General features: G+C 36.2%; 1 protein-coding gene and 1 pseudogene across 1 annotated transcript; both read left to right on the top strand.

Annotated features, from left to right (window-relative positions):
- Window positions 1–10,028: 10,028 nt before the first annotated feature.
- Window positions 10,029–38,012, top strand: LOC148783334 ((E,E)-geranyllinalool synthase-like; annotated as a pseudogene).
- A 980-nt stretch (window positions 38,013–38,992) lies between these two features.
- LOC110008551 ((E,E)-geranyllinalool synthase) lies at window positions 38,993–57,876 on the top strand. The gene is made up of 10 exons (XM_088859860.1): window positions 38,993–39,032; window positions 47,596–47,739; window positions 47,884–48,105; window positions 49,444–49,603; window positions 50,721–50,842; window positions 53,925–54,051; window positions 54,726–54,824; window positions 55,648–55,718; window positions 56,945–57,186; window positions 57,326–57,876. Exons 1-10 carry the CDS (start codon window positions 38,993–38,995, stop codon window positions 57,803–57,805), a joined length of 1,707 nt encoding a protein of 568 aa, XP_088715986.1. The 3' UTR covers window positions 57,806–57,876.
- The last annotated feature ends 504 nt before the right edge of the window (window positions 57,877–58,380 follow it).

Raw genomic sequence — 58,380 nt, 5'->3', positions numbered from 1 at the left:
GCTATTTTTATCTATAATGTTGCATAAATAAATCATTTTTCCCAGTAGGAATTAAAATATTTTTGTCAATAGAAGTATTTTGTATTAACTAACAAATATAACTTCATGAACTACCCCTACATATTATCGTTACACGGTGATTATTTTTCATGTTCAACTGTCAGGTTAATTTTTAACCATTTACATTTTAAAGTTGAACCATGGCAAGATCTGCATAAGACCCTGCATGGAAACATGGGGTCAGACTTGATCCCAACAAAAAAGACAAAATTATTTATAATTACTACCAAAGAGTGATAAGTAGTGGGGTACATAGGTTCAAGCAACACTTGGCAAGGGTTAAGGGAGATGTTTCTAAGTGCAATAATATCCCTAATAATGTAAGAAAGTAGATGGCGGCATTTCTCAAGGCTACCAAAGGAAAATAAATTGCAAGGCAGAGGATGGATGAGGAGATAGCTAGTTTATATACGCCATCAACCGGGAATGATCTAGAAGAGCAATATAATAATGACTTGGATATGGCCACAAGAATGAGTTTACATGAAACATATTAGAGGGAACGCGGGTTTAGAATACCTTATTGTTATGACATGGGCATGCATGGTGGGCCTAGCTGAGACATGCATGTCGGACCCAGCTCAAGCATGTATGGCGGGCCCAGCTCAAATATGTATGGAGGGACGTAACCTCAGGTAGATGGAGAGTGGTGCATTGATGATTGTTTCAGAGATTTTGTGATTTACCTTCAAGTGAGAGATTATTACCTGTGTGAAAACAAATCACACATGTAGGAGTTTTATTTAACTTTTCGCTCTTTTATTTTGGGCCACTCGATTGCATCTAATCCGATGGTTGTGGTGTTGTTAGAAATTTACTCTTTTAAAGGGATTAAAACCTTTTTGTTTAGAGAGAGAAATGAGTGAGAAAAAGATAGAGAGATTGGGCTGCAATTGGGTTTTCTCTTGAAAACTTGGTGTGCTCTATTTTAGATAAAGGAAGCGAGCAAAAGGCTTGAACTCCATTGTGGGTTTGCTGTGTGCCCTGTTTTAATGAGAGAAAGTGTTAAACAAAACTTATTTTTTGGTATCCTTGATGCCTTATTTTTGGCTCTGCTTAGAGTGTGAAAGGGCTGTTAGTGAAAGAAAGACCTATGTGATCTTTTGCCAAGGAAATACATTTTTTTTTTTTTAATAATAATCACCCCTTATAATTTTGGCAACAAGATCACTCACAGATGGTCTTATTACAAACAATAAAAATTCCAAACAAAAATAACACATCAATAAAATAAATCTCAACTACTTGATGTCATTCATACAACCTAATACTGTGCTTGAGAATATAAAATAAGAAAAACTAACAAATAAAAGAAAAGATACCAGAGATTACCTCAACCGGGCTTTTTACACCCCACAATGAGTCACCACATCCAATGGCGCGGGATCAGCGGTCTAGTTTCAATCTTTAACCGAGAAAGCTAATTTCGGCCAAATTAGGTAACCACCCTTAAATCTCTACGAAACCCTAACTCCAAAATAATTAGGCTCAAACCCTAATTTTCCCAACCCATAGATTAGATCATGAGAGAGAGAGAGAGTCTCTATGTTGGGGCATGCCCCCTTGGGTCTTTTTAGAAGAGAGAGAGTCAAGAGAGAAAATCAAAGAGTAGAGAGAGGGGGGGTGTGGCCCCTAGGGAAGAGAGAGAGAGAGTTTATGGGAGAGAGAGAGGTGTGTAGAGATGGGGCGAGCACCCCAATTTATAGTGAAATTTAGGTCTAGGGTTTCTTTAGGGTTTCTCATAGTTTGCCTCTTTTTTGAGATTGAATATGGACTATTGATTAAGGTGACTTGTGGGGAGAGAGATGAGCCATCCATTCCATAGATGGGCCATCAACATTATGGAAGGTGCATGAACCATTATCCCCCTTTCTTTAAACTATTTTCCATCAATATATTTAAATAAATTAAATTCATTAAAGATATAGTGCATACCATAAATTGCATATTCCATCTCATATTTTTCATAAGAATATTTCAATAATATCAAGTTAAGATTTTCCTTCAACAATCAAGATAAGATATGGTCAATATTTCCTAGTCAATATTTGACCATATGCTACAAGATATAGTTACCATATTTAATAAACTTGAAGATAAAGCAACAAGAGAAGGTATCCAAGGGTGGAGCGTGCCACCCATGTATGGTATGTGGGGCCCCACCTAATACCCACATGGTAGGCCCATGTGCACTATGGGACCCCATGTATTTTTTAATAAATATTTTAAAATTAAATAAAATAAAATTTAAAACATTATAACTTTGTAAATTATTAACTTCATTTTTATACGTCCAAAAATAAGAAATAAAATATCAAATGACTTATAAAAATTCAAATAATAAATCTAAACTAATTTAATAATAAAATGAACACAATTAAATTAATATAATGGGAAGTGGATCCATATAGTTCAGGAATTCTATCAACGATCACGTCGTACTTCACCTTCAACTATGGACTACAAACCACATTTGTTTTATCAAACCGATGCAATGTTTCTCATGACCCATAGTCCAAGCAGGGGCTCATTAGCAGGTCACCAAAGTCTGGCCGATAAGCCAAGGAGTCGCAATCCCAGTTTGTGGATTACAAGTCCTCCCCTTGAGACGAGTCAAGGTCACCACAACTTGATGCCACCACAGCTCTATGATGCATAGGGGTATCTCTCGCACAAGCATACGCTTCACCCAAATGTGGATATCTGGCTTTCCCAAACGATTTATCAATATGCATGTCGTGTGATGGAACATGGATGAGGTTTGGCCCCTGTCTCAATAGGCCGACCATCACACACAAGGGTCACACAGTTCTTCGGCTCTCTTATTTAGGCATAAGCTCCGACCTCATCAAGGGCTAACCTAAAACCCTCATCGGTTAATTCTTTATACCCAGTTACCTTGGGTTTTCTAACCGTCTGGCCTAGCTCGATAAGCACAATTCGGTATAAGCAAATATCATTTCTTTAGTATGGTCCTCGAGGGACCACACTCCCATTGAGTTTGTGTTTCATTATAATCAAAGTATTTCAATACAGACTCATAAGGCCTTTAAAGGCCACATAAACCCAACAGCTAAAAATTGATATTTTGAGCTCGATTTCACTTTGTGGTCTTCCCAAATCAATAAAAAAAGTTTCGCATCATTCTCTCGTGGATGTAGGTCATGATTTTTGACCGAACCACATTAAATCTTTATGCTCTGTGGATTGAATATTGTTGTATTTTTTATTACATGTTCTTACTTTGATATTGTGTAGTTTCTATTGCTTGTTTATATTGATATGAATGCATAATAGTTGTGAATGTTATATACCGTTGCTAATTTTTCACCAATCGATCCCCACAAATTAGATAGTTTATTTGCAACTATTTTTTCCTTTTAGTTTATTTTGATGATGATTATTTTCATTAAAAAAAAAAAAAATGGATAGTTCTTACATAATTAGACTGTTTATTTGCAACTACTTTTTCCTTTTGGTTTGTTTTGAGGTTGATACTTGGGTTGGAGAGGATACATAAGAAACGAGTAGTTACTCCTAAATTATTGATTTTACGGGAGGGAGTAAATCGAGTAGATAGTATTGCGGGGGCATTGAATCCTTTGGGATAAGTCTCTATACTTCTCGTGCAAGCATAGAAGATATATACTCCCCTTCATCCAGCCATCCAATTTAGATCAAGTGAGCCACCGACCGTTTGATCTTGATCGGGCATCTCAAAGTATTTTATTTTTAATTTTTTTATAAATTGTACAAATATAAAACTCGGTGCGTGTCATCTTATAAATGGGCACACCTAAAAAAATATTAAAAATTATTTTTTAATAAAACACAATGACCAAAATATTCATTGACTCTTTTAAAGGCATTTTGGTCATTTTATTTTTTATAATATTTTTTTATATTATTTGCATGTGCGAGTTTAAGAGAGGAGTAGACACCCAAAATTTTATGTCAAAATATTTTGTATGAAAAAAATTAAAAATAAAATGATGTAGAGACATGATATTGTGATTGCGGCCATCTCAACGTAATATTCATAATAGACATTTGTATAGGGGTAGTATAGAAGTTTTATGCTGTGGGCCAGCATAGAAAGCTTGCCCAAATCTTTTGACTTTTCTTCTTAGGCTCGCGTGACCTGCAAGTATGGTATGCTGTATAAAAAGCACATCATCTTCTACGGCACCTATTCAATCCTCTCATGGGAGCAATTCTGCCCACTTACTCCCTCGGGCAGAAGACAAATTTGCGAAAAATTGATCCTAAAAATTATATTCAAAAGAAAAAAAACTTGAATTTTTTGTTTTTTAACATTTAGATCCCACCCTTCAAAATATTGTATCTATTCAGTTTTGAGGCATTATTTTTTTTCAAACTCCTTTAATTTAGAAGTTATTTTTATTATAACAATATATGGCTTGAGGATGTTATATCCCCAAACTTCGAGGTCCTAAAAGTGCTCCTAGAATGGATTCTGCCTGAGAGAGTAAAATAGTTAATATGCTACCTCGTCAAAATTTTATGGCTTCTAATGGTGCCGATAATTATGTTGTGTGCCATGGTAGTCTTGCACCCCTCGCCCAATTTCCTCGTACATCCGCGTGAGACAGTAGGGGATGGCAATTGGCCAGGTGGTGCGGCTCTGCCAAGCCGTAAAAAAACCAAGGCCTGAGCCCAAAATGTGGCCAAGGGCCTAGGCGTTCCAGGCGAGGGACTAGGGCAGCCGATCCTTATTTCCTTTATCTTTTTTACCTTTTTTATTTTCTTTTTTTAATTTTATTTAACCCAGCCCAGCCTTGATTGGGCTAGGCCGACTAGGAAACATAGTCGGGATAGGGCCAGGGTTGACCTAGGCTTGGCCCGGCCCATCACCAACCCTAGAGAACCTAATGTTGCGTGCCTCGAACAAAAAATAGAACACCTGGGAAGCTCCGTAGTGCTCGAGTTTCTATGGAGTAAAGTAAGTGAGCATTTGTCGTCCAATCTAAATATGGACGGTGCTGATTAACATACCATGTCATCGTGAGAGGCAATGTCTATGGTTTTCTAATACACCATACTTGCCATCTAAGCTTTCGATATGGTAGGTAATGTTGGCCATAAGTTTACAAGAATTGAATAATTAATTAACAATTTCTAATTTGTCGAATATAGAAAATCTTTTGAAACCTATATTTCCATTGGGGAAAATATTATTTAAGGGATTGAAACCCCTTACAAAATGATTTAAAAGGTCAAATGATCTTAATTCACATATGAGGGGTTATATTTTTATTTTTTTTTAGTAACTTGACTTGTATACCTCAAAAAGAAGTTTAATAAATTTTTAAATTGTGCTTATTCATAATTGAGGAGGAGCAATTAAGGGCATTTCAATAATTTAGCACCCTTAGTGGGGCCGACTGAATGACAGAATATATATGTTTGTTCAGAGTCACAAAAAAAGAACATACTATTGAGGATTAGTTATTAGGAATAAATAGGGGATTAATATTATACATGCAAGGTATTTAGGTGCTAAACAATAAAATGCCTTAAGGTTTTAATCACTACTAATCCTAAATAATCCTAAACAAACAGGGATACCTTTGTCATTTGTGTAACGTCTCTTAGGGTTCAAAGTACTTAAATAGCCCGATTGTTCCTCCACCCAAATACTAAACAAGAGCAATTTGGGGATTATTAAAAAAATTCGTTAAAAATATACTTAAATAAAATAAGGGATTGTATACAATGAGACTATTTATCTTTGATATTAAAATGTCACAATTACTTATAATCATCTGATGAAAATATGAATAGCTAAAAGGTGTTACAAAGTTCGAAAAAAAAAATTTTAAATTTTGAGCTTGATCAATGAAATAAATAAAGCCATCCAATTTCACATTTAATGGTCAAGATTAATTGTAACCACCTTATATTAAAGATAAATGGTCTCATTGTATACTTTTTTATAAAATATATAATAAAACAAAATCTTTTAAATATTAATTGAAATCATTCCACTATTTTATGAAAAAAAATAATGTTGCTAGGAGTTTAAACTTTTAAATGAAATTTTCCCCTCGTTTTTTTTTTTTTTCTTTTTTAACAAGAAAAGCTTTATCATCCACAAGTTGACAAATCGTCCAAGACATTAAATAGGAGATTTTTATGGCTCAAACCCACGACTGTCATGTAACTTTTGGGATCTCAAAAAATGCTCCAAATCAATTGATGTTCTTCTATGGACTCTCAGGACTATCCATAGGACAATATCAGTGCCCCGTATTGAAGAGTGATTGGATGCAACTTTTATCAAAATGTGAATTACGTAAGCAATATTAAAAACAATTTGCAGCCCTACGAAGCTCCTGACAAGGTGATTGGTGAGTGGTTAATGCGAAAGCCACGTTGCCTTTTTCTTTCAGAACATCTCCATTTGTTTTGTTTTTTCTTGAAACTCCTTGGAACTTTTCGACGACATTTCAAGTCATCCATCTATTAGTGATTCCGTGAGCCACGTTTCCTTCTGTCATAAATATTTTTTAAGGAGAAGTTACATGTACGTTATCCTCAGATAAAACACCGCTACGGCACGCTGGCTTCGTGCGTAAACTTTTTTTTAAGAAAATATTTTCACGAGAAATCACGTTTTATATGGAATGCGTATACAAATAAATCTCACGGTCAATAATTTTATCATGAAATGCTCAAATTCATTGTAAAACGAAACCTCACACCTTGAGTTGGGGAAACATTCCCAATGTTTTTATTTTCAAATGCGGATCCACTATTTACTATTCATTATTTATGATATAATATGTACTATAGAATGTTTTATTTAACTATTAAATAATATAATAAATATATAAATAATATTTTAATAATATTTAAAATAAAATGTATCAATAAAATTTCATATAAATAATATATTATTTTATATTATACTCTATTATAAATATGTTCACGATACAAATCGGGAAGATCTCATAATGAAAATAGATCAAATCCGAACCACAAACTGATTTTTTTTAAAAAAGTGATAGAGAGCGGGGACAATCTAATTCTGATCTGATGTCAGATATACTCAGAAGTGAGCAGATATGCTCTCATACTAGTGGTAGAGCCAGTTTTGATTCGAAATACGAAATACTACATAAAATGTAATAAAATTGATTTAATTTGAATAAAATAAACAAAAATGAAAGGAAGTGCAAAAAAAAGTAAAATATACTAAACCGGACTTGTTGGCCTGGGACTCCGAAGGCTTCGAAGCCTCGCCCATATCAAGATCGACTGAGTTTATGTCGTATATCTTCTTTGTTTATCTTTAGGTTTTGACTAGACCTCAGCTTGGTTGGATGCCTTTCTTAGCCTAAGGGGTGTAGTTTTAATGGCCTAAAGCTAAAGTCTTCTTGGATCTAGGGCTTTCGCAAGGTATCAGGATTCTTGGCATACGGTTTTTCAGAGTCTAAGGAGTCTAAAAGTCTAACCCCAGAAATAATCCCGAAATGATCTGTTAAAAGCTGAAAAATGGTTGGAATGGGTAACTACCAATTTGAAAAGGATTTTATAGGACGAATTGTTGTTTTGGGGTCAAAGACGGGGGGCGATACTACCAGTGTCGCTTAGACCAAAATGGTCCAGGTTCAATGAACTTGGCCAAAAATTATCCGGGAGGGGTAAGCATGTGGAAACTACCAATTCGAGGTAGTCAGAGCTAGGTGACACCAGTGGTGTCGCCCAAACCAAATCTGCTCAAAATTGTCAAGTTCCAGTCTAGGGTGATTTTTGGGTTTTTGGGATGTTGCCTACCAAAAAGCAGTCGATTTGGGTCAATCTAGGTTGGGCAAATCCAGGTGCCCAGACCAATCTGCCCAGAATTGGCAGATTCTTGTCTGGGCTGATTTTGGAGCTATTGGGATGTTGCTTGCCATAAATCAACCGATTTGGGTTAGTCTAGACCAAATCTACTCAGAATTGTCAGATTCCAGTCTGGGGTGATTTTGGGGCCATTAGGACGCTGCTTGCAAACACTCAGCCAATTTGGGTTGGACGAAATATGCCCAGAATTGGCAAATTCTTGTTTGGGTTGATTTGGGTCTGTTGGGATGTTTCCTGTCAAAAATCAACTGATTTTGGTCATTCTAGACCAAATCTACTCACAATTGGTGGATTCCAATCTAGGGCGATTTTTTGACTGTTGGGATGTTGCCTGCAAAAACTCAGCCGATTTGTGTTAGACCAAATTTGCCCAAACTTGAGCGATTCTTGTTTGGGCCGATTTTTGGGGTTAATAGAATGCTGCATGCCAAAAATCAGCCGATTTGGGTCAGTCTAGGCTGGGGTGTCACCCAGACCAAATCTGTCCAGAATTGGCAAGTGTGTGGGTTGACTTTGGGCCTATTAGGATGCTGCCCGCCAACTATTAGCCGATTTGAGTCACTATATGTTGGGTGAAACCGGTGGTGTCCCTCAGACTAAATATGCCCAGAATTGGTAGATTCTTGTATGGCAGGATCTAAGGGCACTTGTGATGCTGCCTGCCAAAATTTAGGTAAAAACTAGGTGCTTTATTATTTTTAATGATTTTTTTACTAAATCAGGATATTCTACAGGATTCTGGATCACAAGGCAGGTAATATGGCCTATGGTGATCTATGGTCCGAGGGTTTAATGGGATAGTATGGTCTTAAGGTTGTCTATGGTTTAGAAAACCATTGGATTTGCTAGTTTTCAAAATGGGGTAGCTACAATTGCCCCTCTTTGGCGCTCCCTATCCATTGAGGGATAGGTGAGTGTCAAAGAAGTAGATACTGGTGACATTTTAATTTATTTGATGTCACATGATCCGAGGGCTCACCAACTTTCCTTGCTAGACAATATGCTCCCCGCTCACCCACCTAGGGAATTTTCATCCTACGGTTTTCTGTGTGAGATTTTCTGGTGAGTTACACTAGCTTGAAGCTCGAGTTGGATTTTCTGGCCATACCACTTGACTTTAGAGGTTTTCACTTTTAAATTCTTGAACTTGACATTTTCGTTGATTCCCTTAGGGTTTCTGAAGGTCTTCTATTGTTTTACTTGTTTAGGAAAATATTTTCTTAGTCAATTCTGAAGAGAGAGATGAGGCGGCAACGCCGTAATGCTCATATATGGGTGTCCAAGTCCTTTGTGTTAAAAGATGTTTTAGAAATTTTGAAAATAGGGAGAGTTTTGAAATAGAATCAGGAGCTTTGGACATGTTACAATTTTAACAAAGGAATTAAGGTTTTTGATAACACAAGACATAAAGTGAATCATTTCCAAAAGAGAAAGATATTTTGAAAAACAAGATTTTAGTTAGCAATTTAGCTTCTGCAACCATAGAGCCCTCTTAGTAGTTTCACGTTATTCAGTGATGGACAGATATACCCGACCCTTGAGCTAGACATTTCCTTAATACACCCGACCTTTAACGTCATACGGGGTTAGATGTTTTATTGTCTCGACTCTTTTACATCGTACGAGTTTGATATTTTCTAAATTGTGGTTTTGATCGGCAGTTTAAACTCATGCCACTTGAGAGTAACTAGGGAGTATCTGAAAACTTTTGAAAATTAATTAAATGTCTGAAAGCAGTTTTTTCACAAGAAAAATTTATAACAAAACCAATTTCGACCCCTGGAAAACTTTGGAATTGGAGTAGATATGTTTTTGTCCATAATTTTTGTGCGACACTAGTAGTGTCGCCTGAGTGACATGCCTTGTGTCGCCAAAACTGGTTACAGATCTGGGTGACACAGCCTGTGTCGCCCTGGCCACAGACCCCCAAAATCGTTTTTTCTTGTTTTGGAAAGTCTTGGGGTTGCCTAATCCTTCTGGATGGATGGGATTTCTTTGTTATTCACTTTCTTAAAAAAAATTCTTTGAGTTTAAGTCTTCTTCTTCTTCCTCTCCCTTCTTCTTTTTCATCTTCATCTTCTCCCCTCTCTCTGGTTTTCATGGCTCCTAAGAAAAATGGTGATATCTCTAAGGGTAAAGGAAAGGCCCCATATCAAGGTGAAGCTAGGAGAGAGGAAGAGGCACTTGCTCCCTTCGCCCAAGTCAAGCACTTTCCAGAGGGTCTTCCCTCTCATATCTTGCAGGGTTTGAGGGTTGGTGATGCTACCAGAAGAGATCAGAACTATCCTTTTATCGGCCTTTGGTTCAAGGGTTGGTTCATCTCTACTCGGCACTGACCTGAGCTCATAGCCTTTCTTGCCTCGATTTCAATTTTGGGCATCTTGACCATAGCCCCTTCCCATGTGAATTTTCCCCTCCTTGAGGCCCTTGCTAAGAGGTTCGACTTTCGGACCAATACCTTCTTCTTTCCTACAAGAGAGACGGCCCCGACTTTGGAGGATGTCGTCAGGATCTCTGGCCTGAGCTTGTCTGGCATTGCATATCAACCATCCATGGTGACAGACGATCATTCCTTCTTAGGTACGTCACTGTTGGGGGCCGCCTACTCTTCTCATGGTGATTCGGTTGACATGGAATCGCTAGTCCATAGATGAGAGCGACCTCGAGCCGTTGAGCATATCCATATCTTCCTCTTTCTGAGTGCTCGGAAGGTCGTTCGAAGTTCTCTCATCCCTCTAACTGGTGCTTTCTGGGAGAGAGCGGGTTATACCATCGTGCTAGCCGTGTTAGCGGGCATTTATCAGAGCCCATGGTGACCAATTTATTGAGAGAAGCGTCCTGATCCTACATGTATTGTTTTGAATCTTCCTTTTGTTCTGTTTCATCTTCGAAAACCAATTTTCCGCCCTGTTTCTGCTCTTGAAACCCAACTTTTCCATAATATTTATCTATAAAAGGGGTCGGACTGATCCGGGGGTGTTTGACCGGGGTGACATCACTAGTATTGCCCAGATCATCTAGCCCTGGATGGTTCTGGGGCCTTGGATTTAGGTTCCGTGGCCTTTTTTTCACGTTTTTGCTCAGGTTTTTTGCAAATTTTGGACTATGAACACATCGCAGTTGTCCATCATCCTCAATCCACGACAGCTATATCTACTGCTCTAGGACTGGTGTATGTTAGTGGTACCACCTGGCCTCACGATGGCAATTTCTAGTGCAGGGTCTTTAATGAATTGTCGTCGCTTGATTGGTTCATTAGGGGTCTCGAGAATGTGCCCCGGTTTCTACCACATATGGGATATTCGTGTCTCCTCTTAGTGGGTCAGTATTTCACTGAGGACTATTTTCCCCAGAGGGTGCTTCGTAAGTTTCGGTATATTCAGAACTATGCATCCCTTGGAGAAGTAATCGATTGTCGCCCTGTCTTTCCACTTCAACGACACTCTTCCATCCTTCTGGTTAAGACAGACTTATCATGGAAGGGGAAGAAATCTTCTTCCGACGAAGGGTTGATCAAGCAAGACAAGCCCACAACCACTTCCAACTACAATTCTTGGTGGGAACATGTCTGTCCTCTTCCATTATGCTCAGGGCTCCAAAGCTTCATATATTCCAAACTATACATCCCCTAAAGAGGTAATCGATTGTCGCCCTGTCTTTCCACTTCAACGACACTCTTTCATCCTTCTGGTTAAGGAAGACTTATCGTGGAAGGGGAAGAAATCTTTTTCTGACGAAGGGTTGATCAGGAAAGACAAGCCCACAACCACTTCCAACTACGATTCTTGGTGGGAACGTGTTTGTCCTCTTCCACTATGCCTCAGGGCTTCAAAGCTTCACAATGAATCTTCTGCCCCTGCTTAGAATCCCATGCCTTCTGGAGATGACAATGCCTCTTCTTCAAATAAGCGAGCCAAATTCAATGAGGATGTGTCCGACATCAGCTTGCAAGAAGCGGAAGTTGAATTGGCTCGATGGGATGGCCTTTGTGGTGGCCCTCAAGGAGAAGGAAGCTTATCCCAAGCCAAGACTAAGTAGTCGTAGGACCCTTTTTCTTTTATTTTCTTTTTGCTTTGGTTTGAATAAGTTGATCTCAATATCACTCTGATTTTTCAGCAGTTTTATTTTCTTGATGTCTATTAGGATAATAGAAATTACGGTCTCAAGACCAAATTTTATTGCATGAGTGCATGTAATAAATCCATATTCAATGGATGAATAAGATTTGGCTTTGAAACCTTTTAGAATATATTATTTTTATTGCTCGGAGTTAATTCCGAGTCAATATTTTCATGTCCAAAATGCCCGATTGCAAAATGACTAAAATGCCCCTAAGTAGTTTCTGTTTGTTCTTCTATATCTTTTTTTTAGTATTAAACTTTATAAATAAATGTGAAGTAAAATTTTAAAGGTATCACAAAGATTTCTAGTATTTAAACCACATTTCTCGACACTGTTTGAAGGTAGGTTTTAATTTTATTGTTTAGAGCCTAGGCTATATATATATATATATATATATATATATATATATATATATATGCATATATTACTTTTGTTTTTTATGAAGCATGTTTAAATGAAGCATGATAAAGCAGGGAAACCATGGTTTCTAAAAAAAACTAATTAAAATAAAATGAAATGCAAAAGGCACAGATAAGAAAGACATGCTTCAGGCAAAATAGTCTTTTGTATTTTTAAAAATTCTATTTTGACCACAAAAATGGTGAGCAACATGAGAAAATGTCTTGGAACAGAGCTGTGGGGTTTCGAGATTTTTCTGCGACCTCCGAGTCTGGGAGGCACCAGTGGTGTCGTCTGGGAGACACCAGTGGTGTCACTTGGGAGGCATAGGTAGTGTTGCCCAAGTCAAACTAAGTCTCAACATTACAAAGACCCCATACCCTAACTACAATGAATTTTTAGGGTTTTCAGACCAAAATGCAATAAGAAAAAAAGGTGAAAACTGAAGTGTATTTCGAGGCTTGGATTGAGATTGATTAGCCACTTTAAAACATTTTTCTTTATATTTAAAGAATTTATTTTTGGCCAAAGTTTCATGAGAAGACAACGGGGGATACTGGGACCAAACAATGGTGTCCAGGACTTTTTCTAGACCCTCTGGACATGGGCAACACAGGTGGTGCCTCCCATGAGGCACAGGCGGTGCTGCTCAAGCAAAAGTGTCCCAGATGCAGATCAGGATCCCGAGCCTCGATCACAATGAGATTTGGTACCCTTTTGGACAAAAAAGGTGGAAAATAGTAAAAATAACACGTGTTTTTGAGGTCGGATCAAGCACGAACCGCCCCATGATGGGCGCCAAACTGTCCACGATACAAATCGGGATGATCTCAGAATGAGAATCGACCAGATCCGAACCACAAACTGATTTCTTTTAAGAGTGATAGAGAGTTGGGACAATCATATTATGACCGGAAACCAGATATACTCATAAGTGAGCAGATATGCTCTTAGATCAGTGGCAAAGCCAACATTGATCCGAAATACGAAATACTACATAAAACGCAATAAAATTGATTTAATTAATATAAAATAAACAAAAATGAAAGGAATTCAAGGAAAAAGTAAAATATACTAGACTAGACCAGTTGACCAGGGACTCCTGAGGCTTTGAGGCCTTGCCCGTATCAGGACCAACTGACACAGTCTGTTTGTTTCTCTTCATGTTTTGACCAAGCTTTGGATTGGTTGGTTGGCTTGCTTAACCAAAGGGTTGTAGGTTTAACAGCCTAAAGCTAAGGTCTTCCTAGATCTAGGGTTTTATCAGGGTATTGGGTTTCTTGGCATACCGTTTTTCAGAGTCTAGGGAGTCCAAAAGTCTAATCGTAAGAATGATCCTGAACTATTCTTTTAAAAGATAAAAAATGGCTAGAATGCGTAACTGTCAATTTCAAAAGGATGTTCTAGCCCGAATTGCTATTTCGGGGGTCAAAGGCTTGGGCGACACTACCAGTGTCACCTAGACCAAAATGGTCCAAGTTCAATGAACTTAGCCAAAAATGATCCAGGAGGGGTTAGCATGTGGAAACTTTCAATTCGAGGCAGTTGGAGCTAGGCGGCACCGGTGGTGTAACCCAGACCAAATCTGCTTAGAATTGGCATATTCTAGTTTGGGGTGATTTTTGGGTTGTTGGGATGATGCCTTCAAAAAATCAACCGATTTGGAGTTTAGGCTAGGCGACACCAAATCTAACTTGAATTGGCAGATTCTTGTCTGGGCTGTTGGGATGATGCCTGATTTGGGTCAGTCTAGGCTATTGGTGTCGCCCAGACCAAATCTTCCCAAAATTGGCAGATGCTTGTTTGGGCTGATTTTAGGGTTGTTGGGATGCTGCTTTCCAAATATAGCCGATTTGGGTTAGTTTAGGTTGGGCGACACCAGTGGTGCGGTCCAAATTGAATCTACCAAGAATTGACAAATTCTTATTTGGGCTAATTTTGGGGCTGTTGGGATGCTGCCTGCAAAAAATTAGCCTATTTGGGTTGGTGTTGCCTAAACCAAATCGACCCAGAATTGGTAGATTTTTATCAGGGGGGATCTACAGGCTCTTGGGATGCTGCCTACTAAAATTTTGATCAAAACGAGGTGTTTGGCTATTTTTAATGATTTGTTTTACTAAAATAGGGTGTTATGTAAGATTTTGGAGCAAATGGCAAGCAGTATGGACTATGGTAGTTTATGGTCCTGGGTTTACTGGGATAGTGTAGTCATATGGCATCTATGGTTTAGAAAACCATTGAATTTGCCAGTTTTAAAAATAGAGTGTCTACAAAATAACATATATTAGTATAATATAATATAGTATCCATTGTTAGAAAGAATGAGTTGGGCGGACTAGTCGGTGATGGCCCGAGCCGATTATTCGGGCCAACACTGACTTAGTCAGCCAATTGGTGACGAGTTTCTACTAGTATAATATAATATAATATAATATAATGTCCAGTGTTAGAAAGAATGAGTCACCTAATAGTCGGTCATGGCCTGAGCCGATTATTAGGGCTAACACCGACTTAGTAGGCCGATTGGTGTCAGGTTTTCTACTAAAAATAATATCGGGGTAAAAAATCCAAAATAATTATAATAAAATTGCAAATAATGTTTAAATTTTAGATGTATTATATTTTTATATTGTCACATAAACTAAGCGTAACAAAAAAATATTGTAGGCATAATTGGGTTCTGAACAAAAAATTTAAGCATTTGGAGGAATACTTTTTTAGTGAAGTGGAGAGAGAGAGAGAAAGAAAGGCCCCTGGCCCAACAGAGAGAGAGATGAGGGGGGGGTTGGGGAAGCTTTCCCTAATTGGGGGAGAGAGAGAGGTAGGGGTACATAGCCCAACCGGAGAGAGAAATAGAGGTTGCGGTAGCTTTCCCAAACCGAGAGAGAAAAAGAGTGGTTGGCTCAGGTTGCCCCAACCTAGGGGGAGAGAGAGAGCGAGGGGGAAGAGAAAGGGAGGTTGGGGCACGTTGCCCCAACCCAGGAGAGAGAGGTTGGGGCAAGCCCCTACCCCAATAGAGAGAGAGAGTCGAGTCGAAGCCTACAAATTCGATATTCAACCTATAGAAAGCTCTTTACACGCTTATCCCATAATACTGTAGAAATACACCAACCTTTTTTAATAAATTACCGATTAGTGTACAAATCGATCTACTAGTGTTAATTAGTGTATTAATTGGCCGATGTGTATAGTAAATTGGCCAAGTAGTACACTGTCGGGGAATGTCACAATGGATGGCCTATGAAATCAGGCCTACTCGTGCTCGGCCAGTGCCTTAGTACGAGTTAGTCAACCGATTTGTAAAAAGTCGACCGAATTTTCCAACATTGATAATATGACAATATAATACATAATATTAGTATTATTTATATAATATAATTTAGATAATTACTATAATCATTGTATAATATTATAATATATATTAGTACATTTATTATTTGTTAATAGTACATTTATATTATATTATATTGTATTAAAATAATATTAATATTATATTATACTATATTATATAATATTACATTATATAATATATAATATAATATAATAGTCCAAAAAAATATAGAGACTTATTGTCTCACTCAGAGTATGGCCTTAAATAGAGCAGAAGGACATAATAGGATTCGTGTTGCCGACCTCAATTAATTGAGAAAAAGGCTATGATGATGATGATGACGACATTATATTATATTATATACTATATATTTATGTATTTATATTTATATTTGTATTATTGACTTATATTTGTATTATATTTTATATGTTATATATTTAAACAAATACAATATATAATATATTGTTATATAAGAAAAACATTTATATAAGGTTGCAACCTTAAAATGTAGAATTAAAAGGTCATCTAATTGATTATCTCGACAGCAAGATGTATGAACATGAAAGGAAAAAAAATATTTGAGTCCTAGAAATAGTGCATCTTGCAACACATTATCTAGATTGTCCAGTTTCAGTTTATAGATCTACTTGATTTTAACCATTTTTTGAGTTTAAAATTTTATAATTAGAGATGAAATTAGAATTTCACATAATCCTAAGAGTTTTTTACACCAAAATTGCATGTCATGATAAAATTTGGAGGGGCACCTTAATTGGATTATTTAAAGTTGCAACCTTATACAAACCACATGCTTTATATAATAATAGATATTTATATTATATTATATATCGTATTATGTTATATATTGTATATTTGTAATTATATTAATACTATATATTTGTATTACATATTAAAATTTATTATATTATATGTTATATAATATATGATATAAATATCATATAATATATTAGATAATATTTACATTATATTATAATATAATATAATATGTTTATTAAATATAACTTATATGATATATAATATATTTTATCTAAGTAATAGATATTTACAATGCAATATAGAATACATAATAAAAGCAAATTTGTTTGGACCTAGGGGGGTCAATTAACATTTGCGGGGTCATTTACTCAATATTACAAGCACCACTTCTTTCGCACGGTCTTTTTCTACCCCGTAAGTTTTACTCCGGTGTTTTCTGCCTCGTAAGTTTTACTCCGGTGTGACAATGAAAACACCGGATAGTGATTTTTTTTTCCTCTAACATCCGTCTTTCTAAACCACGCCATTCTCTCTCTCTCGTTATCGTATTCTCTCTCTATCGTTTTCCCCATGTGGTCGCCTTTATTAGGTGAAGGAGATTTGGGTGTTGAGCATCGAGTGCGGTTCTCAGTAATAGATTAGAGAGAGAGTGGTGGATTTGGCTGGAAGCTGAAAAGAGAGAGAGTAATTTTAGAGAAATGGGTTCTTAGTGGAGGTCTGGAAAGAATCATTTAGAGAGAGAGAGAGAGATGGATGCGGCTGGAGGCTGAAAAGCGAGAGTAGTTTTCGAGAGATGGGTTTGTATTGGAGGTCTGGGAACAACCGTTTAGAGAGAGAGAGAGAGAGAGAGAGAGAGAGAGAGGGAGAGAGTTATAAGATTGAAAGTAGCTCAAAAAAAGCCATTTTCAGGATTTTCTCTCTCTAGCGCAGCTAGGTGGTCACGTCCATTGTAGTGAGAAAGGAAGTTTGGTAAAAGAAAAAATGCAGAAGAAATAGGGGTTCTTATCCGCTCTCACAGAAGAAGTGGTGAGGGGCCTCTTCCTAGGTAGAATCCGGATAAAGAGTCCTGCCTACCACACCTCTCTGATGTCTACACCTCTCTTATGTACGGACCTTATTTGAGAGGATCAGTTACTATTTGGAGGATCATTTGCTCAATATTGCGAGCACCATCCAGGTCCGGCCTTGATAGGGTCACCGCTGGGCTCGCCTGGCCTGTTGCAAAGTCGAGAGACAGTAAGCACTTATGCTCGTCTGCCACAGGAGTACACATCCTGTGTATTCTGCATTTTCCCTACGAACGTCTATGCCTATTTCCCTTGTCAAAACAGAACATTTATGTGTATTTACCTCAAAAAAAAAAAAGAGCAGTTGTGCTCCCAACTGTTCTCAAAAGTTTCCCACTGTTTATTAACGTGCACATTTTGTCTTCCCACTGTTTATTTAAGTACGAAGCAGACGCAAATGGACCTCCCTTCGTTTGCAAATAAAACGTGCTTCCTACACTATGCGCCGACGCCTGGGGGCCCTGTAAATAGGCTCCTATACCATGCAAGTGGACACCAGAAGAGTTGTAGGGGAACCCAAACTTCCCATGATTCACGCCCTAGAGAGAGAGAGAGAGAGATATTGCAAAGAGAAGCAGCAGAACTCAAATAGAGAGAGACCGAGGAATTATAAGTTCGTTAGAGACAGAGAGAGAGGTCTTAGAAAATCTTATTTTGGTGGGTGTTGCGATTTTTACCGATGGAGATGGAGAAATATATTGAAAGTTTGGTGAGAGAGAAGAAGGAAGTGATGCGGTGAGATGGAGGTTCACACTCCATCAGCTTATGATATTGCATGGGTCGCCATGGTTCCAAGTGAAAAATATGGTGGGCCCCTCATGTTTCCACAGTGTTTAAAATGGATTATTGAGAATCAAAACTTTGGGGGATTTTGGGGAGGCGAAGATGACTGCAACTCTCCCACCGCTGATTGCCTCCGTGCTACGCTTGCATGCATTGCTGCTCTTAAGACTTGGGGCGTACGCCGCCAGTGCATAGAGAGAGGTACACAAACAACTTTTTTCCCTTATTAATAACATTTATTTTTTCTTTTTTCTTTTCTTTGGTAGTTTAGTGGGGAAGGGACACCTACACATGGCATGAATTGGGCTTGCGGCGCCCCACTGTCCTCCTGACTACTTAACCTTGAATTTTATTTTCAACTGCCTTGTAATTTGTTTAAGGGAAGGTTTCTATACTTCTCCTGCAGCATAGAAGATTTATGCTTCTCTTATCATCTAGCCGTTCAATTTTGATCGAGAGAGCTACTCACCATTTGATCTTAGATCCGACTTCTCAAAATATTTTATTTTTAATTTTTTTTTATACAAATTGTTTGAATATGAAATTTGGTACGTGCCATTTTTTCATTGGGGCGCAACTATAAAAAATATTAAAAATAATTTTTCAATAAAATATAATAACCAAAATACCCCTTGAATTTTTTAGGGGTATTTTGATCATTTTATTTTATTAGAATATTTTTAATATATTTTTTTTGCTAGTCCGAGGTTAATAGAGGATTGCATGGCAAAATTTGGTGTCAAAATAGTTTATAGAAAAAAATTAAAAATAAAATAGTGTAGGGACGTGACATTGTGATTGGGGTAATCTTAGTCCTCTATTCAGAATGGACGGTTGGATAAGGTGAAGTACATATTTTTTATATTGTAGGGGGAAGCATAGAAAGCTTGCCCATTTGTTTTACCTTCCATCCTAGCACATGCTTTTATTGTAGAGAAAATCATGAGCCCATCCCTTTATAACTAAATGGGAGTTTATTTTTTATTTTTTTTGTCAAAACTACAACAACCACAAACTGCTTTGGCGTTTTTGTTTCTATTTTTTTATTTTTTTTCTAACATGCCATTGGGAAAAATAAATAAACAAGAAAGCAAGTAATATGAGAAATCATCAAAGCTAGACACAGGGGAAAACAGAGAGGGATATACATATTTACGTGGTTCACCCAAGATGGGTTACGACCACGGGCAAGATGGTAAAGATGTATTCACTATCAAGAGAAAGACTTACAAGATTGGGGTTATGTTGAGTTACTTCATGAAAGCTCAAACAAAAGAACTTCTTACCACAAAACCACCTACAATTGACTCATTTATTCAATTCATCGATACTGTGAAGAATACCGACAAAAACAGCCCAAGATAAGCCCCAAATGGTGGTGCTAGGGTTTTGTTCCAAAACCCCCAATTTCCGACCCCAAGCTTCTCTCTACAAGTTCCCTTTTCTCTTTACAATAACTCCCTCACGTACCCACACATTTTTCTCTCCATCAAACCCCTTTTAAGAGCCTCCACTAAAAATAGTATATTTTTAGTGACAAAAATACCCTTTAACAAGAGGAAGAATACCATAGGGCTATAGGGTGTGATCTTTGCATAACATCACAACAATTTTCACCTTGATGCAAAATCAGATCCTTGCCTTGTCAAACCATCACTTTTTACTTTTTTTGAGACCTAGAGAAATTAGGCTTCATTCTAATTTCTCTATTTGGATGAGCTTTTTAAGCATATCTGTAAGGTTATCTTCGGTCTTGATCTTGACCAATCAAACTCTTCCATCTTCATCAACTTACCGGATATAGTAATATTGAACCAATATGTGCATTGACCTCTTGTGGTAAACCGGGTTCTTGGCCAAATGGATATCACTCATATTGTTACAAAATAGTTCCATGAGCTTACACATAATGCTCATCTCACCTATCAACCCTTTAAGCCACACGACTTTTTTTTATGCCTCCGTTGCCGCCATGTACTCAGCGTCGGTAGTGGATAATGCTATCGTGTCTTGGAGTTTTGACATCCAACTTACTAGTCTATTTCCAAATCGAAAAACAAATGCAGTAGTTGACCTACCTCTATCAAGATCACCGACAAAATTTGCATCCACAAAACTATGCATTTAGGTTGAGCCCTGGACAAATGTGATTGCATAACTAGTTGTGCCTCTTAAGTACCGAATCACCCATTTTGTTGCTTTCCAATGAACCTTTTCAGTGTTTGCGATAAACCAACTTAGATCACCAACTGCATGCGTGATATTCGGTCTTGTAGATACTATGACAAATATTAAACTTCCAATCGTATTTACATAAGGAACCTTAGCCATGCTTCTTCTTTGTTCTTCCATCTTCGAACTTTGCATTGAAGACAATTTGAAGTGAGACGCTAGGGGTGTCTTCATCGGCTTTGTATCTTTCATGCAAAATTTTTCAAGCACCCTTTTTATGTAACCCTTTTAAGATAATGACAAAATTCCATTTTGTCTATCTCTTTCAATTTCAATCCTAAAGATTTGCCTTGCAGGCCCAAGATCATTCATCTCATATATTTTGCTCAAAGAAGGCTTGAGCTCACTAATTTTTGCCTTATCTTTGCACACCAAAAGCATGTGGATGATATATAAGACTAAAATCAAGTATGTATCATCATCAAAGAACTTTAAATAGACGATCATACTTACTTCTTGTGTACCCAAGGCTCATCATGAACATATCAAATGTTTTATACCATTGTATTGATGCTTGCTTGAGCCCATGCAAGGACTTCTTCAATTTGCACACAAGCTCTTCTTTGCCATTCTCTATGAAGCCTTTCGGTTGTTGCATGTAAACTTGCTCTTCAAGTTCTCCATCCAAAAAAGTCGTCTTCACATCTATTTGCTTAAACTCTAAATCATGCATAGCAACTAACCCAAGCACCAAGCGAATTGAGACCAACTTGACTTCTAATGCAAAACTTTCATCAAAGTCAATGTCTTGTTTTGTGAAAAACCTTTTGTCACCAATCTTGCCCTGTATCTTTCAAGCTTGCCATCAAGCCCCTTCTTTATCTTGAACACTCATTTACAACCAATGGTCGTTCTACCTTTTGGTAGCTCCACCAAATCTCAAGTCTTATTTTTTTGAAAGGGCAATATCTCTTCTTCCATAGCACTTTTTCAATGCTCGGTACCATTACTATCAATGGCTTCACTAAATGATGTTGGCTCTTCATTTTTTGTTATCAAAGCATACAAAGTATTTAGATCCACATAATCTTTGTACCACCCAGGTGCACGAGTTTCTCGAGTAGAGCGCTTATGTGCCAAAGGCACAACTTCATCATGATGGCTATGTAGTTCTTCATCTTGACTTCCTAGTTCTTCATGCTTCTCACTATGATCAATGGGTATATTCTCATAAGGCATAGTTACACTTGGTGGAAGTATTTCGAGGTTGCTTTCAAATTCTTGGCTCCCTTATTGCACGTCTTGACTATTGTCCCTCATCATCATCCCTTTTGCCAATACCTTGGATTCATTAAAATGCATATCATGGCTAGTGATTATTTTTCGGGTACTTGGATCCCATAACTAGTACTCCTTCACACCTTGCTATAACCCATAAAAATGCACTTCTTTGACCTTGGATCCAATTTGTTCCTTTGGTAATTTGGAATAAGTGCATATGCATCACAACCAAAAATTTTTAAATCGGAGTAGTCACTCGAAGTTCCATACCTTACCTCGTTAGGAGCTTTGCTTCCTAATGCTACCAAAGATGATCAATTGATAAGATAACAAGTCATTGATACGACTTCTACCCATAATTCTTGTTCTAGGCCGGTATTGCTTAACATGCACCTCGTACACTTCATCAAAGTGTGATTCATCCTCTCGGCCACACCATTTTGTTGAGGATTATAAACATTTATGTAATGCCTAGTAATTCTCATGGCCTTGTTAAATTTTCGAACTCCTTTGATACAAACTCTCCACCATTATCTGTCCGAAGAACTTTGATTTGATGTCCTGTAGATTTTTCAACTTTGGCTTTAAAATTCTTGAATGACAAAACACATCACTTTTAGACTTGAGAGTTTTGATCCATACTTTTGTTGAGAAATCATCAACAAATGAAACAAAAAATAATGCACCTCCGTACTATGTATTTGGCGAAGCGCCGCATACATCTAAGTGAATGTAATCAAGTTTACACTTGCTTGTATGCTTCCCAGCCTTGAAAGGTTATCTAAGTTGCTTCTCATAGACACAATGCTCACAAAATTTGGATCGATCAATTTTAAATGTAGGAATAAAATTCCTCTTCATCCAGACCTTAATACCCTTGTCACTCATATGCCCTAATCTTCTATGCCATAGGCGAAATGAAACTTCCTCACCTTCAACCATGGAATGCACTTCATTATTTATTATTGTGCTTCTCAATAACTTGTACAAGCTCCTAACTAGGACTCATTTCATAACAATTAGAGCCATTTTGGATATTTTGATTACTCCAACTTGATCGGTAAACTTGTAATCTTCCAAATCTAGAGAAGAGAGGGAAATCATGCTCTTTTTTAATTCCGACACATACCTAACATCCTTAATTGTTCAAATAGTCTCATCAAACATCTTTAGGCGAATCGAACTCATTCCAACCACCTAACTAGTGGAATTATTACCAATGGATATTGATCCTCCTTCACATAACTCATATGAGTCAAACCATGATCTATGTGGGCACATGTGATGGTTGGCTTTACGATCAAGTATTTAATTTTGATATAATATTGAATTATATGTCACCATTAATACTTCATCTTCAATGAACTCAGATGAAGACTCTTCAACTTGATTTGCTTTATTCTTGGATTCATTTGGCTTTTCACCTCCTGCATTAAGAGCATTGGAAGAATTCACTCCCTTTCTTTTAAAACAATTATTCATTATATGACCGGGCTTCCCACAATGCCAACACACATTCTTGTTATTGGACCTCAAGATTTTGATCGAAATCTTGAATTACTTATTGAATGATTCCTAGATGAATCACCCTGTTCATTCGATCAAAATTTTGCCACAAGAGCTTCCATCTTCGATTCTACCAAACTTCCCAAAGATGCCTTCTTTCAAAGTTCATCGGCAAGTAGGGCTACACACCGAGCCTAAATCAATAGAATCCTCTTTACTACAACTCATTGTAGTAACAAGGTTATCATAGGATTCCGACAATGAACAAAGTAAGATGACCGTCTTATCTTCATCGTCCATTCTTACACCAATACTTTCAAGTTGACAAATGATGTTATTAAACTCATTCAAGTGTTCTGACATATTTCCACCTTCTTTCATTCTCAAGGAATACAATTTTCTTTTTAAGAAAATTCGGTTTTTGAGGGATTTTGTTTGATACAAACTTTCCAATTTTTCTCACAAATCTTTTGCCATCTTTTCGCCAACAATATTAAATAAAATTTCATTCTCTAAATACAAGCGAATACTGGCCCGTGCCTTCATATCGAGTTCGTCTCAATCATCATCGGTCATGTTTACCAATTTCTTATCTTTTCCAAGTAATGCTTTATGTTGCCCTTAATGTACCAATAAATCTTGCATTTTTAATTTCTAAATATCAAAACTATCTTTCTCATTAAACTTCTCCACCTCAAACTTATGAGATGTCATTCTTTCAAAAAATACACTACACTAATTCCTTGAGCTCTAATACCACTTGTTGTAAAATCGGGATAACCCAATTACCCTTTTTGAGCAAATCGAGATATTCCAAATTCCACTAGATGTGGTGAGCATTCCACCGCAATGATTTCAACACTCAAGTAACATGCCCAAGATGCAATTACAAGTACAATATAATTGAGAGGGACACACATATTTACGTGATTTACCCAAGATGGGCTATGTCCACAGGCCAGACAATAAAGATGTATTCAGTATAAAGAGGAAAACTTACAAGATTGGAGTTTTGTGGAGTTATCTCATACAATCCCAATGAAAGCTCAAACAACAGAACTTTCAGCCACAAAACCACCTACAATTGACTCATTGCTTCAATTCACCGATGCCGTGAAGAAATGCCGACAAAAACGGCCCAAGATGAGCCCCAAATGGTGATGCTAGGGTTTTGTTACAAAACTCCCAATTTCTAACCCCAAGCTTCTCTCTACAAACTTTCATTTCTCTTTACAATAACTCCCTCACTCACCCATATGTTTCTCTCTCTATCAAACCCCTTTTTAAAAAGGTATATTTTTAATGATAAAAATACCCTTAACAAGAGAGAGAATACCATAGGGCCATAGGATGTGATCTTTGCTTCATAGCTCAACGAACAACAGATATGAGGAGAGGAGCCAAGTGCACTAAAGTAGAAAGAGAATAATGGTTTAATCTAGCTATTTAGTCCCGAGACAAAAGGTATGCTAGGGATACTTTTTACATATCGAATTTTGGAGATATAGTCCCTATAAACCTTAGAATAATCTGAGCAAAAAAATTTTGAAAATAATATTTATACGTATTACAAAAACAATTAATGCTCCAAGATTGAATAGAGACGGAGTAATTTTTGAATGGCTAGGTCTAAGTGTCATAAAACTCAAAATTCAAATTTGAGTGTTGACATCATTGTGGTGGAGTGCTCACCACATCTAGTGGGATTTGAAATATCCTGATTTGCTCAAAAGGGGTAATTGGGTTGTCCTAATTTTACAACATTGTTGAAATTGTCGGACAGGTGAGTAATTGGAGCAAATAATAAAACAACCCCAAAGAATGGGATGCTCGTTGTAATTTTGGCAAAACATTTAGGCATATGATAATAAAGGCGTGGATATAATGCACTTGCATAATTGCCCCTTTATTGTATGAAATCACGTTCCCCCTAGTGGCCACAGACCGGGCCATTCGTGGCCCTTGTCCCAATAAGGGTAGCCCAGGTCCGGCGTAAGCCAAAAAAAATGAAGATAAAATAAAAGAGAAAAAGAAAAAAATGAGTCGCACCGGCTACATTAGCCCTAACCTGCCCCTCGGGCCATAGCTTGTGGCATAGGCCCTACTTTTCTAGGGCCAGGCCGGCCCGCCCAGCCCACCCTAGTCCCCCATTAATATTTTGGCTCGTGTACAGTTGTCCTAAGTACAACCCTTTTCTAATTACTCTGTTTTTAAACACGTAATAATGTGACACAAGTTTAGTAACATTGAGCGTTACACCATTTGGTTTGCACGAGGGAGATTAGATTGGTGTCTTAAACTTAGTATACAAAGTAGAAATCCACGAACTGCCCTCACCAACAGATATAATAGAATAGTAGCTTGATGTTTTTGTAACAAACTTATGAGCTCATCTCCACCTTGGTCTGTATTTTTTTTTTTGCCTTGGTTTTGCTTTTTGTTAACTTGTACAAGATATTCCTTTACGCTTTTAAAATGATCAAAACGTAAAAAGTAAATTTGCAAACTATGTCGAGTGACATTTGTGGGTTTATTTTTTTATTTTCAGTTTGCTCAACTACTTTTTAAAATTATTTGAAAAGTTTTAAAATTGTCCTTGTTCAAGATTGGGAAGGGCATTCATTTCAATTACTTGAACCGTCCCGCAAAAGAACCTAGCCAAATGACAAAGATACCTCAGCTTGTTCGAGATTACTATGAAATAAAACATTATTCAAGGTTCTTAATGAGGTTTAATTATGGGTTTTTATGTTATTTCATATTTGCAAGACATTCGGGTGAAAAATGACAAAAATACCCCTAGTTTTTTATCGTTAGATGACAATGTTAAAAAAAAATATATGATTTTGTGTTTGTAAAGACTAATATATTGAAATTCCCCGAATAAATGATTTAGATTCATTGTTGGAGGGGGACTCATTTTGACCATATCTAGGGTCCAAATTGAACTTCGTTTTTTTTTGGGATTGATTATTGAGACGAAGAGAGTGTGTGTGCAAAATTTTGGGTCATATAAATACCACAAATATGGTTTTCTAGAAGTGTAGTTCATTGTACTATGATGCAACCGTTGCATTAGATCATTGCCCTCTTGAACAATGTTTTCATTATTTGTAATCATTGATTACTGAGGGATATTTGCCATTCTTTTGGGCATCATGGGGGTCATCCGTAGATTATCATCCTTCAAAATCATGAACAAGGGTAATTTGAAAATATTTTAAATATTTTGAGCAAGTACCTTAGTGAAATGAAGATAAATAAGTAGCCTCTCATATGTTGGTTGAGATCATTTGGGCCTTTGATGACTTTGTTAAACGTTTCAACCCCTTAAATGATTACACGATGGAAAAATTTATATACAAACAACAATGTTCATATTTTTGGTCTCTATTCTTTTCAATTTTTCTATTCCCATTTTACCACTTTTGAAATTCTAATGGACCACCCAAAACACATAAATATTTCATTTTTTTTGGGTGGCTAGAATCTCCAATTTTCAAACCGCCCAAAACATATGTGGGTGGTTCAAAAGTCCAAATTTTTAAACTAACTTTCAGACCATCCAAAACATTAAAAGAAAAAAGAAAAAAAAAAGAAAAGAAGGAATGATGCAATTGGGTTGTTTAGAAGTTGGCATATCGAACCGCCTAACACTTTCGTACCATCCAACATTTAGTTTCTTCGTTCGTGTTTTTGCTGGGCAGTTTAAAAAACCCACTTTTGAATTGTTCAAACACTTATAGCTATTGATAGTTTAGGAGGTTTGAAAGTTAGTTATTCAAATTAGGATAAGATAAAACTAGAAAATTCAAAACAAAAAACCTCAATATAACAAGACCTTGGGACCATACCACAGCTTTTCTCCAATCCATATGTGGATTTTTCTCTTATTTGTGGGAGGAGTCGTAAAGCATCAACATTACACAACAACCAAAAACAAAAAGGTGTTGTCTACGAAGAGACCATTTATCTTTTGTACATAGAGGTCACAATCAATTATGTCCTTTAAATTTCAAAATGGGTGGTTGTAAGCATGTGATTGAGACATAAAGTTCCAAAAAATCCTTTTCGTACTTCTTTATGGTCCCCAAGCCATCTAATTTGATATCTAATGAGTGAAAATTATTGTGACCTCTGTGTACAAATGATAAATGATCTCTTTACCAACAATCCCAAGTAAAAACATCCACCAAAGCAATATTATAATGATGAGATTGATCCATCACCCTTCTTTCTTAGTCAATGCTACAAGGATAATATCAAATTTTTCCAAAAAGATAAAAGAAAAAGAAAGCACGAATCGAATCATATGGTTGTTGGTTGTTTGCACTAAAACACTTGTGCCAATAATATTGTCGTGTTAGGGTTGGACTTCATTCATGGAAACATAGAGAAGCTCCTGCTTGAACATTCTCCACAATTTGCAATTGCAACTCCATGGTTTACTGTCGTTCTTCTTGGTACGATTGAACTGGCTCATAGCAAGGGACTGGAAATATTTCCCAAAGGTTTGCTACTGCCAGTAAAATCTCCTTAGAGAGAGAGAGAGAATTCTTGGGAGGTAAATTCTCTTTCTAGATTGCTTATTTGATTTTCGTGATTGAAATTCGAGTTGTATTCTTTCGATTTGTTTCATAATATTTTGATCTTTTTCTAGAGAAAATTTGACACAACCTTATGAAGTTCTACTATATCATCTGGAAGCCATACCAGCAACATACGAGATCGATTTCAGAGAGGTCCTACGATTCAAGGGCCCTGACGGGTCCCTATTTGGATCTCCTTCTTCAACAGCATGCGCATTCATAGTTACAAAGGATTCTGATTTCCTCAACTATCTCAAATGCACGTTTCATAACGTTGGAAATGGAGGTAGAAGAATACATTATGGGGGCTAAAGATGAATCTTTTTCTCTCTTTCATGTTCTTTGTTTTTGCTGTTTAAGGTAGCTTTCTAAAGATTGTGAAAAGAAAGTATATATTGTGCCTAAGATTAATATGGAAGGTATATCTTGTAATCAGTAAATATGAGAAGGGTAGGATATTGGGTCATGTATTTTATGACAAGTGTGTGTATAGTTTAAGTATCTCTGATTAGTTTCTATTAGTGTCATTTGTAGTTTGTTATAAAAGACAAGTCTGTATATTCATATCAATCACTGGACACCGAGTCTCTTCAGAGAAACCTCAGACTCTTCACATGGTATTAGAGCGAGGTTCATCTCAGCTATGTCCATTCCTCGTCCATGAAGCATTGTCGCCTATTTTCAAGACGATTTTGTTGCTCACCCAGTCGGTACAACTTCTGTCAAGTCGTGTTTCGACTCTCTACTGAGTAGTGTTTCGACTCTTTGATCTATCATCTCAGACGAGTTGTGTTTCGACTCTCTGATCTGTCTCTATGCCAAGTCGTATTTTGACTCTCTGATTTGTTTTCCTGAAGCCATCTATTCTCAAGGCTTGTTAATTCGCTGTCACTTTTTGTACTTGTTGATCAAGCAATTTGAGTATATACCTAAAGATCTAAGTGCTTATTTCCACAACTTGGTGTTCAAACTCCAGTTGCTCTCTTTCATAGCATCTTGAGTTTGAGGGGGAGTGTGAAAAAAAAGTATATATATTTTATATCCGGTTAATACAGAAGGCATATATTGTAATCATTAGAAATGGGAAGGGTAGGATATTGCGTCCTGCATTTTGTAGTAAGTCTGTATATAGTTTAGGTGTCTATAATTTAGTTTCTATTAGTATTATCTGTAATTTGTCTATAAAAGACATGTCTGTATATTCATATCAATCAATGGACATTGAGTCTATTCAGAGAAATGAGTAGTTGGATCTTTAGGTGTATAGCATGACCAGTATATGCGGTAGTTGTCATGCTCAGATTGCTTGATCAACAAGCACAGAAAGCACGGGCAGATCAACAAGCCTTAGGATTAGATGGCCTCAGGAACTCTTGGAAAAGATCAAATAGATCAGATAGTCAAAACATGACTCCGCATAGGGACATATTAGAGAGTCGAAACACGACTTGGCTAAGAGACAGATTAGATAGTCGAAACACGACTCAGTAGAGAAGACAGATCAGAGAGTTGGAACACAACTCAACAGAGAGTCGAAATACGACTTGACATAAGTTGGTCTGGCTGGGTGAACAACTACTCGTATTTTTCTCTCTTTCCTGTTCTTTGTTTTTGATGTTTTAGATAGCTTTCTAAAGATAATGAACAATAATGATACCGATCCTCCAATATATCCGGCGGACGAGGAGTTCATTAAGCTATGGATGGTCGACCTGTTGGAGAATTTAGGGTTGGAAGAGTACTTTTCAGAAGAGATACAAAAAGTGCTAGAGGATATATATGTGTAAGAAGTTAATCCCACTACTAGTTCTATGTTTTATGCAAAAAAAAATGCACTTTCTAACCAATACCATTTTAGTTTGGACACAGTTTCTATAAGTCCATGTAGAAATGAGTCACCTCTTAAATGCTATTTTTGAGATGGATTTTTGGACTTAAAAATAAGGACATATAATCTCTATCATGGAGATTATGAATATGAAAAAAAATTTAAAAGTTTTGGAAATAAAAAGTAATAATTCTATTAAGAAAATATTTGGACCTTTAGTTTCAATTGTGTTTAGATGGACCACCTATTTGCATACATCTTTAATAAGGGCGCTTTATACCTCAGGACCGCAAACGTAGAAATGCAGTCATTGCCATATGAAACAATTTTCTTTTTAGTTTTAATTAAAACTAAGGGAATTACATAGAGGTCCATTTTTTTTTTTCATTTGTGCCCTTATATATGCTGTTCTAAACATCAGGCCACTTTATAATTTTATGTTTTTTAATTCTTTGAAAGTATAGGCAAGGCACTAGTCTGAGGTCTCGATACTCGACCCGCTTGGATTCTTTGAAGATGGCGCAAGCCAAACGGTCCGAGATGTGGAACCTCGGATGGTTTGGATTGTGAAATTCACATTCATGTAGCAGTATGAGGTCTGGAACCTTGGACCACTTGGCTTGTGTGAATTTTGTACAAGCCAAGCGTTCTGGGATTTCGAGCGTCAGATCGCACTGATTTGAGGTCTCAGACCTTAGATTGCATAGCTATGCAAGCCAAGTATTCTGAGGTTCCTGGTTTGAACACTTCAGATAAGTTTATAAAATAAAATAGAAAAGCAATCCAATATTTGGAACATCAGATTGAGGGGCAAAATAGGAAACAATAAAAGGGGAAAAAAAAGTTGTGGTATGATGTTTAGAACATCAACTTAGTAGAACTCCTTGTTAATCTAATAAATATTGAACCTCTGCATAATTACTATATTTAAATATAGTACGGAGGTACATTTCCCTTAAAAATTAAGATAGAATAGAGAAATTCGTCAAGGTGCTCATAAGTTTTCCTTGGCTTTCCTTACTATTTCATCGTTTTCCTTTTTTATATGGAGTAAAGTTTTTTATATTTTGTTGAAAGAAGCAGGGGTTGGATGGAAGATGTTGAAGAAAAAGATGAGAAACACTTGGTGGCCAAAGAAATGTACAAGGATTCACATGCATTTAGACTTCTACGCACCCATGAATACCGTGTGTCTCCATGTGAGCGATTTTTTTTTGGTTGCAATCTTGGGTTCAAATTTTTATTTTTTATATTTTTTCAAGGGCAAATTATAAATATCCCAAAATGAATTTTATAGACATTCTGCTCTGGATACGTTTAATATTACACTCTTAACTCAATCATTACTTTTTCTTACTTTTATCCCCAATTAAAAAATAAATATTTTAATGACTAAACTATCCTACCAAATATCTTTATCTCTCTAGCTTAACCCCACTTTACACTATGTCTCTACCATCTTCTCTCTCTATTAGTCCTCTCTCTTTTTATATCTACCCATCTTATCTTTTTACACACCCTCTTTCTCTACCATCTCCTCTCTCTACCCGCTCTCTCCCTCTTTCTCTCTATACCCGCCTGTTTTTTACCTACCTTTCTCTCTTGGGTTGAGAGTGAGAGAGGTGGGTAGAAAGAGAGAGAGAAGGTAGTAAAGAGAGAGATTTGACTTGGGGCAGTTTAATTTTTAAAATATTTTTTTTCTTGTTAGGGAGTAAAAACAAGGAAAAATAAAGACTAGGTTTTAGATAGGTAGTAAAAAAAAAATTGAAGGTAGAGATGCTACCACCACAACCCCATCACCAACCCCTTTCCTATAAATATGCTTTCAATAACCATATGACATGGAATTGAACCCACAATCTCATGCTCCCAATTGCGTACACCGAAAGTAGAGCACCAACTTTTGAGTTTTTGATTTATTAGTTTTGTCCCACCTTGAGATAGCAAGGCCCTTTGCCTTGTATGAGGTCTCTCTCTCTCTCCTCTTTGGTTTTCTTAAGTTTTTGCTTTTGAACTTTCATTACCCAGTTATTTTATATATTTTTCCTTCTGTGAGTTATCAACCTTTTCTTGTATTATTTTTTCTTTATTGATTTTTGAATGGTATTATGTGAACTGCGAATAATTTTGAAATATATGGATTATTTCATTTATGAGTGTCCAAGTCAACTCACTTAAATCCTTGAGTTAGAGTTAGTAGCGCGCATAATGGATTCTAAAGTCTTGAATAATAGGCACGCCAATAGAAGAGGATCTGCTTCCAAAGTATTTTCCATATCTCCCATAATAGCATTGATCAATCTCTCAATTTTTGAGTAGTTGGCTCCCAATTATCGTACAAATGGTGATATAATCCATAAAACTCATGGGTTAATTGATGGAGAGTGTAACAATTTGCAGGTAAGTTTTGTTGGCCCTTGTCCAACCCTCAAATCAGAATGCATGTAGAAGAGAACTACGAAGAATATTTGAGCCCAATGCTCAGTGTTTACAAGGCATCCCATTTTATGTTTATGGGAGAAACTTGAAAATGCAATGTCCTTCTCCAAATCACTGTTAGAGAAGGCATTGTCTGACAACAACACCTATGATCGTTTCCTTTTTCTCAAGGATCTGCGAGATGACCTTTGTAGGATGCCCATCTGTTTGAAAATATTTCTTAAATAAATAATGCAAATTTGTTAATTTATAATTAGAGAATTTAGTTCATACTGAATTGTATTTGATATTTTTTATTTTTTATTTAGGGGGCGGGGGTGCGGGAGACAGAGACATATGAATCTACAACTAAAGGAAGCACCTGGATTATCCTTTTCAAAGACATTATAAAATGAAGGGAAATGATCAAAAGTGTCCTCTTTTTTCAAAAATTTCGCAAATACCAAATTCTTTAAGTCTACGTCCACACCGATTTTGTAATATTTATTTATTTTACTCAAAATATCCTTCGTGGACCTCATAGGGCCGTGAAGAATCATCTTGGATCTATTAGATCCGTGATGAACCATCATAGTTTGTAATAGGATCGGGGATTGTGATGATCGGTCAATAAGGACCATGGAGATCGAGGATTGTGATGATCTGTCAATAAGGTCCATGGAACCATCATAGATGTAATAGGATCGGAGATTGTGATGATATGTCAATAAGGTACATAGCCATTATTGTTTTAATAGGATCGTGATTACAACTGTACGTGTCGAGAGATCAGTCTATCATGATTTGGCGTAATTGCCTTATTATAAGATTGTAAAATAATGAATTGTTTCTCTTTGATCTTTTATTACTAAAACTATATATAGGGGGCCTTCTCCTTTAGTAAGTTACCCAAAAAAACAAAATATTGACCTATCACTGGCATTGAAGATCCTTGAATCGTTGCGGACCTTGGTCTATGATGACTCTTCCTGACCCTATCAAGTATGTGAAGAACATTTTTGGTAAAATAATAAATAAAAAGGACAACATGGGTATGGATGTAGATTTAAAGAATTTCAATTTTTTTTTTTTTTTGGGGAAAGGAGGGGATCTTTTTTATACTTACCCTAAAACGATCCGTCGCAATAGCATGGTTTGCGGCACCCACTCTCAGCTGATCCTTTGTCCAACCTATTAACGGGATAACTATAATTGTTACCATGATGACATTGATCATATTAATACTAGGGCATGCTTTCTATGCTTTCCCTACCGCATAAAAGTTATATACTTCCCCTTATCCAACCATCTATTTTGAATGGAGGGTTAAGATTGCTCTAATCACAATGTCACGTCTCTATATTATTTTATTTTAAATTTTTTTTCTGTAAACTAGTTTGACTTCGAATTTTGGATGTCCAATCCTCTCTTAAACTTGTACTAGTGAAAAATATAAAAAAAATAGTTCCAATAAAATAAAATTACTAAAATACCTCTGAAAGTTTCAAGAGGTATTTTCATCATTATATTTTCTCGAAAAATTATTTTTAATATTTTTTTATAGGTGTGCCCCAATGAGAAGATGACACGTACCGAATTTCATATTCGTACAATTTGTATAAAAAAACTAAAAGTAAAATACTTTGAGACGTAAGATCTAAAATCAAATGGTGAGTGGCTCTCTTGATCAAAATTAAATGGCTGGATGGTAGGGTAAGCATAGATCTTCTATGCTGTTGGGGAAGTATAGAAACCTTTCCCTTAATGCTATACTACTTGATTTTCTTTTCTTCAATCACTATATCTCTAGGACCTCTTTGCACTTTCATCCATATATATTGATTTACTTATGCCTCTGTTTAAGTTTTGCAGATTGAGTATGAACTCGATGCTCCATGGCTTGCGCAACTGGACCATTTGGTACATCTTTGGGTCATTCAACAATTTGAAGACAATGAAATGCTATGGATGGGGAAGGCTTGCTCTTTCAAGTAGAAAACCCGTCCTTTTTTCCCTCTGCTGAGAAACAACGTCTTTATGAAGCCGCCATAGGTATAACTTAAAGACCGGTTGAACAAACTATTACCCAGGTTCTGTGTAGATCCATTCTAACCACTCAACTTTTTTCCCAATTAGCTCCCTAAGAACACCAACATGTATCTCTCTCTCCGAATCAAATCCTTTCATTTTTTTACAGAAATACCATCCTCTTATCTTTGTAGCCCACTCTGCTCTCAGGGATCTCCTTTGACGTGCCAAAAACCGGTTCAAATCTTTTCGCCTTCTCACTTTATCTCTGGAAGCCAAAAGTTTAAATATCAAACTTATGCTAATACTTTATAGAAACGTATATAATGAAACCATTTACCTATGGTACAAGGTGATCACAATTAATCTTGACTACTGGATATGGAATTGAGTGGCTACATTTATTTCATTGACCAAGCTCAAAGTTCAAAAGAAACCTTCTCAAACTTTGTGACACATCCCAACTATCATATTTCAAATCGAATGGTAGTAACTAATTGTGACATCCCTTTACCATAAATAACTCGTCTCATTATATATAATATCTAACACCGTTTTAATGATTTAACACTTTTATTAGTGTTTCTTTTCCTTGGAAGAATATAAAACAAATACGCTAATTACTTCAATTTGTAGATTGGCTGCTCGAACCCATAACATGTTGGCGGAACTCGCCAAAAGAAACTACACCTTACGCCAGACAAACTTTAAGGACGAACTGGGAAAGCTAAAAAGGTATTATATACTAAACTCTATTTTGAGTCCAATTCTAAGAATTATCATGTCCTGGTACCTTATAATATCTCAAGATCATTGTATTTATGATCCATGGCATGACCATTTGAAAATAAATAAATAAAATCATAGTTAATGGAAAAATATTAAGAATGATTTACTTACGGACCCAAAATTTTAGGTAAAATACAAAATGCTCCACTTATAGGCGGAAATTACAAAACACGTCAGTCAACCCACCTTGTTTAATTCTTTTCAAAATTATCCCTTAATCAATCCAAAACTGGTTTATAAAATTTGTAGTTTTTTCTAGGGCAGTGCTCCAAGTTTTATGGCATTGCCCTACTAATGAAAAACTTTAAAAAAATTCAAGTTGAACGAGGGCAATTTTGAAAAAACTAAAAAAAAATGGCTTTGACTGACCTTCTTTGCAATTTCCACCTATAAGTAAAGCATTTCGTCTTTTACCTAAAATTTTTAGAGTCCATACATAAATCACTCAAATGCCCGGGTAAAAACGCTGAGTTGTGTTAGGTAGGCAGCTAACATAAAATTTGGCCAAAACTTATCATGAATCCTGAACATATGGTATTAATAGAGCAAAATGGAGAGCCAGAATTTGTGTAGCCGACCCCAATTAATTGATAAAAGGCTACGATGACCCGATTAATTAGGAAAAGACTATGATGACGATGATGGCCTAAATCACTCAAATTTCAATGTAAGCATGGAAAGTTTGGTCCAAATTTACTAAAATTAGTAGCATTTTCTTAAGCGGGTATTTTATCCCTTTTGCGGGTGATGCTAAATTACTTTCTGAAAATAGGTGGGCAGAAAAGAGCGGAAATCCGTGACCTAGGATTTTGGCGAGAAAATACTATTCATTGCTTCTTTGCAAGTGCCACTACATGCTATCATCCATACTTATCCATTGGCCCAGACTGCGGCCCTTGCTACAATTATTGATGACTTTTTAAACTTTCATGGATCCATGGATGAGCTTCAGAGTTTTACGGATGCAATCAAAAGGTGTAACCCTTTATTAGCGTTTAATTTTCTCTCAGGTTGGATGTCTCCCAGCAGCCAATACTATTTCCAAATTCATCTTCAAAGAAATGATATTAAAAAAAAAAAAAGTAGAAAATTTGAGAAACATAATTTAGGGGTCATAACCAGCCCATCGTTCAGAGGTTCAAACATCTCAATTACCCTTAGGAGGTTTATTTTCTTAATTTTGCTTTCACTCCAGTACTTCCTCATTTAAAAAATATCCTAAAAAATATTCAATCACCCCATTCAAGATTAAGAAAAAATATCTGCATTTTAGTAATTTGGCCCACCAAAGAAGCCCGAACCAAATAATGGGAGTAACGCTACTTGTTTAGGGTGGGTCAACTTATTGAAATACATTCTTGTTCACATTACTATTCTGAATATGAGCAGTTTGGGTAATTTGTTAATAAGATGAAGTACGTGAGTGAAATGAAAATAAAAAATAATCTCTATAATATTAATTGCTATCTTTTAAACCCCTTAGTGAGTTGATTTTACAATATTAATTGCTATCATTTAAACCCCTTAGTGAGTTGATTTTACAAGGGGCTAGGTCTCCTGAAATGATGGCTTAATGTTATAACCACATTGAAAAAATAAGGAACGATTATCTGCAATTTGAATTCTTCGCACTGCCACAGAATACTTTAACTACATTATTGAGCCTTAACAGAAGAGCAGAAGCAATTTATGTTTGGGTTCCAATCATAATCTTCCTAGCAGAAGAAGAAAAATAATACGTCATGTCTGTTCTTCAATCTATATACGAGAACTAAATTATCTGTTTGGGAATGGAAGAGAAATGTTCTAATATTATGGTTGGCACTTCATTGAGTCTCAGATGGGGTGGAAAACCCTAATTGGGCCTAGGAAGGTTCTCTTTTCTGCAGTACATGACCATGTTAATACGATCGCAAAGGAAGCCTATCGCCAACAAGGGCAAGACATTACTGTCTCTCTTAGGCAAATGGTAAGCTTCTCTTAATCCATCATGGTGATGAATAAAATTTATTCGATCGTGATGGAATTCATTAGTAGAGAATCTCATGAATGTGATGGCAGTGGTAGCAATGAATTTATGGTTTAAAGAGGCCGAGTGGAGAATGAACAATTACTTCCCATCCATAGAGGAATACATAAAAGTTGGGATGATATCAATTGCAACCGATCTAGTCATTGCTCATGCTATATATTTGGCACCTCCAAAGCTCTCAAATGAAATACTACACCATGCTTGGTATAAAAAGGTTTCGGAACTCACCATGCTTTGTGCACGCTTCTTAAATAACTTACAAGGCTATGAGGTAACCCAAATTTCAAACTTTTGAATGTATAATTTAGATTCAATTCAGTTACTAAAGGATTACATCTTAGTCTATGTATGTCAAAGTTTGATGTGTCCATTCCATACACAGTAATAATCATTTATGGATGTCTTTTCAGATAGAAAGAAAGGATGGGAAATCCAACCTCGTTGCATTAATCATGAAGGCAAACCCAAATGCAACGATCCAAGATGCAGTAGGATACATTGAGAACATATTGGATCGAAAGAAAAAGGAATTGGTGGAGAAGCTTCTGATTCATTTAGGAACTCTCAAAGCATACGAAATGTTCTTCAATGGCACCAATGCATTTGAGTCTCCTTCACAACTTCTCCATGATTTCAATAGAGCCTTTTATGAAGATCTTCCTATGAAAGAAAGTGGACTTACCCCCCTAAAGGATGAGCAACACAGCCTCGATATCCGTATGCATGCAACTATGGCCAAAGAAAATAGATTGGCTTCTAGAAGTCGGGTTCATCTGCACAAGTGCAACAAGCCTAGCCAAGGTTCATGGATCACACCACTTCGTTGCTTTGGTTACAGACCAGGGTTCATACTTCAGTTCTTAAATCTCCATGGTTCAATAACCATATAACTAGAATGAGGGTGCAAGAGGCAATATGGCTGCAAATCTTGGGTCTTATCTTTGAAGAACATGACAAGTCTAGTAGAGAATTTCATAATTCACATGGTGGAAGTGTGATTACGCAGCACTTTTCAATTTACCTTTTTCTTTTGTTTGGGAAGAAATATTAATTGACGAGAGAACGTACTTAAAATATGCAATGATACCCAAAGAAATATATGTGGTGTTTCTAATTTATTATCTACATTGTATGAATTTCAGATAATGAAGATTTGAGATAGTTATGAAAGTTATATCCTAATAAGTTCCTTGTGCATTGGACTGGCATTGGTTCTTTTTTCTAACGGAAATGTCATGGCGTTTAATGCCCCATCCCTGTTGATTTCAGCGTTCTAACTCTCTTGGCTCATTTTAGAAATATGCAAGGGAGATATTGATTCTCTATCTTTGGGTGTGGGTGTCAAGAGTTGAAATTAAGGACAAGATTTCATTGTAATTTTATTACAAACTCATCATCTTATTTATACAATTCTTTATATTCAATAATGCAAGCAAGGAACTCAGTCCCTGCCTTGGTTTCGAGCGTAAACTCCTCAAATGAAGTTGATCGAGAAAGGGATCCATCAAATTATGTTCTGAGTGACAATTGAGCCACAAGGCCTTCTCTATCAGACACCTTGAAGTTTGAAAGAGGGTCTCACAAGTTTAATGAGAAGAGACGGGAGGAGAATTTAATGAAGAATTCTAAAATAGAAGAAAACAAAAGACGCAATAAATGAAAAGTATAGAAAACTCATGAACATCTTTAATAAAACCAAGAAGAGAACATAAATGATACCTTAGGCCGGGTCCCTAGGCCGGGCTCCAGAGTCGATGCCGGTTCGTTGAAGATTATTTCACAGTCCATCCCGGTCCTTCGGTTTTTTAATGGGCAAGTGAATATAGGTGAAAGAAGGTCCGAAAAGTCAGATTATTTGGACGGCCTTCAGTTTAAAGTATGGCTTTGATAGCGTAAGAGTTCGAGTTAAAAGTTCAGTTTTGGGCTGTGTAAGGTTCGGGTATGGTCGATCTAGCAGAGCTTATGCGTGTTATCCCAAAAGGTTTGTCCCTTGGAATCAGGATGAAGTGCCTTATATATATATATATATAGGCAAAACAGTTCTAGGATCACCACATATCTTTTTTGAGTGCAATCTGAGCCTTTCAAATTCTGTCGCCACTTGCACTACCTTTGGCACCACTAGAGTGGCGCCGAACCGGCATTAATTAGCATTAATTATGGTCAACAAAATTAAATGCTCCAAAATCACGTGACTCTGTCGCCAGTATGGCTTTGTGGGCAATATCAGAGGCCCAACACCATTGGCAGTGGCGTTGGCGCCACTCAGAGTGGCTTTCTAACAAAATTTGCCACATGCCACCTAAGCATCCTTCTGTACAACTGATTGAATAATCAAAAACCGTCGCCACTCTGACTGTCTTTGGTGCCATTCCAAGTGTCGCCTTTGTTAACCGACCATTTGGATATCATCATACGATTGACGACTAATGTGACATCTCATTTGACGAATTCGAGGGTGCCATGCCCTTCCGTACTGGCATTTGGCATGTTAATCCTTTCAAACATGTGTCAGTTCTGTAATGACACGCGACACATGTCTGTACGTCCAGGTTATCTTTAACTTTTGACTGCAGGAGCCTGGCGCTGGTCTCATTGGCGTCAGTGCCACTGGCAATAGCACCAGGTCTTTTTATACCGTATCATGTGTTGGCCGTCTAACTGGCTTGTTAGTTAGTTTTGTCGGCACTACGAGTATCGTTTGGTAATCCTAGGTTGTGATTTGCCATGCTTTTCCTTTTAGGGCGATTCTTTAGCACTTTGAGCTCTCTGAACGATTTGGATTATCGGGGCCTACTTTATGGCGGGGTCAGGATGGGTGCGAGTGATTCAAATTTCGAAGTAGCTTGCCTTGGGTATTTTTGGCTTCCCTCGATCAAAATTGGGGTGACTACAACTGCATTTTTAAGTCAAACTTACGTGTGGATACAACTCATAAGATTAAAAAGGGACACTATTTTTAGAGAGGGATGTTGGGAAAGGGACTTTTTAAGGAGACTTTAGAGCCTCCCAAAATTGGTGCAACCTTAAACGACGCGCACCTCCAAAATTTATCATAAAATGTAATTTTGGTGAAAAAATTCTTAATATTATCTCAAAATATATTTTATATTTAATTATAAAATTTTAAACTCCAAAAATAGTTAAAATCAAGTAAATTTATAAACATATAAAAATCTTGAAAACGTACGGTTTAGATAATGCATTGCAAGATGCAGTATTTTTGGGACTCAAAATCTTTTCTTTTTTTTTTCATAGTCATACATCTCGATGTCGAGATGATTAATTAAAGGTTTTTTCAACATTGAAACAACCTCTTTCGATGGATTTTTTAGGTGCATTTGTAATTCTACATTTTTAGGTTGCAACCTTATATAAACTTTTTCCTTTAAATTTTCAGACCTATTGAATTTAATATTTCATTATTATGGAAGTCATTCCACTTCATGTTGCCATTAATGACAATATTAGATTGCAGGAACGAAGTTTTTGTAATTCCATCGCTAATTTTTTGTCTTTGTTCATGGTTTATTCGGATTATGTTCATCCTCGAAGATCGGTGATCATCTTTTACCGAAGTTTAGAGCCCACCTCAAAAATTTTACTAAAAGAGGTTGTTTTGATGCCCAAATATCCTCAAATTGATCATCATGACATCAAGATTCATGGACATGAAAAAAAATAAAAGGATTTCAAGTTTTGGAAATAGTGCATCTTGTAACACATGTTTGGACCGTCAATTTTCAAGTTTTTACAGATTTACTCTATCTACACTATTTCTAAAGCTTTAAAATTTATAACTAAAGATAAAAATATATTTTAAAGCTATCACAAAGATTTTCAGTATTAAAACTACTTTTCTTGACACTATTTGAAGGTATGCTTTACTTTGATTGTTTAGAGTCTCGGGTCTATACAAACCACACCCTTTTAAAAACTAGAAATAATAATTCTAGTAAGAAAATATTTGTACTATTAGTTTCTATTGGGTTTAGATGGTGCACGTACTGGCATCCATCTTAAGATGCTTTACACTTTCTAGATAGCATATGTAGAAGGGTGCAGTTGGCATACGGATGCCTTCGTAGGTGTAGAGATACGATGCCCTTCAAATTTTATCATGGCATATAATTTTGATGTAAAATGTTATTAGGATTATCGGAAAATCTATTTTTATATCTGATTATGAAATTTTAAATTTCAAATATGGTTAAAATCAAGTAGATCTATAAACATATGAAAATCTTGAAAATGGACAGTGTCGATAATATATTATAAAATGCACTATTTATGAGCCTTCAAATCTTTCAATTTTTCATAGTCACATATGTTGATGTCGAGATGATTAATCAAAAGGTTTTTCAACATTAAAACTACCTTTTTCGATCGATTTTTTAGGGGCATCCGTAGTTCTTCATTATCAAGTAGCATCCTTGAATAAACTTTTTCATATGTAGAAATGCCGTCCAATCTGCATAAAACAATTTCCATGACTGAAACCATGACAACTCGAGAGAGCTGCACGTATAATTTCCCTGGTGGACTGCAGAAAGATTCCCCATGGAGTCATTTTATGTTGTGCGTAGGCTCAATTGGGTCCCACACTTTTCCAACCATACTTCGGTGACCTTTAGACGTCACAGAGTGTGTAAGCATGACATAGTCTAGTAAAGATCAACTCTTGAGGAAGAATAATCGGAAAAAAAAACAGTGTTTTCAAACGATCGGGTTTTTTATGTGTCCCCCGACTCATATTATTCTCTGGTTGCTTCTAACACCCATTTTTCATATAAATTTCAGATCTAAATTTTCAGAGATCCATGATCTAGAATATGATGATCATTGTTGGATATGGTGATTATTCAAAATTACCCATATAAAAAAATCTCATATTATGTGAGATTGAGATTGAGATTAATATTAATAAGTTTCCTAAAGGAAATAAATTTCCAAAAGGATTAGGACTTTGGATATATCTCTTGGTTCTTGATATATATGCAACATATAGGAAGTTTCATATTTGGTATGGGCTCCTAACGTTATATATATGATATGAAAGTGCAGAGAATTTGTGTGCCCTATTTGGATCACCATATGGGAAATGTGGTTTCCTCTAAAGAGAGAGAGGTAAGGGCCTCCTGTGTATGAGAGGCAATAGCTCCCCTTAGAGAGGAGAGCTTCCTACGGAGAAAGCCTACCCTTAGAGGGAAAAGAGCTTTCTACGGAGAGAAACACCACGATTAAAAGGTTAGTTTCTTGTAGAGAAGCGGTTCCCATGAAGATTTTGGGTGGTTTTTCCTTTTAGCGAGAGATGCTGGTTTCTTATAGAGAAACGGTTCCTATGAAGATTTTGGGTGATTTTACCTTTTAGAGAGGGAAAGTTTCGGCTGTTCTCTAGGTTCTCCTCCTGGACAGTGGTTTAGTTGTGAAATAGAGATGGTATCTTCTTGAACAGTAGTTTAGATGTGGAATAGAGATGAGAGATCGATAGGTGGTGTCGATTGGGAGACTGAGTCTAAAAAGGTTTATTCGACCAAGTTTAATCGAGTGTTAGTTAGGTAACTCTCTCACTCAAAATTTGTAATGTAACTTTCATTGGTATAGTGAATTTCAGTTTCTCATGCCCGTGGATGTAGCCCACTTGAGATTAACTACGTAAATCTGTGTTCTTGTGGGGTGTGTGTGTGTGTTTCAGGCTTTATTTCTCGTAGTATGGTTCGTGCTCTCTCCTATTTTGTTTCTAGCTGGATAAGTATACGATCTTGGTAGGATCTAACTTTTGGGATATTTGTTTCTGTATCTAAGAGGGTTCTTATTGGATATTGTTGGATTGTTGGAGGGTTCTCCAACAATGTGGAGATTGTTGGATATGGTGATTATCCAAAATCACCCACATAAGGAAATCCCATATTATGTGGGATTGAGGTTGATATTGATAAGTTTTCTAAGGATTAGGACTCTGGATATATCTCTTTGTTCTTGAGATATATGTAACTCATAAAAAGTTTCTTATTTATTGTGCACTCTTAACCTTATATATATGATATGAAAGTATAGAGAATTTGTGTGTCCTATTTGAGTCACTATATGGGAAAGGTGGTTTTCTCTAGAGATAAAGAGGCAAGGGCCTCCTGTGCATGAGAGGCAAAACCTCTCCTTAGAGAGAAGAGAGCTTCATATGGAGAGAAACATCATGGATGTGCCTCCTGTAGATTGAAAGGCTTATGTCTTATAGAGAAGCGGTTCCCGTGAAGATTTTGAGTAGTTTCCCCTTTTAGTGAGAGAGAGTATCGACTGTTAACTAAAAATTGTCAACTATTCTCAAGGTTCTCCACCTAGACAGAGATTTAGTTGTAGAATGGAGATGGTCTCTTCCTAAACAGTGGTTTAGCTATAGAATAGAGATGGGATATTGATGGGTGGGGGCCTACTAGAAAATTAGGTCTAAAAAGGTTTACTCGACTGAGTTTTGTCGAGTGTTAGAGAGGTCACTCTCTATCTCAAAATCTATAACGTAATTTTCATTGGTATAGTAGATTTCATTTTGTCATGCTTATGGATGTGGCTCTCTTGGAGTGAACCATGTAAATCTTTGTGTTCCTGTGGGGTGTGTGTGTTTCATGTTTTATTTATCATATTATAGCTTGTGTACTCTCCTATTTTGTTTCTAGCTGGATAAATACACGATCTTGGTAGGATCCAACTTTTGGGATTTTTGTTTCAGTATCTAAGAGGGTTCTTAAATCCTAACAAGTAGTATCAAAGCTTATGGTTCAGTACAAGGCTAGTGTTTGTGCATTTGGTTAAAGAAAAGCACATGAAAACATATACGAACGTTTCATTTGAGGTGAAAAAATATAATGGCAAGCACTATTTTCCAGCAAGAATTGTTAAAGAATATATTTGTAAAAAGATGGAGAACTCATAAAGATATCCATTGGATGTTGGTATAGTGAGCAAGTCATTTTTTATATCAATGTGGAGATTGTTAGATATGGTGATTATCAAAAATCACCCACATAAAAAAATCCCATATTATGTACGATTGATGTTGATATTAATAAGTTTCGTAAAGGAAATATAATTTTAAAATGATTAGGACTCTGGATATATCTTTTGGTTCTTGAGATATATGTAACACATGGGAAGTTTCCTATTTGGTATGGGCTCACAACCTTATATATATATAATATGAAAGTGCAGAAAAGTTATGTGCCCTATTTGGGTAACCATATGGGAAAGGTGGCTTTCTCTAGAGAGAGAGAGGAAAGGTCTCTTGTGCATGAGAGGCAAAGCCTCCCCTTAGAGAGAAGAAAGCCTCATATGGAGAGAAACACCACGGATGTGCCTCCTGTAGATTGAGATGTTGGTTTCTTGTAGAGAAACGGTTCCCATGAAGATTTTGGGTGATATTCTCTTTTAGTGAGAGAAAGTGTCAGATGTTCTCAAGGTTCTCCTCCTAAACAGTTGTTTAGCTGTTGAATGGAGATGGTGTCTTCTTGGATTGTAGTTTAGCTGTGGAATAGAGATAAGAGATCGTTGGTGGTTCTGATTGGGAGACTGGGTCTACAAGGGTTTACTCGACTGTGTTTTGTCAAATGTTAGAGAGTTAACTTTCCATCTAAAAATTTGTAATATAAATTTCATTGATACAGCGGATTTCATATTTTCATACCTGTGGATGTAGCCTTCTTGGGGTGAACCACATAAATCTTTGCGTTTTGAAAATAATATTTATTCGTATTACAAAAACAATTAATGCTCCAAGATTGAATAGAGACGGAGTAATTTTTGAATGGCTAGGTCTAAGTGTCATAAAACTCAAAATTCAAATTTGAGTGTTGACATCATTGTGGTGAAGTGCTCACCACATCTAGTGGGATTTGAAATATCCTGATTTGCTCAAAAGGGGTAATTGGGTTGTCCCAATTTTACAACATTGTTGAAATTGTCGGACAGGTGAGTAATTGGAGCAAATAATAAAACAACCCCAAAGAATGGGATGCTCGTTGTAATTTTGGCAAAAAATTTAGGCATATGATAATAAAGGCGTGGATATAATGCACCTGCATAATGGCCCCTTTATTGTATGAAATCACGTTCCCCCTAGTGGCCACAGACCGGGCCATTTGTGGCCCTCGTCCCAATAAGGGTAGCCCAGGTCCCGCGTAAGCCAAAAAAAATGAAGATAAAATAAAAGAGAAAAAGAAAAAAATGAGTCGCACCGGCTACATTAGCCCTAGCCTGCCCCTCGGGCCATAGTTTGTGGCCTAGGCCCTACTTTTCTAGGGCCAGGCCGGCCCGCCCAGCCCACCCTAGTCCCCCATTAATATTTTGGCTCGTGTACAGTTGTCCTAAGTACAACCCTTTTCTAATTACTCTGTTTTTAAACACATAATAATGTGATACAAGTTTAGTAACATTGAACGTTACACCATTTGGTTTGCACGAGGGAGATTAGATTGGTGTCTTAAACTTAGTATACAAAGTAGAAATCCACGATCTGCCTTCACCAACAGATATTATAGAATAGTAGCTTGGTGTTTTTGTAACAAACTTATGAGCTCATCTCCACCTTGTTCTGTATTTTTTTTTTGTCTTGGTTTTCCTTTTTGTTAACTTGTACAAGATATTCCTTCACGCTTTTAAAATGATCAAAACGTAAAAAGTAAATTTGCAAACTATGTCGAGTGACATTTGTGGGTTTATTTTTTTATTTTCAGTTTGCTCAACTACTTTTTAAAATTATTTGAAAAGTTTTAAAATTGTCCTTGGTCAAGATTGGGAAGGGCATTCATTTCAATTACTTGAACCGTCCCGCAAAAGAACCTAGCCAAATGACAAAGATACCTCAGCTTGTTCGAGATTACTATGAAAGAAAACATTATTCAAGGTTCTTAATGAGGTTTAATTATGGGTTTTTATGTTATTTCATATTTGCAAGACATTCGGGTGAAAAATGACAAAAATACCTCTAGTTTTTTATCGTTAGATGACAATGTTAAAAAAATATATATGATTTTGTGTTTGTAAAGACTAATATATTGAAATTCCCCGAATAAATAATTTAGATTCATTGTTGGAGGGGGACTCATTTTGACCATATCTAGGGTCCAAATTGAACTTCGTTTTTTTTTGGGATTGATTATTGAGACGAAGAGAGTGTGTGTGCAAAATTTTGGGTCATATAAATACCACAAATATGGTTTTCTAGAAGTGTAGTTCATTGTACTATGATACAACCGTTGCATTAGATCATTGCCCTCTTGAACAATGTTTTCATTATTTGTAATCGCTGATTACTGAGGAATATTTGCCATTCTTTTGGGCATCATGGGGGTCATCCGTAGATTATTATCCTTCAAAATCATGAACAAGGGTAATTTGAAAATATTTTAAATATTTTTGAGCAGGTACCTTAGTGAAATGAAGATAAATAAGTAGCCTCTCATATGTTGGTTGAGATCATTTGGGCCTTTGATGACTTTGTTAAACGTTTCAACCCCTTAAATGATTACACGATGGAAAAATTTATATACAAACAACAATGTTCATATTTTTGGTCTCTATTCTTTTGATTTTTTCTATTCCCATTTTACCACTTTGGAAATTCTAATGGACCACCCAAAACACATGAATATTTCATTTTTTTTGGGTGGCTAGAATCTCCAATTTTCAAACCACCCAAAACATATGTGGGTGGTTCAAAAGTCCAAATTTTTAAACTAACTTTCAGACCATCCAAAACATTAAAAGAAAAAAGAAAAAAAAACAAGAAAGAAGGAATGATGCAATTGGGTTGTTTAGAAGTTGGCATATCGAACCGCCTAACACTTTCGTACCATCCAACACTTAGTTTCTTCGTTTGTGTTTTTGCTGGGCAGTTTAAAAAACCCACTTTTGAATTGTTCAAACACTTATAGCTATTGATAGTTTAGGAGGTTTGAAAGTTAGTTATTCAAATTAGGATAAGATAAAACTAGAAAATTCAAAACAAAAAACCTCAATATAACAAGACCTTGGGACCATACCACATCTTTTCTCCAATCCATATGTGGATTTTTCTCTTATTTGTGGGAGGAGTCGTAAAGCATCAACATTACACAACAACCAAAAACAGAAAGGGTTTTTCTACGAAGAGACCATTTATCTTTTGTACATAGAGGTCACAATCAATTATGTCCTTTAAATTTCAAAATGGGTGGTTGTAAGCATGTGATTGAGACATAAAGTTCCAAAAAAACCTTTTCAGACTTCTTTATGGTCCCCAAGCCATCTAGTTTGATATCTAATGAGTGAAAATCATTGTGACCTCTGTGTACAAATGATAAATGATCTCTTTACCAACAATCCCAAATAAAAACATGCACCAAAGCAATATTATGACGATGAGATTGATCCATCACCCTTCTTTCTTAGTCAATGCTACAAGGATAATATCAAATTTTTCCAAAAAGATGAAAGAAAAAGAAAGCACGAATCGAATCATATGGTTGTTGGTTGTTTGCTCTAAAACACTTGTGCCAATAATATTGTCGTGTTAGGGTTGGACTTCATTCATGGAAACATAGAGAAGCTCCTGCTTGAACATTCTCCACAATTTGCAATTGCAACTCCATGGTTTACTGTCGTTCTTCTTGGTACGATTGAACTGGCTCAGAGCAAGCGACTGGAAATATTTCCCAAAGGTTTGCTAGTGCCAGTAAAATCTCCTTAGAGAGAGAGAGAGAGAATTCTTGGGAGGTAAATTCTCTTTCTAGATTGCTTATTTGATTTTCGTGATTGAAATTCGAGTTGTATTCTTTCGATTTGTTTCATAATATTTTGATCTTTTTCTAGAGAAAATTTGACACAACCTTATGAAGTTCTACTATATCATCTGGAAGCCATACCAGCAACATACGAGATCGATTTCAGAGAGGTCCTACGATTCAAGGGCCCTGACGGGTCCCTATTTGGATCTCCTTCTTCAACAGCATGCGCATTCATAGTTACAAAGGATTCTGATTTCCTCAACTATCTCAAATGCATGTTTCATAACGTTGGAAATGGAGGTAGAAGAATACATTATGGGGGCTAAAGATGAATCTTTTTCTCTCTTTCATGTTCTTTGTTTTTGCTGTTTAAGGTAGCTTTCTAAAGATTGTGAAAAGAAAGTATATATTGTGCCTAAGATTAATATGGAAGGTATATCTTGTAATCAGTAAATATGGGAAGGGTAGGATATTGGGTTATGTATTTTATGATAAGTGTGTGTATAGTTTATGTATCTATGATTAGTTTTTATTAGTGTCATTTGTAGTTTGTCCATAAAAGACAAGTCTGTATATTCATATCAATCAATGGACACTGAGTCTCTTCAGAGAAACCTGAGACTCTTCACATGGTATTAGAGCGAGGTTCATCTTAGCTATGTCCATTCCTCGTCCATGAAGCATTGTCGCCTATTTTCAAGACGATTTTGTTGCTCACCCAGTCGATGCAACTTCTGTCAAGTCGTGTTTCGACTCACTACTGAGTAGTGTTTCGACTCTTTGATCTATCATCTCAGTCGAGTCGTGTTTCGACTCTCTGATCTGTCTCTATGCCGAGTCGTATTTTGACTCTCTGATTTGTTTTCCTGAAGCCATCTATTCTCAAGGCTTGTTAATTCGCCGTCACTTTTTGTACTTGTTGATCAAGCAATTTGAGTATACACCTAAAGATCCAAGTGCTTATTTCCGCAACTTGGTGTTCAAACTCCAGTTGCTCTATTTCATGGCATCTTGAGTTTGAGGGGGAGTGTGAAAAAAAAGTATATATATTTTATATCCGGTTAATATAGAAGGCATATATTGTAATCATTAGAAATGGGAAGGGTAGGATATTGCGTCCTGCATTTTATAATAAGTCTGTATATAGTTTAGGTGTCTATAATTTAGTTTCTATTAGTATTATCTGTAATTTGTCTATAAAAGACATGTCTGTATATTCATATCAATCAATGGACATTGAGTCTATTCAGAGAAATAAGTAGTTGGATCTTTAGGTGTATAGCATGACCAGTATATGAGGTAGTTGCCATGCTCAGATTGCTTGATCAACAAGCACAGAAAGCACAGGCAGATCAACAAGCCTTAGGATTAGATGGCCTCAGGAACTCTTGGAAAATATCAAATAGATCAGAGAGTCAAAACATGACTCGGCAAAGGGACATATTAGAGAGTCGAAACACGACTTGGCTAAGAGACAGATTAGAGAGTCGAAACACGACTCAGTAGATAAGACAGATCAGAGAGTTGAAACACAACTCAGCAGAGAGTCGAAATACGACTTGACATAAATTGGTCCGGCTGGGTGAACAACTACTCGTATTTTTCTCTCTTTCATGTTCTTTGTTTTTGATGTTTTAGGTAGCTTTCTAAAGATACTGAACAATAATGATACCGATCCTCCAATACATCCGGCGGATGAGGAGTTCATTAAGCTATGGATGGTCGACCTGTTGGAGAATTTAGGGTTGCAAGAGTACTTTTCAGAAGAGATACAAAAAGTGCTAGAGGATATATATGTGTAAGAAGTTAATCCCACTACTAGTTCTATGTTTTATGCAAAAAAAAATGCACTTTCTAACCAATACCATTTTAGTTTGGACACAGTTTCTATAAGTCCATGTAGAAATGAGTCACCTCTTAAATGCTATTTTTGAGATGGATTTTTGGACTTAAAAATAAAGACTTATAATCTCTAACATGGAGATTATGAATATGAAAAAAAAATTAAAAGTTTTGAAATAAAAAGTAATAATTCTATTAAGAAAATATTTGGACCTTTAGTTTCAATTGTGTTTAGATGGACTACCTATTTGCATACATCTTTAATAAGGGCGCTTTATACCTCAGGACCGCAAACGTAGAAATGCAGTCATTGCCATATGAAACAATTTTTTTTTTAGTTTTAATTAAAACTAAGGGAATTACATAGAGGTCCATTTTTTTTTTTCATTTGTGCCCTTATATATGATGTTCTAAACATCAGGCCACTTTATAATTTTATGTTTTTTAATTCTTTGAAAGTGTAGGCAAGGCACTAGTCTGAGGTCTCGATACTCGAACCGCTTGGATTCTTTGAAGATGGCGCAAGCCAGACGGTCTGAGATGTGGAACCTCAGATGGTTGGATTGTGAAATTCGAATTCATGTAGCAGTATGAGGTCTGGAACCTTGGACCACTTGACTTGTGTGAATTTTGTGCAAGCCAAGCGTTCTAAGACTTTGAGCGTCAGATCGCACTGGTTTGAAGTCTCAGACCTTAGATTGCATAGCTATGCAAGCCAAGTATTCCGCGGTTCCTGGTTTGAACACAGATAAGTTTAAAAAATAAAATAGAAAAGCAATCCAATATTTGGAACATCATATTGAGGGGCAAAATAGGAAACAATAAAAGGGGAAAAAAAAGTTGTGGTATGATGTTTAGAACATCAACTTAGTAGAACTCCTTGTTAATCTAATAAATATTGAACCCCTGCATAATTACTATATTTAAATATAGTACGGAGGCACACTTCCCTTAAAAATTAAGATAGAATAGAGAAATTCGTCAAGGTGCTCGTAAGTTTTCCTTGGCTTTCCTTACTATTTCATCGTTTTCCTTTTTTATATGGAGTAAAGTTTTTTATATTTTGTTGAAAGAGGCAGGGGTTGGATGGAAGATGTTGAAGAAAAGGATGAGAAACACTTGGTGGCCAAAGAAATGTACAAGGATTCACATGCATTTAGACTTCTACGCACCCATGAATACCGTGTGTCTCCATGTGAGCGAATTTTTTTTTTGGTTGCAATCTTGGGTTCAAATATTTATTTTTTATATTTTTTTAAGGGCAAATTATAGATATCCCAAAATGAACTTTATAAACATTCTGCTCTCGATATGTCTAATATTACACTCTTAACTCAATCATTACTTTTTCTTACTTTTATCCCCAATTAAAAAATAAATATTTTAATGACTAAACTATCCTACCAAATATCTTTATCTCTCTAGCTTAACCCCACTTTACACTATGTCTCTACCATCTTCTCTCTCTATTAGTCCTCTCTCTTTTTATATCTACCCATCTTATCTTTTTACACACCCTCTTTCTCTTCCATCTCCTCTCTCTACCCGCTCTCTCCCTCTTTCTCTCTATACCCGCCTGTTTTTTACCTACCTTTCTCTCTTGGGTTGAGAGTGAGAGAGGTGGGTAGAAAGAGAGAGAAGGTAGTAAAGAGAGAGATTTGACTTGGGGCAGTTTAATTTTTAAAATATTTTTTTTCTTATTAGGGAGTAAAAACAGGGAAAAATAAAGACTAGGTTTTAGATAGGTAGTAAAAAAAAAATTGAAGGTAGAGATGCTACCACCACAACCCCATCACCAAACCCTTTCCTATAAATATGCTTTCAATAACCATATGACATGGAATTGAACCCACAATCTCATGCTCCCAATTGCGTACACCGAAAGTAGAGCACCAACTTTTGAGTTTTTGATTTATTAGTTTTGTCCCACCTTGAGATAGCAAGGCCCTTTGCCTTGTATGAGGTCTCTCTCTCTCTCCTCTTTGGTTTTCTTAAGTTTTTGCTTTTGAACTTTCCTTACCCAGTTATTTTATATATTTTTCCTTCTGTGAGTTATCAACCTTTTCTTGTATTATTTTTTCTTTATTGATTTTTGAATGGTATTATGTGAACTGCGAATAATTTTGAAATATATGGATTATTTCATTTATGAGTGTCCAAGTCAACTCACTTAAATCCTTGAGTTAGAGTTAGTAGCGCGCATAATGGATTCTAAAGTCTTGAATAATAGGCACGCCAATAGAAGAGGATCTGCTTCCAAAGTATTTTCCATATCTCCCATAATAGCATTGATCAATCTCTCAATTTTTGAGTAGTTGGCTCCCAATTATCGTACAAATGGTGATATAATCCATAAAACTCATGGGTTAATTGATGGAGAGTGTAACAATTTGCAGGTAAGTTTTGTTGGCCCTTGTCCAACCCTCAAATCAGATTGCATGTAGAAGAGAACTACGAAGAATATTTGAGCCCAATGCTCAGTGTTTACAAGGCATCCCATTTTATGTTTATGGGAGAAACTTGAAAATGCAATGTCCTTCTCCAAATCACTGTTAGAGAAGGCATTGTCTGACAACAACACCTATGATCGTTTCCTTTTTCTCAAGGATCTGCGAGATGAACTTTGTAGGATCCCCATCTGTTTGAAAATATTTCTTAAATAAATAATGCAAATTTGTTAATTTATAATTAGAGAATTTAGTTCATACTGAATTGTAATTGATATTTTTTATTTTTTATTTAGGGGGCGGGGGTGCGGGAGACAGAGACATATGAATCTACAACTAAAGGAAGCACCTGGATTATCCTTTTCAAAGACATTATAAAATGAAGGGAAATGATCAAAAGTGTCCTCTTTTTTCAAAAATTTCGCAAATACCAAATTCTTTAAGTCTACGTCCACACCGATTTTGTAATATTTATTTATTTTACTCAAAATATCCTTCGTGGACCTCATAGGGCCGTGAAGAATCATCTTGGATCTATTAGATCCGTGATGAACCATCATAGTTTGTAATAGGATCGGGGATTGTGATGATCGGTCAATAAGGACCATGGAGATCGCGGATTGTGATGATCTGTCAATAAGGTCCATGGAACCATCATAGATGTAATAGGATCGGAGATTGTGATGATATGTCAATAAGGTACATAGCCATTATTGTTTTAATAGGATCGTGATTACAACTGTACGTGTCGAGAGATCAGTCTATCATGATTTGGCGTAATTGCCTTATTATAAGATTGTAAAATAATGAATTGTTTCTCTTTGATCTTTTATTACTAAAACTATATATAGGGGGCCTTCTCCTTTAGTAAGTTATCCAAAAAAACAAAATATTGACCTATCACTGGCATTGAAGATCCTTGAATCGTTGCGGACCTTGGTCTATGATGACTCTTCCTGACCCTATCAAGTATGTGAAGAACATTTTTGGTAAAATAATAAATAAAAAGGACAACATGGTATGGATGTAGATTTAAAGAATTTCAATTTTTTTTTTTTTTTGGGGAAAGGAGGGGATCTTTTTTATACTTATCCTAAAATGATCCGTCGCAAAAGCATGGTTTGCGGCACCCACTCTCAGCTGATCCTTTGTCCAACCTATTAACGGGATAACTATAATTGTTACCATGATGACATTGATCATATTAATACTAGGGCATGCTTTCTATGTTTTCCCTACCGCATAAAAGTTATATACTTCCCCTTATCCAACCATCTATTTTGAATGGAGGGTTAAGATTGCTCTAATCACAATGTCACGTCTCTATACTATTTTATTTTAAATTTTTTTTCTATAAACTAGTTTGATTTCGAATTTTGGATGTCCAATCCTCTCTTAAACTTGTACTAGTGAAAAATATAAAAAAAATAGTTCCAATAAAATAAAATTACTAAAATACCTCTGAAAGTTTCAAGAGGTATTTTCATCATTATATTTTCTCGAAAAATTATTTTTAATATTTTTTTATAGGTGTGCCCCAATGAGAAGATGACACGTACCGAATTTCATATTCGTACAATTTGTATAAAAAAACTAAAAGTAAAATACTTTGAGACGTAAGATCTAAAATCAAATGGTTAGTGGCTCTCTTGATCAAAATTAAACGGCTGGATGGTAGGGTAAGCATAGATCTTCTATGCTGTTGGGGAAGTATAGAAACCTTTCCCTTAATACTATACTACTTGATTTTCTTTTCTTCAATCACTATATCTCTAGGACCTCTTTGCACTTTCATCCATATATATTGATTTACTTATGCCTCTGTTTAAGTTTTGCAGATTGAGTATGAACTCGATGCTCCATGGCTTGCGCAACTGGACCATTTGGTACATCTTTGGGTCATTCAACAATTTGAAGACAATGAAATGCTATGGATGGGGAAGGCTTGCTCTTTCAAGTAGAAAACCCGTCCTTTTTTCCCTCTGCTGAGAAACAACGTCTTTATGAAGCCCCCATAGGTATAACTTAAAGACCGGTTGAACAAACTATTACCCAGGTTCTGTGTAGATCCATTCTAACCACTCAACTTTTTTCCCAATTAGCTCCCTAAGAACACCAACATGTATCTCTCTCTCCGAATCAAATCCTTTCATTTTTTTACAGAAATACCATCCTCTTATCTTTGTAGCCCACTCTGCTCTCAGGGATCTCCTTTGACGCGCCAAAAACCGGTTCAAATCTTTTCGCCTGCTCACTTTATCTCTGGAAGCCAAAAGTTTAAATATCAAACTTATGCTAATACTTTATAGAAACGTATATAATGAAACCATTTACTTATGGTACAAGGTGATCACAATTAATCTTGACTACTGGATATGGAATTGAGTGGCTACATTTATTTCATTGACCAAGCTCAAAGTTCAAATAAAACCTTCTCAAACTTTGTGACACATCCCAACTATCATATTTCAAATCGAATGGTAGTAACTAATTGTGACATCCCTTTACCATAATTAACTCGTCTCATTATATATAATATCTAACACCGTTTTAATGATTTAACACTTTTATTAGTGTTTCTTTTCCTTGGAAAGAATATAAAACAAATACGCTAATTACTTCAATTTGTAGATTGGCTGCTCGAACCCATAACATGTTGGCGGAACTCGCCAAAAGAAACTACACCTTACGCCAGGCAAACTTTAAGGATGAACTGGGAAAGCTAAAAAGGTATTATATACTAAACTCTATTTTGAGTCCAATTTTAAGAATTATCATGTCCTGGTACCTTATAATTTTTCACGATCATTGTATTTATGATCCATGGCATGACCATTTGAAAATAAATAAATAAAATCATAGTTAATGGAAAAATATTAAGAATGATTTACTTACGGACCCAAAATTTTAGGTAAAATACAAAATGCTCCACTTATAGGCGAAAATTACAAAACACGTCAGTCAACCCACCTTGTTTAATTCTTTTCAAAATTATCCCTTAATCAATCCAAAACTGGTTTATAAAATTTGTAGTTTTTTCTAGGGCAGTGCTCCAAGTTTTATGGCATTGCCCTAGTAATGAAAAACTTAAAAAAAATTCAAGTTGAATGAGGGCAATTTTGAAAAAACTAAAAAAAAATGGCTTGACTGACCTTCTTTGCAATTTCCACTTATACGTAAAGCATTTCGTCTTTTACCTAAAATTTTTAGAGTCCATACATAAATCACTCAAATGCCCGGGTAAAAACGCTGAGTTGTGTTAGGTAGGCAGCTAACATAAAATTTGGCCAAAACTTGTCATGAATCCTGAACATATGGTATTAATAGAGCAAAATGGAGAGCCAGAATTTGTGTAGCCGACCCCAATTAATTGATAAAAGGCTACGATGACCCGATTAATTAGGAAAAGACTATGATGACGATGATGGCCTAAATCACTCAAATTTCAATGTAAGCATGGAAAGTTTGGTCCAAATTTACTAAAATTAGTAGCATTTTCTTAAGCGGGTATTTTATCCCTTTTGCGGTGATGCTAAATTACTTTCTGAAATAGGTGGGCAGAAAAGAGCGGAATCCGTGACCTAGGATTTTGGCGAGAAAATACTATTCATTGCTTCTTTGCAAGTGCCACTACATGCTATCATCCATACTTATCCATTGGCCCAGACTGCGGCCCTTGCTACAATTATTGATGACTTTTTAAACTTTCATGGATCCATGGATGAGCTTCAGAGTTTTACGGATGTAATCAAAAGGTGTAACCCTTTATTAGCGTTTAATTTTCTCTCAGGTTGGATGTCTCCCAGCAGCCAATACTATTTCCAAATTCATCTTCAAAGAAATGATATTAAAAAAAAAAAAAAAGTAGAAAATTTGAGAAACATAATTTAGGGGTCATAACCAGGCCATCGTTCAGAGGTTCAAACATCTCAATTACCCTTGGAAGGTTTATTTTCTTAATTTTGCTTTCACTCCAGTACTTCCTCATTTAAAAAATATCCTAAAAAATATTCAATCACCCCATTCAAGATTAAGAACCTTGTACCAATATCTGCATTTTAGTAATTTGGCCCACCAAAGAAGCCCGAACCAAATAATGGGAGTAACGCTACTTGTTTAGGGTGGGTCAACTTATTGAAATACATTCTTGTTCACATTACTATTCTGAATATGAGCAGTTTGGGTAATTTGTTAATCAGATGAAGTACGTGAGTGAAATGAAAATAAAAAATAATCTCTATAATATTAATTGCTATCTTTTAAACCCCTTAGTGAGTTGATTTTACAATATTAATTGCTATCTTTTAAACCCCTTAGTGAGTTGATTTTACAAGGGGCTAGGTCTCCTGAAATGATGGCTTAATGTTATAACCACATTGAAAAAATAAGGAACGATTATCTGCAATTTGAATTCTTCGCACTGCCACAGAATACTTTAACTACATTATTGAGCCTTAACAGAAGAGCAGAAGCAATTTATGTTTGGGTTCCAATCATAATCTTCCTAGCAGAAGAAGAAAAATAATACGTCATGTCTGTTCTTCAAGCTATATACGAGAACTAAATTATCTGTTTGGGAATGGAAGAGAAATGTTCTAATATTATGGTTGGCACTTCATTGAGTCTCAGATGGGGTGGAAAACCCTAATTGGGCCTAGGAAAGTTCTCTTTTCTGCAGTACATGACCATGTTAATACGATCGCAAAGGAAGCCTATCGCCAACAAGGGCAAGACATTACTGTCTCTCTTAGGCAAATGGTAAGCTTCTCTTAATCCATCATGCTGATGAATAAAATTTATTCTATCGTGATGGAATTCAATAGTAGAGAATCTCATGAATGTGATGGCAGTGGTAGCAATGAATTTATGGTTTAAAGTGGCCGAGTGGAGAATGAACAATTACGTCCCATCCATAGAGGAATACATAAAAGTTGGGATGATATCAATTGCAACCGATCTAGTCATTGCTCATGCTATATATTTGGCACCTCCAAAGCTCTCAAATGAAATACTACACCATGCTTGGTATAAAAAGGTTTCGGAACTCACCATGCTTTGTGCACGCTTCTTAAATAACTTACAAGGCTATGAGGTAACCCAAATTTCAAACTTTTGAATGTATAATTTAGATTCAATTCAGTTACTAAAGGATTACATCTTAGTCTATGTATGTCAAAGTTTGATGTGTCCATTCAATACACAGTAATAATCATTTATGGATGTCTTTTCAGATAGAAAGAAAGGATGGGAAATCCAACCTCGTTGCATTAATCATGAAGGCAAACCCAAATGCAACGATCCAAGATGCAGTAGGATGCATTGAGAACATATTGGATCGAAAGAAAAAGGAATTGGTGGAGAAGCTTCTGATTCATTTAGGAACTCTCAAAGCATACCAAATGTTCTTCAATGGCACCAATGCATTTGAGTCTCCTTCACAACTTCTCCATGATTTCAATAGAGCCTTTTATGAAGATCTTCCTATGAAAGAAAGTGGACTTACCCCCCTAAAGGATGAGCAACACAGCCTCGATATCCGTATGCATGCAACTATGGCCAAAGAAAATAGATTGGCTTCTAGAAGTCGGGTTCATCTGCACAAGTGCAACAAGCCTAGCCAAGGTTCATGGATCACACCACTTCGTTGCTTTGGTTACAGACCAGGGTTCATACTTCAGTTCTTAAATCTCCATGGTTCAATAACCATATAACTAGAATGAGGGTGCAAGAGGCAATATGGCTGCAAATCTTGGGTCTTATCTTTGAAGAACATGACAAGTCTAGTAGAGAATTTCATAATTCACATGGTGGAAGTGTGATTACGCAGCACTTTTCAATTTACCTTTTTCTTTTGTTTGGGAAGAAATATTAATTGACGAGAGAACGTACTTAAAATATGCAATGATACCCAAAGAAATATATGTGGTGTTTCTAATTTATTATCTACATTGTATGAATTTCAGATAATGAAGATTTGAGATAGTTATGAAAGTTATATCCTAATAAGTTCCTTGTGCATTGGACTGGCATTGGTTCTTTTTTCTAACGGAAATGTCATGGCGTTTAATGCCCCATCCCTGTTGATTTCAGCGTTCTAACTCTCTTGGCTCATTTTAGAAATATGCAAGGGAGATATTGATTCTCTATCTTTGGGTGTGGGTGTCAAGAGTTGAAATTAAGGACAAGATTTCATTGTAATTTTATTACAAACTCATCATCTTATTTATACAATTCTTTATATTCAATAATGCAAGCAAGGAACTCAGTCCCTGCCTTGGTTTCGAGC

This window comes from Amborella trichopoda, chromosome 2 (assembly GCF_054954075.1).
Source record: "Amborella trichopoda isolate Santa Cruz 75 chromosome 2, AtrichopodaSantaCruz75HAP2 v2.0, whole genome shotgun sequence".
NCBI lineage: Eukaryota > Viridiplantae > Streptophyta > Magnoliopsida > Amborellales > Amborellaceae > Amborella > Amborella trichopoda.
Note: the sequence above shows the minus strand (reverse complement) of the source record. Positions and strands in the feature narration are given on the sequence as shown.

Excerpts from the sequence above, each read along its gene's own strand:
- LOC110008551 (XM_088859860.1), top strand. The coding sequence starts at position 38,993 with ATGGTCGATCTAGCAGAGCTTATGCGTGTTATCCCAAAAG. Across the intron at positions 47,740-47,883 it reads ACTGGAAATATTTCCCAAAG|TTTCTAGAGAAAATTTGACA; the intron begins GTTTGCTAGTGC and ends TATTTTGATCTT. Across the intron at positions 49,604-50,720 it reads GTGCTAGAGGATATATATGT|AGGCAGGGGTTGGATGGAAG; the intron begins GTAAGAAGTTAA and ends TTTTGTTGAAAG.